The 60,948-nt window shown below is 50.4% G+C and overlaps 1 protein-coding gene across 1 annotated transcript; it reads right to left on the bottom strand.

The window, feature by feature from the left end:
• Positions 1-2,054: 2,054 nt before the first annotated feature.
• Positions 2,055-42,882, bottom strand: TFE3 (transcription factor binding to IGHM enhancer 3). Its single transcript, XM_048490027.1, has 11 exons — positions 42,537-42,882; positions 23,437-23,550; positions 14,531-14,759; positions 12,731-13,009; positions 12,541-12,630; positions 11,422-11,539; positions 11,224-11,280; positions 6,064-6,139; positions 4,399-4,546; positions 2,774-4,300; positions 2,055-2,648 (listed from the first exon to the last, which is right to left on the bottom strand). The coding sequence occupies exons 1-10, from the start codon at positions 42,644-42,646 to the stop codon at positions 3,992-3,994; spliced, it is 1,530 nt and encodes a 509-aa protein (XP_048345984.1). The 5' UTR covers positions 42,647-42,882; the 3' UTR covers positions 2,055-2,648; positions 2,774-3,991.
• Positions 42,883-60,948: the final 18,066 nt, after the last annotated feature.

The following is a 60,948-nucleotide window of genomic DNA, read 5'->3' as shown; positions in this document are numbered from 1 at the left end:
CACACAGCCAGAGGATCCTTTGGGGTCCAGACAGTGGGATGTACTAGAAGGCAAGACAAGAATGCCCCCTGGGGAACAATGGAAGGGGCCAAGAGGCCCCCTGAACAGGAAGGCAGCCAGGAAAGGCTGGCACGGGGGGTTCCACTGAAGCACAAAAGAGAACAAAAGTTGCCGTTGCAGCGTGAGAGGAATTTGGAGAAACTTGCTTAGGGCCTGGAATGACAAACCCAACACTGGAATGGCGATCCCTGGGACGAGCAGAGGGTTTCTGGGCCTGGGGCTGCCATTCCGCTCGGGGGGGGGGGGGGGTTGTCCAGGGACCGTTATTCCACTCATTCCTGTCCCAGAGCACCAGCTGCGATCCAACAGGCTGTCATTCCACTTCCAGAGTCTTCTGTTTTGAGGACTATCATTCTAGTCTCGGAGCACTTTACTTTGGCCCACAGGCGCTGTTATTCCATTCCAAGGGCTGTCATTCCAGCGTCATGTATCTGGGCCCCAAGACTATCCTTCCACTCTGAGGGCTGGCATCTCCAGTCCCAGAGAGTGCTATTCTGCTGCAGGGGGTGTGGGTGTGTGTGTGGGGGGGGGTGTGGGGGGGTGGTGTGAGAGAGAGAGACTGTCAGTCATTCTCTAGATACAGGGCAGTTTCCTTACATCCTTCCCATGTGTTCGTTTTGTGCATTATAATGTATTTTAATGGAGCCCATGGAAGTCAACTGGCATTCCTAACTCCCATTATATCCAACAGACCTTCAAGCATTTCCTATTGTTCCAGACGGGCATTCTTGTCATCAGTTTCTGTGCATCCACCCCCCGCCCCAAAGGCTTTCTCAGGAGAGGTCTGGTGTGGAAGAGTCCTCTGGGGGGTACATCTGGCTCTCCATCAGGAAGAGCAGGCGGGGATAAATGTTGAAAGCCAGAGACTGATACACTAGTCACAGGTTGAGGGTACGAAGCTGCTGGGGCGGAGTCAGGGCATTGGTCTGTCAAGGCCAGCCGTGGCTCTCGGGGGCCTCACTCCTCCCCTGCCAGCCGACGTTTTCCACTGGTTCTTATGCTCCTTCAGACCCTCCAAGCTCCTTGCATGCCCTGCTCCACCCAGCAACATGCACTAGACATGCCCAGAAGAACCTATCTGGGTTCCTTCTTTTGCTATATTCCTTCTTCCCTACTTTTAAAATGATAATACCAGAATGGGGGGGAGAGTTTTGACGAGCGACACCAAAAGGATTTTTAAAGAATTAACCCTATTTTCCCTTCCTGCACAGCCCCCGGGAAAACCGAGGCATCATGTGCCTTCAACTACAACACGAGAGGTACAATCTTCATCTAGCTGGAACCCCACCATGTCACTGAGGCGACTGCTTCTGTCCAATCGCAGCTCAGTGACTTCCTCCTTGTTCTGCATCAGCCGTCCCAAGATCTCACCGCTACTGACTTAAAAGCGAGTTCTCCTTAAAACTCTTTCCAGTCAAACCCAATTGCACGCTCGCACACACTGGAAGCCCAATGTGCCAAATAAGGAGGCCGGTGCCACGGTGGCTAAAAAAAATGGACATTGCTGGTTTATTGGTTTAGAAGCCTCTAGCATGGGTAGTGGAAACATTTAACATACAAAGGAAAAAGACAGAAAGAGGCATCTGGGACACCGAGGGTATAGAATCCACAGCAGGGAAAACAACCTGCAATCCTCCCAGGTTTCTGACCCTAAAAACTGCAAGAGAGTAAAAGCCCGATTAAAGATCTTTCCCATCAGCAATTACTTCCCCCCCCCTTCCCTGTTTTGAACCCTGCCTCCCATCCATTCTCTTTTCTTTTTACAAATGGATCACTGGAGACATCACACCTGTTGCTTGTATCGGACCCCTGCTTCTGCCTTCGTATCTCCTGCCTTCGTATCTCCTGCTTAGCTGTTTCACGCAGGATTCCCTCCTGCCTAGGCTTCCCAGGTGCCTCATAATAGCTGGCAGCACCCCAGAGAGTCCTGCCTCTGTCTGCTGGCATTCAGGCATTCTGTCTGCATTCTGTCTGCATTCTGGCATTCTGTCTGCTGGCAACAGGCGGAAACAGGCCGGCCAAAGATGGGGGAGAAACCAACATCTGTGCGTGATGATGTCACTTCCGGTGCAATGTGGAAGCACCAGGGGCACACTCCATCACTCTCCCCACAACTCCATAGAGTGTTGGGGGCAAGTGCTAAAGCGTCCCACTGAAAGTGACGTCATCACGTACAGGTGCTGATCACCCCCCTGTGAGCCCGCCTTCCAACCCCTCCCACTGGTTCACAGGAGGGATCTAGCAGCACTTCCTCCTGGTCCCCAGAAGGGCAGAGGGTCCAGCTGGATGAGCCTCTCTTCCCGTCCTACACCTCCTCCGAGACCTGACAGTCTGTTGAACGAACCTGCTCCAAGATGACGGCCTTATCTTTAAGAGCTGAACACACCATTGGGGATGCCTCTTCTATGGCCTACAACGTGATTGCCTCTGCAGTGGCTGGAGCACAGGGGTCAAACTCAGGCCCTCCAGGTGTTCATGGACTACGATTCCCATCAGCCCATGCCAGCAGGACCAATTGGTCATGTGAGCAGGGGCTGCTGGGAATTGTAGTCCAGAAACATCTGGAGGGCTTGAGTTTGACCCCTATGCTGAATGGAAACGGGGAGTGAGAGCCTCGGCTCTCCAGATGTTCAGGAATTCTAATTCCATCAGCCTCTGTCCTTTAGCCAATTGGCCATGCTGGTAGAAAACTGATAGAGGTATCCTAAACCACCTAGAAGCATCCTCCCAATCAACAAAGGGTCAATGAAAAGTAAGTGGTGGGTTTTCTGGGCTGTGTGGCCTCCGTGGTCTGGTAGTGTTTGCTCCTCTTCAGATGGCAGTCGTCAATGTGGGCAAAATGTTAGGAGCAAAAACTACCAGACCACGGAGGCCGCACAGCCCAGAAAACCCACAACAGCCAGTTGATTTCGGCCATGGAAGCCGTTGACCTTACAAACTGTACGTTCTTGCTCTCCGTGTTTCCCCCAAGGCCCCTTTGTGCAGACAAATCCTTTAAATAAAACTTTGATTATAAGTTTATCATAAAAATAAGTAAGGTTGCAGTTCAGCCCTCGTATTTCTACGCTGTCCTCCTACACAGAGTTACTCCGCTGTGAATCCGTTGGAATCAGCAGGTCGGGGCTGGAGCAACTGTGTAGGAGTGTGCTGTCAAATGACCACATGAGCAGGTGTTGGAGACACGGTTCCGTTTGCCCCACACTTGCCCAAAGAAAGGAGGGACAGCAGACGCCTTGGACTGGAGGGAATGAAACAATGAAGTAGAAATGTAAAGTGCCCAGCTGGTGCGACCTTGAACCCTTCTTCCTTATTTAAAACAATTAAAGGCCAAGGATTTGTAATAAAAATCCCAATATCTATATAAAATAAAGCTCATTTACACACACAAAAATAAAAAAAAGAAGGGACTCTCAGCGTAGGAGTCAGCTTTACCGAGGGACGCCTTCCTCTCCCTCCCTCCCCTTGATTCTCTAAAGTTACGTACAGAAAAGGTGCAAGAAAAGAAAGCGAGGCCAAGAGTGAACACCACACTTCGCACACAGTGTTAAGGAAAGGCCCGCGCAGGTTTCCAACAGGGCAGGCCTGAGGAAATGCACAAATCCGTGATTCCCCAGAGCAGAGAAGATCCGCGCCTCACCCACCCCAGGAAAACGCATCTCGACTGCTTCCGCGGCTCAGTGCTAAACAGCTTTGCGCCCCCTTGTCTGCGAGAGGACGTTCTATCCACCTCCTTCCTACAGGAAAGGGGCAAAGGGGTGACTCTGCAAGGCAAAGAGACACAGAGTGTTGGGGAAAGAAGGCGGTGCTGCACAGACAGGGCTCAGCCGTCAGCCACGGGTGGAAGGAGACTCCAAACTGTCAGGTGGGCTAAGAGGAAGAGTCTGAGGGAGGGGGCTGCCCCCTCCCACTTCCAAGTGTCCCCAGGCAGCCATCAGGAATCATCCTCCATGCTGAAGCTGGAGCGGCGGCTGCTGCCTTTGGACGCGCCGGGCGAGACAGACGAGAGCAACGGATCCGAGGCACCCAGCGGGGAGAGGGTCGTCCCGTCGTCCATGAGCACGTCCTGCAGGCCTCCCCCGTCGGACCCCAGCGCGAGACCCAGCCCCAGTTCCTCGGCCGTGAAGGGCAGGTCCAGAGACTCCCCGAACGGTGGAGCCAGGTCTCCTGCCAAGGGCTGAGTCAGGAGGCCCGGGGTGGAGGTCAGAGGGAGCCCATGCATCTGGACCTGCAGCTCCAGCTCCTGGGGAAGGCGGAAGGCAAGGCGGTGAGAGGGAGCTCGGCTGCCCTCCCCTCCTCCCCTGCCCCCTGAAGCGCAACGACGCCCCCACCTGCACTGACCTGCACTCTCAGCTGCAAGCTGCGATTGGCCTGCTCCAGCTTGCGCTGCCGGAGCTCCATTTCTCTGGAGCGCTGCTGCTCTTTCTGCAGTTTCCGGATGTAGTCCACCGATGCTTTGAGAATGGTGCCTTTGTTCCAACGCATCTCCCTGCGAAGACCGGGGAGAATTGGACATCGAGGAGCCAAGATCCTTTCGGTCAGGAGTTCCTAGCCTTTTCCAGATGGTGCCCTCCCAGTCCACGTTTACGGGGTGTGGTGACCCGTTCATGACTGGCCCAAGGTTTTTTGGCACTCTAGGCCAATTGTGACCTTGGCTCCCACCCAGTTCCCGTCTAGAAGGGAAGGAGTCAGTAAACTGCTTTGCAACTCCATACAGGAGAGAGAGAGGGGGGCAGGGTATAAATCCAAACTCCTCGTCTTCATCCCCCTTAGTTAGTGCGGGATTGATTTTAGGGCACCTTTTCAAAAGTACTGCCGCATGTTTTAATTTGTTCATGTATTGCTGTAAGCGTCCCTGAGCCTGTTAAGGGAAACGGCGGCCTAGAAATCAAATGATAAATTTAAAAATTATAAAAGTTAACGTGAGATGCTCAGTAGGCTGACTTCTGTGCCTAGTCTGCATTCTAGAACCGTGGTGGCGAACCTTTGGCACTCCAGATGTTATGGACTACAATTCCCATCAGCCCCTGCCAGCATGGCCAATTGGCAGGGGCTGATGGGAATTGTAGTCCATAATCCCTCTGGATTATAAGTTTACTACCGCAATTCATTCCTCTAGAACATCAGTGAAGAGGGCCTTTGGCACTTCCAGCAGATGTTATGGACTACAATTCCCATCAGCCCCTGCCAGCATGTGGTGTATGCTGGCTGAACTGATAAGAGTGTCAATCCTAATCTTCCATCGAAGAGATCGAACCTTTCAGATGCCAGAAACCACGAGCCACAGGCGGTTTTCCCTGCACTCCTCTGGAACTGCAGCACGCCCCGCCCTGCCCTATGAGATATGCAACACAAATGCTTAGGAAGGAATATCTTTCACTCGGACCTTGGCACGCACTAACTGCATTGGGGGAAGCAACTTTTCACACTCCACTTTTCACACCAGTGAATTTCAGCCTTTGCAACACATCAGTAAATAATGGTCGATTACTCACAGCCGCCTCTTGCTGTGGAATGCTCAGAAGTGATAAACATTGTTGTTGAAGCTGACATGCGGTGAGTTGGAAACTGTTGTCATCAGCCAGGGTGTGTTTCTGGATGGTCAGGCTACCTCTGACTTCCACCCCAGGCTTCCTGACTCAGCCCTTGGCGGGAGACACGGCTCCACCATTCAGAGTAAATATCTGGAGATATCTCTAGTGCGGAAAATCGCACCAGGAGTGCTCTTGCTTTCCGCAGGGAAAGCGAGAAGCACGGGCGGGGCAAAAGGAAGTACACCGAGACAACAAATCTTGCCCCAACGACTTTCTCTCTCGGCATGCGGCAAGGAGGAAGCATGTTGGGACAAGAAATCTACCCGGAGCCCCCTGAAGCCCCATCCAAAATTGGTCGAAGAGTGAGATTTTCAGGACCAGGGAAAAATTCAGACACCCACCCCCATTTTCCTGATAGCAACGGACTTTGTCCCCATTCAAGCAACCCTGGTTATTCCCCTGCCAGACTTACGGGTCATTTGATTTTGGAATGAGGGTCCCCAGCTCTTTGATTCGGTCATTTATGTTGAACCGTCGCCGACGTTCAACTACAAAGGGGAGAGAGAATCTTAAATATTCCTGGGGAGGGTAAGCAGAACAGACGCTGTTTCAATTAATGCCCTTTCTGTGGCACTTTCCAATTAAGTGCCACCTAATGTAATTTCATAACAGCACTGTAGGATGGGATCAGATGAAACACAAGGCCCACTGGTGAGCTTTATGGCCAAGCTGGGAATTCCATCCGCCTGCCATCCATCCAAAACCCCCGACCTTTTCCCCACTAGCCCTGGATTTCAGCTGTACTGAGGACTCTGGGAATATTAAAATACATGACAAAATACAGTCATGAGCACCGGATTCCACTTCATCGGGATCTTCGACTGCATTCACACACACATGCTTCTAGCTTACGTGACCCAAAACACTGTTTGAAAATGTGCAGTTAATATCTGGAGATATCTCAAAAGCCAGATAGCTTGGAGAGAGTTCCAGTAACCACTTAATGTAGCTTCAGGGACCTGGGTGAACAGAATTATGCTAACACAGAAGGTAACTTCTTGCGCCTAAATAATACAAAAGAAATCAGCGGTCTTTGGCACACAATGCAGGTTAGCCTGGTGTGCGATTCCGATGCTGGAGAAATACCACTGGCTGGCCTGTTTCCGCACAACTAGGAGAATCCAGCAAACCTCCTAAATACAGTCAAGTACAAGACTAGTTTGTTTGTTTGCTTCTCCCAAATGTAGGGCGAAGTACATCCGGGAATGACCAAAAATTGCGACGTGACCTTTGCCAAGCTAATGGCATCCACCAGTTCAGGTTCTTCACCTTTACCACAACAGCCCAAGTCATCCTCTGCTATTTGGTCTGGTTTTCTTAACTGGAGCAACTGATTGCACTATCTCTGCGTCTTCCCTTCCTTCCCAACATCAGATAAGTGCGTTGCACCAGCCACCACCCAGTTTCTTCGTGTTGGTTCAGGCCAATGGGCTCTGCTGCTCTGCCCTCCTCAACCTCCACCCAGAAACACACCCAGGCTGATGGCTGCAGAGCTTCCGCCTCAATTCGCCGCACGGCACCTCCAACAATGTTGATCACTTCTGCAGCGTTCCTGGGCTGTGGGCGCTTTATATTTCTATCCCTCTAAAGAGATCTTACAAGGTTGGCCAAGTTTGGAGAGAGACTTGCCAATAAACCTGCCCCACGGTGGGCTACAATATAATTTAGCGAATAGACAACGATGCCAGTTAACAAAAACACAGCAGACACAGAGCAAACAAAACACAAAAACACTGTAAAAGAAGATACACAAAGCACAGTGACTGGAGAACGAAAGTAAGTGTCCAACAAGACAAGTCCGGGGAAGTGCAAAGGTCTCCAGAGACTGTGCAAAGCTCCAAGTTCCAAGGATTAACCAGACAGGACGTTCTGGGTCTTCCCCGTTTCGCAGGGTAAAATCTGCTTCAGCGGCAGCAATATTGTAAAGCCTGCCCACACGCATGGGGATTTTAAGTCTTTAAAGTAATTTTCTCAAAGATTCCGGAGGCTGGGTAGTGGAGATATCCTCAAGTCTGCTTACATGTGCTTTGTGTATCTTCTTCCACAGCATTTTTGTGTTTTGTTTGCTCTGTGTCGGATGTGTTTTTGTGCTCTCTCCTGTTTATAGCTTTTTGTTAATTGACGTTGTCAAGTCACTAAATTACGTGGCAGCCTACAGCTTGGCAGGTTTATTTGTCTTTGCTTCGGTAATTAAGCCCCCCCCCCCCCCCCAGTTTAACACCTTGGCCAGCAACAAAGCTAAAGCGAGTCTCTCTCGTAACCTAGCTGACCTTGTGAGATCTCTCCAGAGGGATAGAAATAAAAACTGTGCACAGCCAAGCAATGCGCGGCGAGTTGGAAACTGTTGTCATCAGCCTGGGTGTGTTTCTGGATGGAGGTTTAGCGTGGCAGAGCAGCTGAGCCTACTGGCCTGAACCGAAGCAACCAGAGGTTGATTTGTCTTTGTTGTTGTTGTGGTGCCACATTTTTGCCTTGTTTCTTTCACCTAATTATTTATTTTATTTTATTTTTTCAACTTATATACTGCCGTAGCGAAGGAATCTGTAGGCCAAGATGAACAAACCTAACATCTCAAATGACAGATAAACATAAAATCAAATATAAAGTTAATCTCCTCAAATAATATAAATTAAAATGTAGCAATTAATACATAACATAACAATGCCCGCAATATCCCTCTTAAACCCTCCCGAGAGGAGAAAAGAAAAGGGTGGGTCCAACAGATGGTAATGGACCCTAATTCCATAAAATGGAAGAGGGGGGGGGCACTTTTCAGCTGGCTGTGAGATTCACTCCAAAAGTCAGCCGGAACAACTCCGTCTTGCAGGCCCTGCGGAAATCACCAAGATCCCGCAGGGCCCGAACAGCTGGAGGAAGAGTGTTCCACCAGGCAGGGGCCAGGGCTGTAAAGGTCCTGGCCCGAGTGGAGGCCAGCCGCATCATGGAGGGGCCAGGGACTGTCAGTAAATTGGCCTCTGCTGAACGCAGAATTAAGGGAACATTCAGTGGCCATTCCTGTGCATTTTATTCCATTCCAATTCGCACCCCAGAGAAAGGATGCTTCTGTAGAAAGAGTATGCTTCCACACTCACATTAGACCGAATGCACTTTTATCCTGCTCTCCCTTCACCAGTCCATCGTCACAATTGCTCTGTTCACACATTACAGTGAAAGTGTGTCTATCCTGCATACACATCTGTTCGTAAGAAAGAGTCCACTCACGTTCACTTTACAAAGGTAACTGGAGACCAGCGTCCAGATGTGGGGTTTTGAATGCACACACAGGGTTTTAAAAGCTAGGTGTGTGTTGTATGCAACATGAGAATTACTCAACAGAAGCTTAAAGAAAAATCAAGAATACGCTGTACATGGATTGCATATTTGCAAACAGGGCTTATTTGCAAGCAGGGCTAGCCTACGTCCTTAAAGGCATGTGGGACTGGGAGAGATCTGCTTTGCATGCCGAGAGTCCCAAGCTCAATCCTCAACACTTCCAATCGGAAGATGATATGAAATTCCTCTCCCCGAGACTCTTGAGAGCCACTGCCAGCCAGAGCAGGCTATACCGACCTTGATAGGGATTCAGAATAAGGCAGCATCATATCTGTTTCCCGCTAAGGTGGCAAAGAGGTTCCAAAATGGACAACAGGCTGACCAGCTAATTCTTGCAAAGACTGCGAGGGGAGACGAGGTTGGTCTGATCAAGTCACGCTTCTAATGGTTGAAAGCACAAGAGCAGACTCAGGGTCACATCACACAGGCAAATTCTATCAAGGGCTCCCAAGTCTGCACTGTTGCTTTTGAGTGTCAAAACACCAAGACACAGGGATTCCAATTCATAAAGTAGGAAACAACATTGGCCAGTCCACTGCTGCCTGGGATTGGCCAAGAACCCTACTGATGCTGGCTTCCAAGGAATCAGGGAACATCCGGCCTTTTGCATTGCCAGAGTAACAGCCCTCCCCGCCCCCCCCAGCCTTTGCATCAAAGGCAATCTGAAAAATAAGTCCTAAATCCGGCAGCTGTTTTTCAGCAGTCACTTCCTCAACCTCTAAAGATGGACAAATCGAGGCCACCACGGTGAGGATTGGGAAGGATTTGGAGCCAGAAAGAAGATCCCGGCAGTCCTGCAGTGACCACTCCACAGGAACCCTGCAATGGCCACAACTGAGATTAATGACTTCACAGCAAGATCCTATATGGCCGTGGTGGCGAACCTTTGGCACTCCAGATGTTATGGACTACAATTCCCATCAGCCCCTACCAGCATGGCCAATTGCTATATGGCCGTGGTGGCAAACCTTTGGCACTCCAGATGTTATGGACTACAATTCCCATCAGCCTCTGCCAGCATGGCCAATTGGCAGGGGCTGATGGGAATTGTAGTCCATAAAATTCTCCACTGCTATCTGAGTGTTCAAGGTTCTCAGCCATGTACCACAGGTGTCTTCCAAATGTCCATGGCTGCATTAGAGCTGATAATGGGAGCTGGTGAATTCTGCCACATTGCTGCGGAGGAGCAGGAGGAGAGTTGGATTGATACCCTCCCTTTCTCTCCTGCAGGAGACTCCTAGGGCTTATAAACTCCTGACCCTTCCCCCCTCCAACAACAAACACCCTGTGTGGTAGGTGAGGCTGAGAGAGCTCCGAAGAACTGTGACTAGCTCAAGGTCACCCAGCTGGGGTGTGTGGGAGTGCACAGGCTAATCTGAATTCCCCAGATAAGCCTCCACAGCTCAAGCGGCAGAGCAGGGAATCAAACTCGGTTCCTCCAGATTAGAGTACACCTGCTCTTAACCACTACGCCCCTGCTGCTACACTGGCTGCCGGCTTGTGGCTAAGTTCAATTCGAAGAGCTGATTTTCACCTTTAAAGCTCTTAAAATGCTTGGACCAGGTACCTGCCAAACTACCTCTCCTGGTACTAGCCCTCAAGAGCATCACGCTGCCCGCAACAGGGCTGCTGACAGTCTTAATGCCACACGAGGTCGGGGGGGGGGGGGGGGGTGTTCAGTTGATGCTCTGGCTTTTTCAGTGGCCCAGGCTGCCTAGAGACAGGGGGAGAAGTTTTCTGTGAGCGGGAGGCACTTCCGTCGGCGGAACAGAGCCCTCCTGCCTCCTTCCCTCTCGTCTAAGGCAGCTCTCTGGTTCCCCCCCAAATGCTGTTCCTCAGGAACAGCATAAACGAGGGTTCTGCCACAGGAACGGGGAACTGGTGGAAACGACATCTCTCTTTCCATTAGCAGAAAACTTCAGCCTGGATCCAACCCCTGGAGGGAAATACATCAAGGCTAAATTTTTCAATCTTAATTTAGAACCTGACCTGTTGTTCTGCTAATTTTTTTAAGCCTTCGTACGCCGAGAACGACTGTCAGAATAGCAGAGCATCCTAAACGAATGCCTTCTGAAGAACCTCCCACTGATTTCAGCGGGATTTCCTGCAACCTCAGGACGGCAATCTTGAAGAGAACAAATCTTGCCTCTCCTTCCTCCAGAAAGTACTGGAGCATATTCATTTGCTATTCCATGCAAGCTGCCCCACCCCCCCGCGCCAGATGACTCGTGGCACTCACTTAAATTATGGTTGTCTTTCTTCTGTCTCTCCTTCAGGAATGCCTTAGCTTCATTTTCTACAAAATGGGAGGGGGGGGAGAGGGGGGGAGACACACACACACACAAACAAGATCAGCATTGACTTTGAAGCTGCTACCAACCCCCCCACCCCCCCGGAAGCAGCCTCTTTCATTGGTCGTATCCCTGCACCCTCGTACCTGACATCTCTCGCTTGATGTTCGGCAGGTCAGCTGGGCAGGAGTTGCTCACGGTTACGGCTGGCTCCATCATCCCTTGATTGCTGTAGACGTCCAGGAGGTTCCCCGAGACTGGCAGCTATGCAGAACAGGGAGACGCTCAGGTTAGGTTCGCCCCAACCCACGACCACCCGCTCCAGAAGGGGACACGGGAGAATAAAGATGCCAAACCAGGATAGAAGGGAGGAACTTAAGAGTTTCCCTTGCATTATCTTCTGAACTTTACTGCACACCCAAAACATAAAAGAAAAAAAACCCCACCCTGCTCTTCAATACTAGAGGTCAGTACTAAGGCTCTCCCAAAACCCAGGTTTTGACAAACACCTGCAGCTCAGTTTTCGGTCAGAAACTCTGTAACATTCACACATCAATACTTGTGAAAAGTCCTCATTTCAGATCAATACTTTTGGAAGTGAATCCCTCCGCCGTGTACATGATCTGACCTCAGTTGCATGGCCAGCAGCGTTTCACCCCAAGTGCAGAAGTCAGCGAAACTTTGTGAATTTGCATGGAAGAAAAAGAGAAACCTGCAATCACGCCAAGGGTTGGGGGGGACTGCCGCCACGGGGGGTTTATGTGTTGGCAGAGGCCAAATTTAATCCGTGAAGCAATTTTTTTTGTTAATGTGTAAGGTTGCCAATTAAGAGCTCTAGAAAAAGAGGAGCGTTTGGATCCTGCCTTTCTCTAAGGAGACTCAAGGTGGCTTACAAACTCCTTTCCCCACAACAGACACCTTGTGAGGTAGGTGGGGCTGAGAGAGTTCCGAAGAACTGTGACTAGCCCAAGGTCACCCAGCAGGAATGTAGGAGTGCAGAAACACATCTGGTTCACCAGATACGCCTCTGCCACTCAGGTGGAGGAGTGGGGAATCAAACAGCCGGTTCTCCAGGTTAGAACTGTCCAGATTTTGTCCAGATTAGTCAGATTATTTAGCCATCTCTGCTGCATTAATCAAAAAGTTTCTTGACATGGCCAGTAGCCCTGCTGTCCAGTTCAGCAATGACCGGAAGCTCTGCTATATCCCAGTCTCTCCGCAGTAACATTCTTGCCTTCAACATCTACATTCACAAAACAACTCACAGTGCTTGGCATCTGTAGGCCTCCGTAGTTCAGGATTTCGTCATTGTAGCTGGATTCCAGGCTAATGATCTCATCGATGACGTCATCAATCTAAGGGAAGATTAAGGGTCAAGCCCCAAAGAAGTGGCCACGAGTGTTAAGTGAGGAGGAAAAGGAAACAGCTGAAGGGAAGGGGTGATTGCTGACTCACTTCCTTCTCAGAGCTGGAACCGATGTTCAGCAGCGCCATTGGGCTGTTGGGGGCGCTACCCGTGCCCCCGGCCACTGCCTGCTGCTGTGGCAAACTGTGCTGGGCTTCTGGAGCTGATGCAGCTTGTGGGGAGCAGGCAGGCGGTGCCCCCGGACTGGCGCCAGCCAACGCCTGCGTCGCCATCTTGCTACCCATGGCTGTCGAGAGATACTGCTTGACCTGCTGCCTCTGCGCCTGCTGGATGTGATACTTGGTGGGGTTTTCCAGATGGGTTTGAACCTAAAGATGGGGAGGGGAAAGGGAATGGGAGGATATGAAAGAGAGAAAGCCCACTGGCCGGACGCCACGGGCACGCCACAGTCTCTACGCTTACAAACGATCAACAGTCACTCTGAAGCAGGGTGCCCAACCGTTTTGTCCACGCAGCCGCCTTTGATATTCTGACACAGGGTGGTGGGTGCAACCACAAAACGGCGGCTACAAAATGGCTGCCACAGGGGGAACCAGCCACAAGATGGCTGCCACAGCTTAACTTCAGTCACACAGTGGTAAGATCCTTGTGCTGGGGTGGCAGCTGCTGCCCAAACAGGAATATATGGGCAGATGCACTTTCTTGGGTACCCAGGATCAAAGCCATATAGGGCAAATTGTCGGCGAGAACACCTGGGTGAGTAGCAACTGAAAAATCTAACAAGCAAGCAAGTAAATGACTGAGTGGCTGGAACTAATTACCTAATGCTAATTATACTCATGTATAAGTCGAATTTTTCAGCACATTTTTAATGCTGAAAAAGCTCCCCTCGACTTATATGCGGGTCATTAAAATTTTTTGTGTGTTTTTACTTTGCCGGCCAGTAGGGGGCGCAGTTTTTATGCTAGAGGTGCCAAAATTGCGGGGTACCCTCAGAAGACACTTCTGATGATACCAGCCAAGTTTGGTAATGTTTGGTTCAGGGGGTCCAAAGTTATGGACCCCCAAAAGAGGTGCCCCCATTCCCCATTGTTTTCAATGGGAGCTATTAGTAGATGAGGCTACCATTTTGAGGGTCAATAACTTTGGACCCTCTGAACCAAACTTCACCAAACCTGGCTGGTCTCATCAGGAGAGTCTCTTTATGATACCAGCCAGGTTTGGTGAAGTTTGGGTCAGGGGATCCAAAGTTATTGATCCCCAAAAGGGTGATCATTCCCATTTTTTACAATGGAAGCTAATAGTAGATTTTCCATTTCTGATAATATCCCTCTTAAAAAAATCCTAAAGTTGGGTTACATTTGGACAGCCAAGCAGATGATGATGAGGAATTTCCAGTTTTGAAAGGATTTTAACTCCTGTGTTTTAGCTTGGTTGCTGGTTGAGCTAAGGTTTTTGTACTTTTAAAGTTCTTGTTGAGACCATATTGTTCTTGTTGACCCTCTTTTCCACTTACAGAGCCAGTTTACTGTTTTTCTTTGAAATAAATATTCAAAAAACATTTAACCTACTGATGCCTCAATTGATGTAATTTTACTGGTATCTATTTTTATTTTTGAAATTTACCAAGCAGCTGCTGCGATTTCCCAATTCCTCGACTTTCATACATGGCGAGTCAATAAGTTTTCCCAGTTTTTTGTGGTAAAATTAAGTGCCTCGACTTATATGCGGGTCGACTTATACACGAGTATATACGGGGTAGTGCCACATGGAACCACACAACACCTGCCACCCCAAAATGGAAAAACCCACGTCCTTCCTGGTCACAGCCTTCTCGGGCAGGATGAAAGGCCATGTTCTCCTCCTTCCTGACCCCACCCAGCTCTTACCTTCAGCACTTCCACAGGGACCTGGGCAGGCGAAGGGCGTGCTAGGGGGCTCACGGAAATGGCGGGTGTGGAAGGTGTGGGGCGGGCAGCCCGAGGGGGCAAGGCTGACCTGTTGCTGAGCCTCCCGGCAGCTCTTGTCTCCTGGGTCTGTGCCATCATCCAGCTGCACTGCCCGTGGGAGAACCTCATGGGCGACATGGTTGGGCCTGGGGCCGGAGCCGCTGGGGGACTGTGGGGAGGAGAGAAGGCCGGGTTATCCTAGGACACCGCTAAGGTTCCGCTGCTGGGCTAAAGTGGCACAATCGAGGCACAGCCGCAGCCGGAGGTGCGAAAAGGGTTGCCAAAAGGCCAGGAAACATATTGAACAGTATCACAACACTGAATTATGTCATGTTTTTCTTTCCAGCAAGAAGCATGCATGGTTTAACTCCGAGAATTTCAGCTGATCTCCAGGACATAGACGGCAGGCCCCCTGGAAAAAAACAGCTGCTTGGGATGTTGAGGTTCCTCCCCTGTCCAAACCCTGCCCCCCTCAGGCTTCCCCCCCCCCATCTCTAAGAATTTCCCAACCCAGAGTCGGCAACCACTGTGCCCAGTCAGCTTTTCATTTGACCTGTGCCTGCGACCCAGCATAGTTAAACACATAAAACACATCCAACCATCACCAGGGAACGCACTGGCCCCTTGTGTGACGCAGTGGTCTCCAGCCTCTTGTTCAACGGAGATGCTTCCGAGTAACACAAAATATCCTCAGCTGCTCCCCCCCCTCCCCCAGAAGGTTAGCAAATTTTGTCTGTTCTAGAAACAGAACCTAGATCAGGAAGCACATATCATACGAACATATCTGGTGGGACTGTAAAAAAATAGCAGAATATTGGTCAAAAATATATACTGTGATTGTAAAAATTTTGGGTAATAAAATAAAGTTCAGCAAAGAGCTATTTCTACTTAACATAATGTGTAAGAAAACAAGAATTAACTTAAAATACTTAGCTCTTATTCTATATGACTGGTAGTAGCGGCTACTTGTAGCCAAGAACTGGAAATTAGAAAAGGTTCCATCAATTGAAGATTGGTTGAGTGCTCTTCTAGAATATGCAACAAATGAAAAGCTGTCATCGCTGATCAAGAATAAAAACACCAAAGATTTTGTTGAAACTTGGACCCCATTGCTAAAATATATGGATACGAGGAAGGAATGTAAGGAGAGATATTGTAAAAGTACTGTAACATGTAAAAAAGATAAGTCATAAGGATAGTTAATGAGAAAATAAGAATTAATAATATAAAAATATCTACTGTAGAAATAGATTAGTTGGATATATATAATAGTAATTAAAAAAAAGCAAGTGTATAAGATATAAGATAGATATATTTGTATTTGATTATAGATTTACGTTTGAGTATATATGAAGGGATATGAGTTTGAATATATATACAAAACATTTGCTTGTATTATGGAAAAAAATTCTTTTTTTCTAACTAGAGACATATAATTAAGGTTGCTAGGGAGTAGTAAATACGAAGTATATTATTTTTGGGAATAAGATAAGAATTTGTGGAGAAAGGAATTTTTTTTTCACCCAGTTAAAGAATTAGGAAGAAAAGATATATGTGTTATATGGATGTGTTATGTGAAGTCTTATTGTAAATTTGTTTTGTATTGTGTAATATTGTTTTATATGGTTGAAATAATAAAATTTATTTTAAAAAAAAAAGATCAGGAAGCACATCCAAATGATTTGCCAGCCTAGCAGCAAAAAGGAAAAAAATAACCTCCGAAAGCCTGTGGGTTTGTTTTAAGCCTGGAGTAAATCTTCTCGCAATCTTTTCTTGGGCCTTTTGCAGCCTGTGAGTCCTGAACCAAAAATGAGTCGGAAAGCCCTAAAATTGGGTTCCAGCATTTTGCTGGTTTATTAATTTGTTCAAGCTCCATTTTGGGGGGGAGGGGGGAATGAACTTGTGGGTGAGCATATCAAAAATATGTAAAAACACTGCTGTAGGGCAGGATCCCCAACACGGTGCCCCTGGGCACTAGTTGTTGTTAGAAAGTGAGTGGAGCCAGGCCCAGAGCTCTGCCCAGCAAGGTTTCTGATTGGCTGTGCGGATTAAAACAACAGTGATTCAGTGGCAGCTTCCACCAGTGCTCATTTGATTCCCATCCCTTTTCTTTTAGTACTCCTAATGGGAATAATGGGAGGTGTCTCAGGAAACCGGGATGGCTATCTAAAGACCTTTCAACTGAGCTAAGATTTAACAGGGCCATGCACAAGAAATGGAAAAAGGGGGAAATCACCAAAGAGGAATTCATACAAGTAGCCAGGATGTGTAGGAAAAAAGTCAAGGAAGCTAAAGTGCAGAAAGAGCTCAGGTTGCCAGAGAGGTTAAAAACAATTTAAAAAGACTTTTTTGGTTATGTCCATAGCAAAAGGAAGAAAAAGCATATGATAGCATAACTGCATGGAGAAGATGGCAAAATGCTAACCAGGGATGGATAAAAGGCAGAACAACTCGGTCTTCTCCCAAAAGGAAAACAGTGCTCAACCGGGGGGAAATGGAACAGAAGATGCAGTAGGGGAAATTCAGCACAAAATAAATAAAGAGGTAGTGCAGGAATACCTGGCGACTTTAAATGAATTCAAATCTCCAGGGCCTGATGACCTACATCCCAGGGTATTAAAAGAAATAATCTCAGAACCACTTGCTATAATCCTTGGAGAATTTTTGGAGAACAGGAGAAGTCCCAGCAGACTGGAGGAGGGCTAATGTTGTCCCCAAACAACTACCACCTATTCAGCCTGACATCAATACCAGGAAAGATTCTAGAGCAGATCTTTAAACAGTCTATAAGCAATTAGAAGGGAAAGTTGTGATCATTAAAAGTCAACATGGGTTTCTCAAAAGCAAGTCATGACAGACTAATCTTATCTCTTTTTTTGATAGAGTGACAAGATTGGTAGACAAAGAGGATGCTGTGGATGTAGCATACCTTGATTTCAGTAAGGTCTTTGACAAGGTCCCCCATAACATTCTTTCAAGCAAGTTGGTAAAATACAGGCTAGACCAGGGGTAGGGAACCTGCGGTTCTCCAGATGTTCAGGAACTACAATTCCCATCAGCCCCTACCAGCATGGCCAATTGGCCAATGAAACTTGATGGGAGTATGGATTCCTGAGGAGGCTATAATTCTACTGTTAGATGGATTTGAAATTGGTTGACTAACCAACCCAAGGGGGTTGGACCTGATGACCCTTTTGGTCTCTTCCAACTGTATGATTCTATGACCAACGCCTTTTCCCTCAGTGTATTTTTTAAATTGCCCCCTTTCTCCCAGATACTTTGGCTTTCTCTGCGTGCCTCCACGTCCTGCAGCAACCATTTTGTAGCTGCAGACACCACTGTGTTCAGATTTCCAAAGGTGTCCGCAGGCTCAAAATGGCTGGGAACCCTAGAGAGGGTAGGAAGACTGATAGAAATTACACTCTCATTCCTTTATCCTTTCAAAAATGTTGTAATGTCTTGAAACATCTTGAAATCCATCTTGAAACAGCTCCACTGTCTCCCAATTTGCTTCTGGGTTCTACTGAAAGTGTTGCTGGATATCAGTATAACCCAGTGGTGGCGAACCTATGGCACGGGTGCCAGAGGTGGCACTCAGAGCCCTCTCTGTGGGCACGCGCAAACAGAGTGTCCCCCACACACATCTAGGCTGGCCTAGGTCGCTGGGCTCAATTATTAGCATTAAACCTAAAACCTAGTTTTGGGGAAGCAGTGTAGGTAACCCTGTTAAGCACTGTTAAACCCCACTGATTTTCATGCAAAGGACTAAAGTGTGATCCTTTACCTGGGAGTAAGCTCGGTTGCTGGCAATGGGGCTTGCTTCTGAGTAAACCCTCCTAGGGTCGTGATTCACCAGTTGGAAGAGTTGCACGGTTGCTTCAAAGCCAAGCCACCGACTACCACCAAGCTTACTCCCAAGTAATGCACACGTCGGAGCCAACCGTTTTTTCTAAACTAAAACCTCAGTATTCAGGTTAAATTGCCATGTTGGCACTTTGCGATAAATAAGCGGGTTTGGGGTTGAAATGTGGGCACTCGGTCTCAAAAAGGTTCACCATCACTGGTATAACCCATCAGAACCCATGACCCTGAAGGACCACCGCTCCCTACAGGAGCCCACACACTCACTTAAGCCCACCCAATACATGCTCCCAGAGTGGACATCTGCATCAAAAGCACACGTGTTTTTGGCAGCAACTCCCCACCTGCAGAAGACCACTCCAGGTATTGCTTCTGTAAAGCCAATCTTCTTATGCGGGGCCATTTCCCACATGGCCTAATTTGCTAGCTGTTTTACTGGGCATCTGGATTTTATTTTATTTTGCTAAACTCAGTTGTGTGGGTTTTTTCTGTGACCAACTGTAAGTGGCCACATCTGCATATATAACTGAGCAGCGTGTTCTCGACAATGAACCCCCCAAAAGCTAAGAACTCTGGGAAAAGTAGTTCGGAGGCTGCCCGTTCCCAAGCAACAAGGTCCCTGAGTCCCAATTAACATGTCCCTGGCCCAGGGGCAGTGGAAAACCCTGTAGAGCATGCAGGGTAAACAAAGCAACAATTAGCTTTTGAACCACTAAGCAGTGACAGACAAGGCATAGAGATATAAAGGTCTGCGAAGAAACCTGGAAAAATTTGGGAGGGGGGAGAGAAGGGTGCCTCCACAGCTTTTTCCCTAGTTTTCCTGTGGAAAAGTTGGGAAGTTTTAGGGTATTCTGAAAGGGAAAGGGGGAAAAGACTCCTATGAAATCCTCCCCCCACCCCCCCCGGTTTCTTTTGGACTGAATGAAATGCCTTTAAAGGTAATGTTTTACCCTGTTTCCCTGAATATAAGACATCCCCGAAAAATAAGACATAGTAGAGGTTTTGCTGAAGTGCGAAATATAAGGCATCCCCCGAAAGTAAGACATAGCAAAGTTTTTGTTTGGAAGCATGCCCGACGAACAGAACACAGAAAAATAAGACATCCTCTGAAAATAAGACATAGCGCATCTTTGGGAGCAAAAATTAATATAAGACACTGTCTTATATTCGGGGAAACACGCTACTCACAAAATTCAGAGTGTTAAGAAATGTATGTGAGGTCACTGTCTGGGGGAAGCAACCCCTGACCTCTGTTTACTGCTTCCGATGGGGGCTGCAAGACAGCCAGGGCCAACAACCCCTAGCACCTCCAGGTGATGAATGCCACGTGAGAACTTATAACTTGCGCTGGGAGGCACAATCTGGGCTGGCCCATCGTACTGCACAGGAGAGGGGCAGAGCCCTGACACTGTACCAGGTTGGGGGAGAGTCTGGCCAGCAGGCAGGCAAGCCCCGCACAGATGTCTTCAGCCTTCTTGTACGCAACCAAGCTAGCCTATAAAACATCAAAGAAGGGCAGGGACAACATTGGAGGAGAAGACCCCAGACTCACAAAGCCCCTCCCCAGCTGGAGAGGCATTAGGTGCATCTGGGCCCAATTTGTCCCCAAGAATCCAGTTATTAGGCTAGTTCAGGCCACTCCCATATAGAGGAATATAGCAGGAAAGCTGGGAGCTGCCCAATAAGCAGAAATTTAGATTATATAGGAGCATTTTATGGTAGGCAACATTTTTATGGTATGGTGTGATTTTGTTGTATTCTATTGTACTGTACAGTTATCCTTCCCCATCACGACTTTCCCCATCACGGTTTTGATATATCATGGGTCGGCATATGACATTAAATGGGAAATTTGGGGGAGTTTTGTGGAAGCTGCAGGCAACACGCAAAGAGCGGCAGATGACACAGAAAAAGTTTACAAATTCATGAATACATAAAATATATGTATAGGATGGTACTGTATAATATCAACATGCTTTGTCTTTTAGCACGATAAACAAATACCATAAATATACACACTTTTTTAAAGTTAAAAAAAAAATTCAGACTTCTTCTCTGGTACAATGGGAGGGTCAAAAAATTTCATGTGGATTTCCAGATCACAAGGGGCACTGGGCCCCTAACCCCTGCGATTTGGGAGGGATAGCTGTATTTGTTTTACTAGTATTGTATTATTGCTATTATATATGCTATTATATTATATTGCATTTTACTGCATTTTGCAAGCCGCCTAGAATGTGACTATAGAAAGGTGGCATGTAAATTCTTTTAATAAATAAATAAATTCAAGGAAAAGATCTTGGAAGGCACACTAGCCCTGCACTGTAGACTTCAAGGGTACAAAGGTGATTTAAATTTCAGTCATGTTGCTGACAATTACCCTGTTTCCCCGAATATAAGACATCCCCGAAAAATAAGACATAGTAGAAGTTTTGCTGAAGTGCAAAATATAAGGCATCCCCCGAAAGTAAGACATAGCAAAGTTTTTGTTTGGAAGCATGCCCGACGAACAGAACACAGAAAAATAAGACATCCCCTGAAAATAAGACATAGCGCATCTTTGGGAGCAAAAATTAATATAAGACACTGTCTTATATTCGGGGAAACATGGTAATATGCTATAATGAGATGATCGTATATTAAGCAGTTCAGTCTGAGAAAGTTTAACTTGATATTCAAACATGCTGATAGCATGTTTGTAGCTATAGGGGGCTTTTTCTGTCCCAATAATACTTTTTTTTTCATTTACTACAAAACTTTCTAATTTCAGCTATTATTTTTTCCTAACTCCCAGATGTCAAAAATTAAGACACATACATTAAGGTAGCAGAGGGCACAGCAGCTGGCAGAACATTCTCTTCCTCCGCTTGCAGAAAACAAAGGCATTTCTACTTTACAGTTCCATAAATACGCCAAATACGGCTGGCATAGACGTGGGCAATACATCAGGAGCAAAAACGACCAGACCACACCCACACATCTAGGAAAACCCGTAACACCTAGTAAGTTTAGGTTTCACAGGGAAGTCAGCATTGCACAATGACCCAGGAGTCCAGTAGCACCCTAAAGAAGCATGAAATGTATTTTGGTATAATCTTTTGTGAATCCAAGATCGCTTCATCAGAAGCATTCAGTCCAACCGCATACCCAGCAGAAAGATGGTAAAGGGAGATGGGACATTGCAAAGAGAGGCCGGTGTCAAGCTAGATACAATCAAATGAGAAATCCCAGCACTCAGAGTGGGTGTGAGATCCTCCCAACCACAGCGAATAACAGCAGACTCAATAAAAATCAAACCAGCAGGCAATGAGGCCGTAAGCAAGAGACCACCTGTACGATGTGGGAACTGGGAGAGGCCAAGTGCCTACAGCGAGTTAAGAACCTTAGATTCCCGTTAACCCCAGGGAGTACATTGCCTTGGATTTGATCTTGAATTCAAATTCAGCACTTTCATAGTTGGAAGTCGCTTACACACTTGGGATCAACAGCAGCCTTAGAGTTTTATTGCTCCATAGGCACTAATGTCTTATATATCTCACCCCTTTCCAGATCCTAATTTGTTCCACTACCTCATTTCTTCCTGCATTAGATTTAACGCTTGTTCTGCTCTGTTGTGGGCTGTGGTTTTGAGTGCCTCACACTGAGTGATCCTGACTTCTCTTTTGACTGAGTCTTGCTTTATATTGGCCTCTATTTGCTGCAGCAATCCCCACCCCCACCCCCCGGGCCATTTCTGCTGGATAGAAAATCAGACCTGATGGATGTACACTCCAAGGCATCTGGGACAATAAGCTCAAAGTCATGAAGGCTTTCGCTGAAAGAGATGTTGTTGACCTTTATGATGCGACAACCACCAACGAACTGAAAGGGAAAAACCCCAACCTGTAAAACAAGCTAAGTCTTTTGCAGAGGTCAGTGTAACAAATACACGCGTAACATACTGACCTCTGAAGAAGACCCTTTCTGGGTTGAAAAGCATCTGGTCCTTTTGGCCATTGTATATGTGTATTCTTATTAACTGTTTAACGGTGCAATCCGGAACGGTCAGGCCGGCTTCAGCGCTGCTCTGCCTGCTCCAGAGGGCTTTCCCGCGCCAATAAAGTAAAAAACAACGACTCACCTAAAATTCTTCCACAGGGGAGAATAGAAACACACCACGAAAACTGTGGTGGGTATCTGCCAGCGATTCGGGCAAGGGGGCCAATCAGGCTCTGGAGGCAGACTAGGGTTGGCCCTGCCCCTGGAACACCCCACGACCACCACCACCACGCAGTTGGGGGCAGCACGGGAGTGCTGATGAGAGGCTGGACGCCGGGACCGGCCATCACAGGGCACCACAGCAGCCGGGGCCAGCGGATTTTCTCCTCTGGTGAGGTAAGTGCCCCATGAGGGCATTTCTACCAGCACCAGCCCACGCCATCTTCAGAGGAGGTATTTGCCCCTCCCCACCCCGGATTGGGCTGCTCGTGTTCCAAACTGGAAGTATGTCTACTGAGTAAACACTTAAGTTGTGTTTTTAAGTGCCTTACTTTTAATTTTAATTATTTAGCACTGTGCAATAAATTTCCTGTCTTTATGATGCTACTGGCCTCCTTGTAATTTTGCTACAACTAGCTAACACAGCTGCTCCTCTCCAGTGTGCACTGCACACTGCACACATCTTTTTACTTCCTCGTCTTCCACATTTCCAGAAAATTTTCCTTTCTACTGAATCCACCCCTCAACACCAAGAACTGCAGCAGGATATCTGCATTCTAAGGAGGCCCCCAGTCAAAAGCGTTGGAAGGATTTTGAATCTTTAGTTCTGTGACAATTCTTCCAGGACTGACAAACCATCGAGGGAAAATAATCTCGGGGCACATTTCCTACTGGAGTATCTGGGATATCTCCTCCTTCTCAGCCCCAAACTGTGAAGAAGGCAGCTGAAAGATGGAAAAGAGCCTCATAAGGTGGGCTCAAAATGGCTTCCCTCATTTCTCCCTTACCTCACACCAATGGGTTGGCTCTTGAGCTCGTAGAAGCTGTCGCTGTTCAACGAGAGGATGTTCTCCAGGTCAATGTCGGCCACAATCCCAGATTCAGGGAGCAGAGAGTTGAGGCTGTTTGAAGAAATACATCGGTCATGAGTCACACAGTTTTGTTCCCCGTCAAGTATAAGGGCTGTACTAACCTGTAGATCAGCGATTCCCAACCAGGGTTCCGTGGTACCCTGGGGTGCCGTGAGCATGTCCCAGGGGTACCACGGCAACGCTACCGGCCCCCCTCACTTTTGCGGTGTCTCCCGCCAGCACAAGCAAGGATATGGAGGTGGCCCAGGGGGCAGGGCCTGCCACAAGGTCAGCAGCCACTTTCCACCCACCCCCACCCCCTTGCTTCACTTCACCCTGGGAGGGGAAGGCTGGGGGTGGCAAGTAGGGGAACTGGGAGGGGAAGGTGGGGGGAGGATGGCAGGGGTACCGTGAGATATGAAGAGTGAGGTCAAGGGTGCCATGACATTGAAAAGGTTGGAAAACACTGTACTAAAAAGATCCAGATACCTCAGTTTAACTATTGTAGTTACTTCACCTGATGGGAAGGCTGAGCCAGTGCTGCTGAGACGTTGCTTGTTCTGGTCTACTGTTAGCCTTCCAGTGGAACGGCCTGCCACAAAATGTCCCTGTCAATTTCGGGCCAGTAATGGTCAGTGGTGTGACAAGTCCGCTGTTGTAGGAACACGGCCTCTTCACTATGGGTGCCATTTGGACCAGATGTGCTCAACCCAGGGAAATTCGTCTGTCCCCCTCTATCTGTGTTCTTTGCCGTGTTCTTATTTTGTTTCGTATGGAGTACCCCTCATACTGCTTCTTGGTCCTCGTTCCAGTGTTGTTTGTTTATTCTAATCTGGAGAACCGGGATTGATTCCCCACTCCTCTACCTGAGTGGCAGAGGCTTATCTGGTGAACCAGATGTGCTTCCACACTCCTACATTCCAGCTGCATGACCTGGGCTAGTCACAGTTCTCTCAGAACTCTCTCATCCCCACCTGACTCGCAAGGTGTGGGGAGAGGAAGGAAAAGGAGCTTGTAAGCCACCTTGAGCCTCCTTACAGGAGAGAAAGGTGGGGTATAAATCTAAACTCTTCTTCTTTATGCGTTTTTAATTGAATTTTGTCATTTGTACGTACTTTTAATTGTTTAAACCAGTGTTTCCCAACCTTTTCAACGTCACGGTACCCTTGACCTCACTCTTCATATCTCAGGGTACCTGTGAGGTTCATTTGATTTTTTCCCCCGTTTTTGGCCTGTAGGTGGGGGGGCGTGGCAAGCAGGGGGAGGGGAGGGGAGGGAAACCAGCGTCGACAGCCTCGTTGTTTGTTTGCCTAAATTCGGCATGGATTGGGGGGATTTAAAGGGAGAGCTCCCTTTAAATCTACCGCCCCCAATCCACACCAAATTTAGGCAAATAAAACAATGCTGTTTTTCAGTGTTGTTTAAAGGGAGCCCATGAGGCTTCCAACCCCCCCCCCTTCAAAATCCATTTGATTCCGGGGGGGGGGGCAAGCGGTAGCATTGTCATGGTACCCCTGGGACGTGCTCAGGGTACCCCAGGGTACCACGGAACCCTGGTTGGGAATCACTGTTTCAGTATCTCAGAGCATGAACAGACACCTTCCCTCAGTGGGAACAGAGTTCTTTCTGCCCAAAGAAAGGACAGAGGGGTAAAAAAGAGAGATCGTTTAGCATGTACCTCTCACACAAAAACAAGCAGTTATTTAAAGAAATCAGCGGGAGGACCGAAAGCCCCCCGAAGAACTCTGTGAACCGTCTTTTTGTTTAAAAAAACCCCCAGGAAAGTAGGAAAAGTCTTTTAAAACTCTGCCGAACGCAGGTGCCCCACAACCCTCCCCTCGGCTCCGGCAGCTGCCGGTAAAAGGGTTAAAGAAGAAGTGATGTCAGAGACCTCCGTCTGCGATCCTAGAGAGCAGAGCAGCTGCCGACCAGGGAAGGCAACCGTGGCCTTGCCAGACGAACAGTCTGACTCAGTGAGTGTTTATCTGGGGACAGAGACTCTGCTACAGCCTGCCGTGGGCGGGTGTTATTTAGCAGCACACCCAACAGTTGTAAACAGAGGATTCTCACTTCTCTAACCACGGATTTCTCCTAATGCAAATCGTTCCTTTTTCACAGCATCTTTCCGAATTTCAATCAGTCAGCAGCATCCTGCAGACCCAGAGTCCGTCGCTGCGGAACAAACTGAACCGTTTCTAAAGAACAGCTTCAGATTAGAACAGGGGTGGCCAACCTGTGGCACTCCAGATGTTCATGGACTACAATTCCCATCAGCCCCTGCCAGCATGGCCAATTGCCATCTGCCATACAGAGTCCGCAGACCCTGTGTTTCTTCTTGCTGCTGTGTTAGGTTCCCTCAACCTACTAATTCTGTGCTGCTCTGTGCCTTTCATGAATCCCGCTGGGCAAAGTCTCTGTCAGGGAAATCCTATGCAGAGCTACCCCAGCCTGTCCACTGAAATCGGTCGGTTCAGAATGGAGTAACTCTCCCGAAGATTGCATTGTAAAAAGCACACACATCACCCACACCACGTTTTAGCCAAGATGAGACGCTTGCAAAACCCAAACTTTGCAATTTACCTTGTTAGACTCTTTACACAAGGTGACACGATGGATTAAAAGAAACTCCAGCCCTCGTGTCCACAGTGACGCGTGCCTATCGTGCTACCCTCTGTGGTGATGAAAGCTCTCTGTCACCACTTCACAGAACGTTCACTAACATCTGAACTGCTCAACAGCAGAGAGCAGAGAGGAGGATAATAGTAAGTCTGGTTGGAATTAAAACCACCCACTCTCCCTACGGACAATTTTGTGAAAGACTAGAAAGAGATCCCTGTAGAGAAATGGCAAAGATAATATGGTTAGTTTAAAAAAAAAAGAGGGAGCGTTTGTCCTATGAAGACAGCAATAAGAATACTGCCTTAAAGCACCTGGATGTGCGCAAACACGTATCTGCAGGCCACACATTCAAGAGGAATTTACTGAAACTGCACACAGAACAAAAGCCAAAAGGTTCTTCTTCATGCCAACACATAATTACCTTTGGGAATTTACTCTCCTGAAATTATACTAGCAAATGTGCCTTTAAAAACAACTCAGGCTAGTTTCTGGTAAAATCTATTAATGGCTATTAGCCATAAAGGTTAGATCCAGACTACGTTTTTTTTGGGGGGGGGGAGACTTCCACCTTTGCAGCATGATTATCCTGTCGTCATCCCCCCCCCCCTTCGCAGTGGCGTAGTGGTTAAGAGCAGGTGTACTCTAATCTGGAGGAACCGGGTTTGATTCCCCGCTCTGCCGCTTGAGCTGTGGAGGCTTATCTGGGGAATTCAGATTAGCCTGTGCACTCCCACACATGGGTGACCTTGGGCTAGTCACAGTTCTTCTGAGCTCTCTCAGCCCTACCTACCTGACAGGGTGTTTGTTGTGAGGGGGGAAGGGAAAGGAGTTTGTCAGCCCTTTTGAGTCTCCTTACAGGAGAGAAAGGGGGGATATAAATCCAAACTCCTCCTCCTCCTCCTCCTCTTCTTCTTCTTCCTATGGCAGCCTAAATCCCCCTCCCCCAAATCCTGTTTCCATAACACAGGAGACTGCTCACAGAAATGTCAGCCCGGAGCCAAGTCAGTAGTTAATAATAAAGCCTCTACGTTCAGGAGTAATATACCTGAAAAGCAGTTGCTAAGAATGTTTTTCTTATACCCTGCTTGTAAGCTTTCCAGCCAATCTGGCTGATCAGTGTTGGAAGCAGGAAACCAAGCTAGACGGGCTCCCGATCAGATCTAGCACGGATCTTCTTATGCACTCCGTTTCACAGCACCCGTACCACACGGCACCTATAAAAATCTGCCCACACTGAAATTAGCCTGGCTGCCCGAATCTTCCCCCTCATTCAAGAAGACCAAGCTACTGAAAGTGAGCAGACCATCAATCTGCAAAAATTGAAATCCACATCAAATTCATCAGGACGCTAAATTTGGCCTTGTATGATCTTCACAGCTTTCAAAGGCAACTGCTGAAATCTCTCTCCCGGTGGTGATAGGAAGTGCTGACAAGTTGCAGCCAATTTACAGAGACCTTAGAGCCGTGGTGGCGAACCTTTGGCACTCCAGATGTTGTGGACTACAATTCCCATCAGCCCCTGCCAGCATGGCCAATTGGGGCTGATGGGAATTGTAGTCCATAACATCTGGAGTGCCAAAGGTTCGCCACCACTGCCTTAGAGGCTTTTCAAAGTGGGAGACATTCGGAGGTAGTTTACCTCTGCCTGCCTCTGTAAAGGAAGACTCCCTTGGCATACTCCCATCCCAGGACTAACCTTGCTTAGCTTTCAAGGTCTGACGACATCGGCCTAGCCAGGCCCACCTTGGGCTATCCCTGGTACCCACCCCGACATCAGAATCCGGACACAGAAGAGCTGTACCTAAAGACCTCCGAATTCGAACAAACAGCCAGGTCAAATCCACAGACCGCCTTATCACCACCCTCAGGATTGCAAAACGCAGGCAGCATTTAATCTGGAATGGAATCGACAGGCGAAGATCTAAGGGAGAAAAACAGGCAGCGCAAAGGACGCCCTGAACCCACGGAAAGAAGGTTGTGCAATCGGTATGCGAGGAGACGGCCTGAAAACAGATACATTTTTGCTTCCAGAGTGCTAGGTAGAAGGAAGTGAAGACCACCCTTTCATTGCTGGCACTGTGCGCAGTTACACGCTGCTGGCCGTGACGTTACTCTTAACATAAATAATGTTTGCAGCAACTACCGAGCATGAGCATTCAAGGAGGTTCAAAATGCATCGCCTCAGTAATGCTGGTAGCGATTCTGTATTTTTATTTATTTAAAGGTAACTGATGTGGTTAGTCAAGCAGTACTCTTTCAGAAGGCAGGCACATAAAAAGAACGGAATACAATGGAACACAAATGTCGGTTCACCTCAACAGCTAAATAGAAATGAAAGGCTGGCACATGACTGACAATCACTGAGAACTTTAGTTACCAATGAGTCTTTGGCACACAGTGACCAAAAAATACACCACTGAGGGCCTGTCAGAGACTCATAGACTGAATTTACATCTGCTTGCCACAAGTTCAGACCATATCCCTGCACAGATGCATTTAAAATTGCTCCCCCCGCATCCACATGCACAGAACTGCATCTAGAACAGCTTGCTGGTCATATGTGGGCAGCCACCATCCTTGTCTCTGGCTCCTGGTTTGAAGGAACAGTTTTGAATTAGTAGGAACAAAAAGATCTGTGGGAAAGAAGCCACAAATTGAAGCTGATCTTTGGAGTTTAAACGGTGGCGGCGCCGCAGCTCATTATTGTGCTGCTACAGGTGGTTAGGTGTGCCACAAACTGTTGCGCTGTAGGCAAGCCAGTATTTTTCAACCACAATATTTTTATCCCCGGAATGCCAGCCCACCTCACAGGATCATTGTAAAACAGTTGTGGATAATTTTTCCCCCAGCTCTAAGAGCCAGACCAAAAATGTAGGTGCCGTCCTCATTTTCCTGCCTTCAGGGTTTCACAATTTAACGATCAACTTTTCTTCTGTCTGTATGCAGGCCCATTCTTAAACTAAGCACTTAGTCTGATCTTTCAAGACATACTTTTCAGTTTCTCCACCCGCTTTTTGACTTGGAAAAAGAGTTTTCTTCAAATGTCAAGCAAATAGTATCCGTGCAACTGTGACAACATACAAAACCGATGTGTATCATATAATTCAACAGCAGCACTTCAGACATGTAACGTACCCTAAAACTGATGCTTATAGAAACAGTCATCGCAACCATTTTCCAATGTTTGGTGGCTCCTGGGGCATCACCAGCAGAGGACTAAGGAGGAAGCGTTAACAGTTCCACAATATCAGCCGACCTACTGTGAAGTTATAAACCTTAGATATTCCGCTTGGTGACAGGTAACACTGACCTACCGCTTATGCAACACTCTCACGGTCCATGCCAGTCCTCTTTTATGCCAAAACAAATTCATAATATACAGCTGACCTCTCAGCTCAGCTCTTTCCACCATCTTTTTTAAATTTCTTTTTTTTCCTCACCCAGTAGACCTATTAACAAATAATACATCTTAAGTGGGGGGGGGGGGTTTCCTCAGTGCTAATTCTTCAAATTCTGAACTCTCTCACAATAAGGGAATGACCAAACTTTCAAAGCATTATTACCACAAAACCAAATCCTAGCTGCTCCTTCACAATTTCTTATAATATCCTTAAATATTAATATCCTTAAATAAAAATTAATATCCTTTAAAAAAAAAGATTGGGCGCCTGTTGTTGTTGTTGCTGTTAATTTGCTTGCTTTAATCTTATTATTTCGTTTTAAAGTAAATTGTTGCTGCTCTTAAATTAACTGATTATTTTAATGATTCGTTTGAATGAGATTGTTATTATGTATTTTATGGATTGTTGGTGTATAGTGTGTTGTGAATCGCCTCGAGCCCTTCGGGGATGAGGCAGCCTATAAATCCAACCAATAAATAAATAAATAAATTAAAGCGACAGAAGTGTCGACATGTACAATTACCGGGGTATCTTCAGTTGTCCAAGGGCTAACTTCTAACCCCAGCCTAATGTCTCCCCAATTCTCATATTTCCATTTAATTGCATGTTGGAGCGGGAACAGGTGTAGAAGGTTATGAATGAATTCATTCCCCGGCAGGGTGCCCAGGGGAATGACCCAAGCCAAAACCTTTCCTGCTCATGAGAATTTCTAAGTAGCCATTCAAGCTCTGGTTGCAAATTAAAACAACATTTCAGCCACAACTTCCACACCAACACTGGTTTCATTTTCTCTCTCACTTCTCTTTCCCAGCGTATTTTTCAAATTTACTCCTCCAACCCCTTGTGCTTGCGCTTGCTCTGTGTGTTCTGCCACCCATGTGGCCATTTGGAGGTTGGTGCATAGGTTCAATAAGGCCAGGATTCCGGGTGAACAGTCTAGTTTTCCACATATGTGAGCAACAGCAAAAACTTTATGCACTTATTCCAACAAAAAAGGAGAAGTAAGTTTGGGATTGGATCGGGTCTTGATTTTTTCATTCCATCTTGGCCAATTTCGATCCTCAACGCTTTTGTCCACGTGGGTCCCAAGATCTTGAAAACTACCTTTTTAGGAGTCAAAAGGGACTCTGCCACAGGAGGTGGTGATGGCCACTAACCTGGATAGCTTTAAAAAGGGCTTGGACAGATTTATGGAGGAGCAGTCGATCTCTGGCTACCAATCTTGATCCTCCTTGATCTCAGATTGCAAATGCCTTAGCAGACCAGGTGCTCGGGAGCAATAGCCGCAGAAGGCCATTGCTTTCACACCCTGCATGTGAGCTCCCAAAGGTACCTGGTGGGCCACTGCAAGTAGCAGAGTGCCGGACGAGATGGACTCTGGTCTGCTCCAGCAGGCTTGTTCTATGTTCTTATGTCCCTTTCAGCAGAGTAGCAACTAGCTAGGTTGGACTTTGGACTCCCACTGAGAGCTACAGAAAGATACTACAGTTGTCCCTTCCACATCAGGGGGGGTTAGCGGGTTTGGGGGCCCCACATTCTGGGAAACCACATAAAACTTGAGACGCAAAGACCACTACAAGATCACCATGAGATGTCGCATGAGAGATTGCGTGAGACACTTTCAATCGCAGTTCTTTTACTACAAATTTAATTTTAAGAAAACAAATTGTGCAGCTTTTCATTTTATTAAACGTGATCGGGAAGGTCATGACGTGGAAGGGACAACTGTGCAATAAAACTGATACAGAAAATACCAGTTGGCACAGTGACGTTTCTAAGCCCCATTGTAAATTGGGATTTGTCATGTCCTACTATATTATCGCAATAACCATACGCTATCACTGTGCAATGTTATCATGCCCTGTGTACTTCTTTTATTTATTGAAACTTTGGAAGTATTTCCAACATGTTTTGCTTCTTGGCATCTAGCCTAGATAACTGTCATTCCATTTTAATGCATCCCCGAAAACAGGCTCCACATGCTAACGCCGTACAACTCCAGTCCCACGCACAACTTCCACTACACCAATTCAAAACATCCCCCCAAGGGGAGCATACGCACAAAACACAACAGAGAGGGGCCGCTAAAAGATGCCATATGCTACATTAAGGAGATGCAAAGGAATATTTTTTAACCTCTGATGCCAATTAAAAAAGCAAACAAGAAACTTTCAAGGAAATCGCCATGGTTACCTGCGCCATGGCCATGCGCCAGAACCACTTCCCACACTGGATAATTCTGCAATCCAAACTTCCTTCACACACACACTGTGTCAGTGATTTGCATGTGCTGGGAAGCAGGGATGCTTCTTTGGAAACAGGGATATTAACCAGATCAGGTTTTAATAGCAACAATTAGGGCAGATCAGAGCTTTAGAAGGGAAAACACAGTCAGCAGATCAAGCGACTAACTAGGGGGCCCCAATTTCAACTGGGTTCTAAGAGTTTGTTTGTTGGTTCTTTGAAAAGCTATTCTGGCCCCAGGTAATTTTAAAACTGCCTTGGCTTCTAGTGAGTGGCAATTAATAGGGAATTTTAAAGAGGTAATATTTTCAAAGGTAGCCTTGGTTTCCATGACAAACTGTAGTTTTTATTTTGTTAAAACTGCCGATCGCCTCTCCCCTCAACATCTCATCAAGGCTTATACAACAAGATGAGGGCCCGTTTAACCCACAAAAGAGACGCTTCACCAACTACAGTAGCACTTCAAAGAATTTCAAACCAAGCTTCCTACTTCCAGTAATTCTTACATTAACCCTGCAAGGTAGGACAGTACTGTTCCTCTTTTTTTTTTAAGAATAATATTTATTGAATTTCACATATTGACAAACAACAAAACAAACAATCACATACATACAAGCAACAACAAAGGTTATATAATTATCAAAAGGTTAATTAAAACATTTCAGGTTTGGCTACAACATTTTGAAAAGGTAATAGACTGAGGATGAGGTTCCTATTGATTTTCCTATCATCTCTACATTACTTCTGTCTTTTCTGTTATTATTAAACTATTGTTCCATATTTATTATTATTAATCAAAAAGTCCCCAATCTATCAATGTTCCTAATGTGGTGAGGGCTAAGTCTGAGGTATGGCTATATAGTCTGTTGCTGTCCTGACCTGGTGAGTACTTGGATGGGAGACCACCCAGGAAGTCTAGAGTTATTATGCAGAGCCAGGCCATGGCAAACCACCTCTCCCAGATCTCAGAAGCTAAGCAGGGCCGGCCCTGGTGAGTACTTGGACAGGAGACTATTCTAGGAAGTTCAGGGCTGCTATGCAGAGCCAGGCCACGGTCTGCTCTTATCAGATCTCAGAAGCTAAGCAGGGCCGGCCCTGGCTATTATTTGGCTGGCTGGGAGACCGCCCAGGGTCACTATGCAGAAGCAGGCAATGGTGTCTTGCCTTGAAAACCCTACTGCAGTGGTGGCGAACCTATGGCACGGGTGCCAGAGGTGGCACTCAGAGCCTTCTCTGTGGGCATGCGCACACAGAGTTTGTCATGTGGGGGCGGAATCGCCTCCCCCACACACACACATCTAGGCTGGCCTGGGCCGCTGGACTTGATGTGCGTGCACCTCAGCGAGCAGGGAGGACTTGGCTGGCGGGCCTGGTGCCTGTGCTCCAGGTGGCTGCTGCCCGGGGGGCAGGCAGAGGTGGCAGAGATGCTAGAGAGGCGCAGAGCGGCGCATGTGGGACTTGCTTGAGGCTACAGCAGGCTGGCCCCTGCTCAAGGGAGTTATTCAGGTTAAATTGCTGCGTTGGCACTTTGCGATAAATAAGTGGGTTTTGGGTTGCAGTTTGGGCATTCGGTCTCGAAAAGGTTCGCCATCGCTGCCCTACTGGGTTGCTGTAAGTCAGTCAATATGGTAAGGGAAAAAACTGGTTGCGAACTGGGATGATGTATGAATTGGGGCCACTCCAGCTCAGCAGTGTAGCGGTTAAGGAGCAGGTAGACTCTACTCTGGAGAGCCGGGTTGGAGCCCCCCTCGGCTCTACATAAGTGGCAGACTGATGAACCAGATTTGTTTCCTCACTCCTACACTCCTGCTGGGTGATGTTGGGCTAGTCACAGTTCTCTCAGAACTCTCTCAGCCCCAGCTATCTCACAAAAGGTCTGTTGCTGGGAAAGGAGAGTGTAAACTGCCTTTTCAGTCTCCTTACAGGGGAGAAAGGTGGGGTATAAATCCAGCCTCCTCTTCTTGTCACCTTCTGAAGACCAGAGAAGTCACATATGCGGCGGCACGCTTGCTCACGGGCGGTGCCTTTAGAGATCACATCATGCCCGTGTTGCGTCGCCTGCACTGGCTCCCAGTCGAGTTCCGGAGCGTCTTCAAGGTATTGGTTTTAACCTTTAAGGCCTTGCGCGGCCTGGGACCCTCGTACCTACGAGACCGTCTGGCCCCATATGTCCCACGTCGGTCCCTGCGTTCAGCAGAGGCCAACTTGCTGGTAATCCCCACCCCCTCTATGATGCGGCTGGCCTCTACTAGGGCCAGGGCTTTTACGGCTCTCCCTCCAGCTGTCCGGGCCCTGCGGGATCTCAACGAGTTCCGCAGGGCCTGTAAGACCGAGCTATTCCACCGGGCCTTTGGTGAGACCAGCCGCTGATGTGGGTGCCCGAAACAGCCTAAGAAATATTCTGAGACCCACTGTCCCCCCCTCTTAAGAGGAGTTTTAATAGCTGGATGCCATCTATTTTAAATATTTAAATTTACTTGGGTTTGATAATAGTATGCTGCATTTTAATTTTTAAACTTTGTCTTCTTTTGTTTTATTTGCTTGTTAATGTTGTACACCGCCCTGAGCCCTTCGGGGGAGGGCGGTATAAAAATGAAATAATAAATAAATAAATATCTGCAGCGCCGAGTGATTCTTCTGAAATATCAGTCCTTAAAGTACACAGTGAACCCCTGAGATCCAAACGGAACAACCGGCTGGGAGAGCCAGACCAGGAACTGTCCGGCCGTGTCCGATTTGGCCGGTTGCACAGCTTTGCACCAAGAACTGTGCCCTGGACTGACATCCCTGCCCAGGATACACAAGAGGACGATGCAACTCTGAATAATTTTTTTAAACGGATTGCTCTCACACATGAATCAGGCCCCGGCCGCCACAACCGGTGTGGGCACCTTGGGCTCAGCCCGCTCCTTTTCACTGCCGATGCCCGGGGCTGAACCCAGGGCCTTCTGCATGCCCAGCAGAGGCTCTAACCACTGAGCCTCACTCGCTCCCTCTCCTGGCATAAAGAGAGAGAGAGAAGGTTTCCACAGCTGCCATCCCAAACGCCTCCGACAGAAGCGAAGTGCACTGAATCCAACCGGGTTTGTGCCAAGGTGGGCACTAGGCTACTGTCTCCTGGGCACGCACAAACGAGGAGGATCTTCTTGTGCAAGAGAGGAGCTGCTCTGCTTTTTGCAACCAGGGGAAACTATTTTTAAAACTCCTTCTCCTCCTCCTCCTCTCCGGCCGGCCGCTTCCCCGGTGCGGATCTGCTCCCCCAGCGGGGCCTGGAGGCGGCAGCTAAGTTCCCCCCCCAACCCCCAACCCCCGCCCCACGACCCCGAAGCACCCCTGGCAGCGGCAGCCCCTTTGGAGAGGAGGGCTGGCTGGCTGGCGAGAGAGGGGGCCATGCCCAAGTAGCCCCCGAGCCCTACGAGGGGCCACCCTGCGCACCACCAGCCTCTGCTGCCCCGTTCGGGGGGAGGGGGCGAGAAATCGCCCCGGGTGGCACCGGACCTCCAGGAGGCAGAGCTCGGGTGGTCTGGAGCGAGGGGTTGCTTGGGAGGGGGGCCTCTATGGCACGGCGGCGCCTTGCTGAGTTCCCACCAGGAGCTGGCACACCAGTGCCCAGCTGAGGGCCCTCCCCTCCCCAAAACCTGCTCTCCCCAGACCCCTCCCTCCCTCCACCCCCCCCAAACAAGCTCCAGGTATTCCCCAACCCAGGGCTGGCAACCTCCCCCTTATGTAAGGCACTGTGTTCAATGAGGTAATAATGTAGGGTTACCACACCAAGTTACCAGCAGGCCTTTCGGCTGCCAACCTGCAGTCCAGGTGGGGCCTGGAGATTTCCCCGAATTATACCTGAACCCCAGTCTAAAACGAACACTTCCCCTAGAGAAAAATGGCTGCTTTGGGGGGTGGGCTGAACGGCCGTGGTGCCCAACCCTTTTTCACCTTGAACCCCTCGGCAGCCCATTTCCCCCAAAGTGTACCCCCACATTTGCAAACCCATCACATAAGTTTTGCATGTCCCCAAACATCCTGGTGCAACCCCTGTGGTACACATGCCCCAGGTTGGGACCCACTGCTCTATCGTATACCCTAGTGAGGTCTCTCCCCAAGCCCTGCCCTCCCTAATCTCTACCCACCCACCCCAAAGCTCCACAAATTTTCCAACCAGAAGTCGGCACCCCTACCTTAGGCAAGCCACCGTCTCCCGACCTTGGCACCTCTGCCGCTTGTTCGTGTTGATGTGTTTGGGGCTGTGTAGGGATGGGTGGAGGAAGGGGAAAGTGAGGATGGGGTATGAGTCTGAAATTGTATGAGTATGATGTATTGTATGAAATTGTATGAGTATGATGTATGAGTCTGAAATTGTGTGCATCGAGGAATGCTGCTGTAAATTTCGTTGTGCGTGCACAATGACAATAAAATGCTTATGCTTATGCTTCAACAACACTGGCCTACTTAGCAGGGTAGTTGTAGGGATTACAAGAGTGTGGTTATGGAACACTTCAAGCACTCCAAAGCCCTATCAAGGTTTTGTGGAGCATTATTTTCATCAGTCCATCTACTTCCAAAGTGTTTCCAGCCTGCGGTGACACAGTGCGCAGTCAGGGGTTTTAATGCAGTTTTCAGTGGTAGACTCTCATCTGGTGAACTGAAATTGTTTTCCTGCTCCTCCACATCCTTGCTGGGTGGCCTTGGGCCAGTCCCAGTTCTCTCAGAACTCTCTCAGCCCCACCTGCCTCACAAGGTGTCTGTTGTGAGGAGAGAAAGGGAAAAGAGTTTGTAAGTTGCCTTGAGTCTCCTCACAGAAGAAGAAGAAGAAGGAGGAGGAGGAGGAGGAGGAGTTTGGATTTATATCCCCCCCCTTTCTCTCCTGCAGGAGACTCAAAGGGGTTTACAATCTCCTTGCCCTTCCCCCCTCACAACAAACACCCTGTGAGGTAGGTGGGGCTGAGAGAGCTCCGAAGAACTGTGACTAGCCCAAGGTCACCCAGCTGGCGTGTGTGGGAGTGTACAGGCTAATCTGAATTCCCCAGATAAGCCTCCACAGCTCAGGCGGCAGAGCTGGGAATCAAACCCGGTTCCTCCAGATTAGATACACGAGCTCTTAACCTCCTACGCCACTGCTGCTCCAGGAGAGAAAGGCGGGGTATAAATGCAAACTCTATGGAGTTTTGTTCTGAGGCTGCACATGGCTCTTGTTGCGATGTAATTGTATACAGTTTGTTGTTTTGCAAATAAATACACGTGTGCCTTCTCTGTGGTGTCTCCCCGTGAAATGGCCCACCTGCGGAGGCCAGGAAGGCTCCTATGCTCTGGCATTCTCAAACTGAACTGTTCAGGAGGGCATACTGAAAATAGGACAAGGCATTTTTATAATGAAAACAGGACTACATCAAAACAAGTTTGGTCCAGGAAAATGCACTGTTTGTACTTATGTAACACCATATTCTGCATGGTTTAACATGTCATGTTGAATACTCATGCTTTGTCCAGACGCCAGCTCCGACTCAAAATTCTGGAGCTCCCAGTCCTAGGATATCGCATATATTAGATGTGCCGCTCACACTGATTACTGCTGGCCGATCCACCTTGAGTCTCATCATTGAGAAAGGCCGGCAATAGACCAAGACAGAAACAAACACTTAAAATACGCTTGACATAAACGGAGGTTCTGCTGTTATTTCCTTAACTAGATTATTTCCTGTCCTGAGTCTTTATGCCTGGGGTGCTAGACCCCAATGTGGATCAGTGTGGAACCAAACGCAGCTCGTTAAAAAAGAACAAAATGAAATCCTTAAATTACAGGAAATGGGATGCTCAATTATCCAGGATGGGGGAGGACCAAAGGCCTTTCATGGGACTAAAAGGGCTCCTTAGAGAAACTGGACAGAAAGGGAAAGGAACATTCAACAGTTGCCAGTAATCCAAGTGTGAGTCATGTTCAGATTTAAGCTGCTGCATGAAAACCATCGCGGGGGGTGGGGGGCTCCTGGGGTTATTTTATTATTTATTTATTTGTGTGTGTTATTTATAGCCCACCTTTTTCAGTGGGACTGCAGGTATTGCACAGAGCGAGTCAAAACAGTGAGCAAGCCGGAGCATTCAGTTAATAATGAAATAGGATTTGGGTTGTAGAACCAACCAGGAGTCTGGAAACAGAAATTCAGCCGGGCATGAATGTGACGCGCTGGTGCGGAGAAAGGTTCTGCCAAGCCACAGCTGACTTCTGGCAACCTCGTGAGATTTTCTAGGCAAGAAATGTTCAGGTGCGCTTCGCCATGGCCTGGCCCATTTTGCATGGAGTTTTTTCTTTGGGGCTCCTCGTTGCACTGTGGAGTTGTAGTGGGGACTCCTCGCATTTGTCTGTTTACGTGCGAGGAGGTGTCCCACTGACTGCATGGCTCGCCTGCCCCCAACTTTGGGTCTCTCCCGGTCGTCGCAAGATTGCCGGCTTTGTTTTTAAAGCCCTTAAAATTTTTATATCGATATTTCTATACTAGAGCGATATTTCTGTGTCATAGCAATATTTCTCTGTTACATCGGCATTTTTAATACTTTTCTCAAAAGCTGGCCGTAGATCCCCTGGAAATGCCTGTGAGGAGTGGCTGGGGGGACCGGAAGGAGCAGAAACCCCAAAGCAAGGGAAAACATCAGGGTTTCCCCGGTCACACTAACTATGGGGTTTTCAGGATCTGCAGCATCATAACACAGAGTGCGTCAGTAAGAAATCTCTACCCCAAGGGAAAGGTTCCCTCACTGCGGGGCAGAGCAGCAATGTATATTTGGCCCCTGCCTCCACATCATGAACCTGCCATGTCTTGGAAGTCTCCCATCCAAATACAAACCAGGGCCGACCCTACTTAGCTTTCGGGATCTGATGAGAGCCGGCTAGCCTGGGCAGCGCGACATATTAACGATGAAGAATTACATAGTAGGACCCAACCCTCAGGAAAGTGTACCCACGTCACCCTCCCTAATTATTTTTCCCAGTAACTTTGTGAATCATTTAGTACAGTGTAGAAATAATTCAGTCCTGCTCAATTTATGGAAAGCCATGGAGAGACTTGAAACTTTTTAGCCTGCAAAAAGTTTTATGGGTTACTAATCAACATGTCAGTTATCGGAAATGTTAAACTATATAGTTTTAGTTAGGCAAATGGGATTTCTTATTTTATTCTGTGCCATCGCGTCAGAGCTGACTTAGGGCGATCCCTGAGGGTTTCCAAGACCCCTGAGGGTTTGGAAATGGTTTGCCTTGGCCTCTTTCTGTGTTACAACCCTGGTGTTTCATGCTGGTTGCCCATCCAAATACTAACCGGGCCTACCCTGCTTAGCTTCTAAGATCTGATGAGATCGGGCTGGCTTTCTGATGCTGACTCATTCGTGATCACTCCGCTGTCAAGTCTAACATATTTTGGCTGATCAATTGTAGAAATCTGCAAACACCTGCCATCGGCACACATCTGGTATATAAGTCTGTTCTCCATCGTTCACCCTGTGTGAGCCAAATGTCTGTTGTTTAACAAAGGCTGAAAGATTCTGGCAGGAGCAACCCTGTTATCCAAGGTAGAATAATAGAATCATAGAGTTGGAAGAGACCACAAGGACCACCCAGCCCAGCCCTCTGCAATGCAGGAACACACAATCAAAGCACTCCTGACAGATGGCCTGTTGAAAAACCTCCAAAGAGGGAGCCTGCACCACACTCAGAGGTAGTGCATTCCACTGTCTAACAGCCCTGATGCTCAGGAAGTTTTTCCTGATGTTTAGGTGGAATCTTTTTTCCTTCACCTTGAACCCACTGCTCCTGGTCCTGGTCTCTGGAGCAGCAGAAAACAAGCTTGCTCCCTCACCAACATGACACCCCTTCAAATATCTAAACATGGCTATCATGTCACCTCTTGACCTTCTCTTCACCAAACTAAACATACCCAGCTCCCTAAGTCTTTCCTCGTAGGGCATGGATTCCAGACCTTTGACCATTTTGGTTGCCCCCCCTCCCCCGCTTGTCAATACACTTGTCAATACATTTCCAGCTTGTCAATACACTTCTTGAACTGTGGTGCCCAGAACTGTGCACAATATTCCAGGTGAGGTCTCACCAATGCAGAATAGAGAGGTACAATTGCATTCCTCGATCTAGACACTAGACTCCTATTGACACAGCCCAAAATCGCATTGGCTTTCTTGGCAGCCACGTCACAAACCAAAATATGATATAATGCAACTGTTTCTAACTCCCCGTGCCTACTCTTGACTGGTGCTCTAATCATTAGGCACCACTACCTGCAGTCACAAAATGCATCTCAGGCGTTTAGAGAAGAAGAAGAAGAGTTTGGATTTATATCCCCCCTTTCTCTCCTGCAGGAGACTCAAAGGGGCTTACAATCTCCTTGCCCTTCCCCCCTCACAACAAACACCCTGTGAGGTAGGTGGGGCTGAGAGAGCTCCGAGAAGCTGTGACTAGCCCAAGGTCCCCCAGCTGGCGTGTGTGGGAGTGTACAGGCTAATCTGAATTCCCCAGATAAGCCTCCACAGCTCAGGCGGCAGAGCTGGGAATCAAACCTGGTTCCTCCAGATTAGATACACGAGCTCTTAACCTCCTACGCCACTGCTGCTCTCAGTAGTAAGTAAATCAGTAGTAAGCGCCTCACCCAAGAGTATAAATCTCAGCCATTTATCTGAACTCCAGTTTCTCAATCAGGGCAGGGCGATCCCATTCTGGGAAGGAAGACGGGACCGTACCATTATATACTGCAAGAGGGGAAATCCCATTTGTGCAGGTTCCCACACAGAAAGCCCATTGAGGCAGGGATGAGAGAACCTTTCCCCCCTGATCATTTTTGCCTGTTGGTTTGTTATTTGCAGGCAGCGGCTGAGTCTCCCCTTCCCCAAGAACACGCAGCCCCTGCAAAGTGAAGCCGGACAGTTCATCCTACCACCTCAGGGCTCTGCCACCCCATTTTCACAGCCTGCTGCCTCATGGGTAAAGCAGCTGCAAGATGAAGGGAAAGCAAAGACCTGGGCTTAAGTCAAGGACCAAGCCCCACCAAAACCACTCAGGCTGGCCGGGCACGGAGAGGGGGCCACGGAAAAGCTGAAGTCAGCAGAGAGTTTGTGAAGAAAAACAAGAAGTTTTTGAAAAAGAGCCCAGGGGAGGCAGAGCTGTCAGCAAAACAGGAGGAAAATGAGTCATGCCCCCCCTCCTTCCACTGCCACAAATCTCTTCTCCCCCCCCCCCCCCCCGCGCCTCTTCCTGTCTTATGGTTTCCTGCAAATTCAAAGCATGAGGCTGGGAAAACACCAGGCCTCGGGAGGGCGTCCTGCCAAACTTTGACACTCTGCAGGAATGACTTCTCCAGGGCAGGGCAAGCACAGCGCCTCTTTCCAGAGTTACACCTTTTACATCCCCCAGCCATTGAAAAGGGGTGCGCCGGGCACTCTAATTGCAACTGGGAGTATAAAAAAGAAAATGCTTTTGAGCACATGGTCAGAAGCTCCCCAGGGAGAGTTAAAGCAGGGCGGTCGTCCCAGATGGGCCGCCCGCTTTGGCCTAAGGCAGCAATGGGGCAGTCCAGTGGCCCTTTTGAAAGCTAACAGGTTATGGGCTTTCCGTGCAAGAGCAAATTTCAACTCTCCGTGTCTGTTCAGCCAGTGACCTTAATGCGCTGGATGAAGTGGACTCCGACTCACAGAAACACAAGACTGATTCTGTTCGGGTCTGAGGTGCCACCAGATCCCTGTTTGATTATGTGTAGTCCATGAACATCTGGAGGGCCATAGTTGGAGACCCATGCGAGTCACCACACAGGGCAATCGCTTTTCTGAAGCCTAGCCTACTTTGCAGGGTTGTTGTGTAAGAATGAAATGGGGGGAGGAGAGCTGAGAGGACCTGAGCTCTTTGAGGAAGGGTGAAATTAAAAAAAACATTAGATAGCGAAGTGAAAACCAGATTTCCTAGGGGAAGAGTGAATTGAATCTCACAGGGGATCTCGAAGCAAAAAATGGCAGGTGCCACTTCCTTATCTATTTGTGCCAGGGGGGAGGGAGAGAAGGGGAGGGATTAGGGAAAACAGGGACCTCGGTTGGGTACATGACCACAGAGTCTACTTCCAAAAGGAGTTGTTTTCTCTGGGGGGAAGAGATCTCTACGGCCTGGAGAGCAGCTTCAACAGCAGCGGAACTTCAGGCCCCACATGGAGGTTGGCATCCATACCCTCCGCAGAGCTATTATTTTACATTTTTTAGGTAATACACAGCATCATGCACAATTGGATTGCATTTTAAAAAATATGAATGTGTAAACAATTGTTTTTTGGGGGGGGGATGAAAAGCCAGTATAGCCAAGTTGGGCATTTCTGGAGGTTTTGACAGGAGCCCAAAAAGTTTGCCAGCCCCGTTCTAGTGGGGTCCTTTCCAGGACCCAGAAAACTTCTTGTTTGCGCTGTAGGGGGGGAGAAAGTATTCTTCACACCTGAGGATGGAAAACTCAGGTGTGGCAACAGGAGACAAACGCTCTAAAGCAGATTTGGGGGGGGGGGGAAGACCTGGGGCACCAGTTTTCACCTGCCTATCCATGACATTAAGGCCATGGATCCCAGGTTGCTCCTGCGGCCCCCAGAAGAGACACCCCCATAACCCCTCCCCCCTCCTTGCACGGGTGCAAATCCCCTTGCACCAATGTATTGCAGCTCAAATCCCGGGGGGGGGGGCGTGCAGGGAATAGCCCCCCGGAGTCCTCCCCCTCCCACCCCTCCCTCCCAAGAGGGGGGTCCTCACCTGAGCAGCTGAAGGGCGTCGGTCGAGCGCGGGTCCTCCACTAGGACGTAGACAGTCGCGGGGGGCGGATCGGGGTTGGGGGGCTTCTCGCTCGCGTCATGGGACATCATGCCCCGCCCCCCCCCGCCCCCCAGCAACGTCGGGATCTAACGGGGCTGGGGTCTCCTCCAGTCGGAATCAGAGCCGGTTGCAAAAAAGGATGCAATGCAAATGCAAGTCTTTTGCAAAAGGGGTAGGGGTAGGGTTGGGGGGGCGAGGAAGAGCTCGGCCGCCTCCCTCCGCGGCAGAAAAACAGCCCGCCCGTCCGCCCGGACTATTGCTTCATTTTCCGGCGGCAGGAGAGGGGGGAATCTCCGCGGGAAGTGACATCAAAGGGGATCCACCCACTGGCGAACCGGGGCGGGGCCGGGGTGGTGGTGGTCCATGTTGCTATTTTATAATAAAGGGGTGTCAATTTCCACGCAAAGGCCCCTCGTGCCTTCTCACCGGCTAACGCTGCAACGTGCTCGGCATGCCGACGGGGCTCCTGAGCGTGTGCAGAGACCGTCCTGCAACCCAAGTGCAGCGGTGATAGAGAACTCCTGCTGCGTAATAATCAGTCACTTCCAGCCCAGCTTCAAGCCCTCTTCCTCCCATTTTTGGAAGAATCCCCGGGCAAGGGATGCACACACGTTGCTTAGGGAGGGCGAAAATGCCAGCCAGATGTGATGTGATGTGCCACCCTTGGCCATGTTATAGGGTCGTGGTGGCAAACCTTTGCCCCTTCAGATGTTATGGACTACAATTCCCATCAGGTCATGCCAGCAGGGGCTGATGGGAATTGTAGTCCATAACATCTGGAGGGGCAAAGGTTCGCCACCGCTGTTATGGGGGGGAGCCCAGGAAACACCACTTGCAGCTGGATTGTGCTCCTGTGGCCAGTGCCGGGCAGAATTGGTCGCCCATGTTTTCGCGCGCTGTCCCTTTGACTGGATAATTCTGCCCAAGTTTATTAATCTGTTACTGTCAGTAAGGAATGTCTCTCTGACAGGCATCTTTTCTTATGGCTGCTCAGAATACGGCTCGTGCAGCAAGCAGTGAGGATTCGTGGATGCTGCACAGACAGTTATGCCTTCCAGGGTGCAAGTTTCCTTGTGGTGGTTTTGATCGATCGCGGGTCAGCAAAGAAATTTCATGGGAAGTTTTGGGGAAGCCGCAGTCGGATGGCACGTGGAGACCAGCAGGCAACACAGAAAAAGTTTAGAGACTCAGAAATCCATAAAATCTATGTATAGTATTGTATAATATCGACGTATTTTATCTTTTAATACCATACACAATTTCTTTTTAAAAGTTAAAAACATTTTTAAAAAATCAGACTTCTCTGTTTCTAAGGGAAGGCCAATTTTTTTTTTACACAGATTTCCAGATTGAGAGGGCAGGCACGTTGCACCTAACCCCGCAATGTGGTAGAGAGAACTGTGTATCGGTGGTTCCCAACCTGGGGTATGCGTACCCCAGGGATACGCACCAGAACGTTTAAGGGTATGTGAAAAAATTATATAATGGAGGAAAAAGGCACATTCACATCAGCAGCATGAGACAAAATACAAGTCAAAAGTTGTGAAATTAATTCAATATTGTGATGAGTGGCAGTCCGGGTTTCCTTTGTTATTTAACGAGGAAAAGCCTGCATTCTTAGCTTAGCCTTAGTATTTATTATTTATTATTTATTTATTATTTGATTTCGTATACCGCCCTATCCCCAAAGGGCTCAGGGCGGTGAACAATATAAAAGCATATATAAACATAAATATATAAAAGTTTAAAATTTTCATTCTAAAACAGTATCCCACGAACCCATATGCAACCCTCCCAAGAAGAGTGATGGGTCCCGATGATGTTAGGGACCCTATACAGCAGGGGGAGGATGAAAGCAGAGAGGAGCACCCTCAGCTGGCTGGTCTCTCCAGAGAGGCCCGGTGGGAACAGATTGGTCTTGCAGGCCCTACGGAACTCTCCAAAGGTCCCGCAGGGCCCGGACAGCTAGTGGTAGGAGGTGTTCCCACCAGGCAGGGGCCAGAGCCATAAAAGGCCTGGCCCGAGAGTGGGAAGGCCAGCCGCGCATCATTGAGGGGCCAGGGATCCTCCAGTAAATTGGCACCTCTGCTGGCGCAGAAGTTGACTTCAGGAACATATCGAGGGTATCGTCACGGTCCCGAGAGGTACGAAGGGAGTCCCCAGGCAGCGTAAGGCCTTAAAGGTCAACACCAACACCTTGAAGATGATTGAACTCTCCGCACTGGGAGCCAATGCAGCTGGTGCAACTTACAGGCTGGATATGATCCCCAGATGGCACTTACCTGTGAGCAGGCGTGCAGCTGCATTTTGGACCAGTTTTAGCTTCGAGATCAGAGGCCTTGAGAAGGCCAGCAGTAAGAAGCGAGTTACAATAGTCTAGCCTGGAGGTGGCCGTTGCAGGGATGGCAGTGGCTAGGTCAGCGTTGGAGTGGAAGGGAGGCAGCCGTCGATGGGCCTGCTTAGAAGATGGAAAAAAGCGCATAACCCGGGTTGTATAGGAGCCACCCTGGAGGTACTCCATTAGAAAGAGGCGAATCCCAGGTGGACCCCCAGGCATCTTGCGAAACGGAGGAGGTGGCGCCAATGTGACCCCCCCCTCCCACACGGCTGGCTGGAATTCCCCAATCTCCCCGGCCAAGCCATGGAAGGATCTCCCGTCGCCGATGGATTAAGTTTTAACCTGCTCTGTTGTAACCAACCAGCGACCGCCTCCAAACAATGCTGTAGAGCTGCAGGGAAGCGGTGACAGCTCCACGCCTCTCCACTCGACCAAGAATAGGCTGGAGTGTCATCAGCATACTGATGGCAGACCAGCCCAAAGCTCCGTACCAACTGAGCAAGGGGTAGCAGCATATAGATGTTAAATAACGAGTGGGGACAACCAATGCCCCCTGAGGCACACCACAATGATAGCCAGGGCACCTCTGGGAAGCTTTGTCCCCACACCACACTTGCTGACTCCGCCCCAGACAAGAGACAATCCATTGAAAGGACAGTTGCCCCGGACCCCCCAGGCCGGCGGCCGAGGCGAATTGGGCCAAAAAAGGTAGAGTAATTCGAGCCACATCAAAGCCTTCTGCGGTGAGATCTAACAACACCAGCAGCGCCCGATCCGCCACCACCGGTCAAGTTGCATCACCCGGAGGCCGTATCTGCTGACAGCGGCGAGGAGCCGTCTCCGTCCCATGCCCAGCACGGAAGCTTGGGACTGGAAGGGGTGAAAAGCTGATGTTTCATCCGAGGAAACCCTGGAAAGCTGCTCCAACACCACTTCCCTCTCAATTGCCTTCCCAGAAACGAAGATTGAGGCTACGGGCGGTGGTGGCCAGATCTCCAGGATCTAACGATGGTCTTTTCAAGAGTGGAAGCCCGGACCACTGCCTCCCTTCAACCCATCTGGAAAGACTCCTTGCTCAAAGAGAGTCGTGACTGATTTTCAACAGGTGGGGGTGCGTAACTCCTCCCGAAACCCAGCTTAAGTTTTAATTAGCCAGGAAGGGCTGCGGATCCAGAAGGACAGGTAGTAGGTCTAACAGCAGCCAAGATCCTGTCAACAGCAGCGGGAGAGCAGGGAAAACCAAGGCCAAACAAAGGGCCAAGAAGGCGGCAAGGGAGCCTCCAGTTCACTAATTAGTAGTTAAAGAGTAGGCACAGGGAAGGTCACTGGCGGACTGACGACTTTGTCTGCAAAAAAAAAGCTCACAAATGCCTCACAGCTGAAAAGCCAAGCCAATTCGCGATTTGTAGAACCCTCTGATAAGAGAGGTCAAAGATCGAATTATCGAAGAAACAATTGAGCCGGGCGAGAGCTAGCAGAATCTCTTGAGAGGAAGAGAAGAAAGCCCTCTTAAGCCTCAGCCATTCGTGCTTCATCTCATAGGCTTTCATAAGCGTCCTATAAGGATGTTGGCGCAGCTTACCGTCCGCGAGCTTTTCCCTCCACACTGCGGCTCTAGGCGTCCTGAGCACCCACGTTTCATCTGGCGCAGGCTCACTCTGTATACCATGGAGCCTGCAGTGGCCCGAAGCGCCAGAGGAACGCCGAGGAAGCAACAGTCTCGATGGCATCCAGAGAGGCAGAATTTAATCCTCCACTTGCTCATCAAGTGTGCGGCCGGGGTTCAGGGTCCCGCAGAGCATTCAGGAAACCAATTGGATCCATATGGAGTCTCTGTGGGCGGGCATAAATCAGCCCGATACCGGCCCTAGACAGAAGCGAAGCGCAGCATGTCAAACCGCTAGCTTCCAGGGCTATAGTGGGTGGGACCATGGCACTCTATCAATAGAGGATACGACCAGGAATTAACCCCGACCCAAAGACCCAAATCAAGCGTGTACTTACGGCCTCATGGGTGAGGGCCAAATTTATTAAGGAGAGGCCTAGAAGTTGCCATGGATGGACACTAGGTCCACAGCCTGCCATACAGCCATGAGGCGGGTGTCGACATGGACATTGAAGTCACCCAGGACCAATAAGCCGCAGGAAACCTCAGCCCAATCTGGCCACCACCTCTAGCTTAGCCGCCAGAAGGCCGTCCCAGTGCGCTTAGGCGACCCACGTACACCAGAAGGACCGCCATACCTCTCCCGCAACTTGGCCAACCCTCCCAGGCCGACACACTCCCATGCCGGTGATCTCCGGAGGCCCCGGGGACTGCCCACAGAGAAGGGAGAATGGAATTTAGCGGATGGACATTTGCTACACCACCACCCCGGCCCTGGGTTGCAGAGACTGGTGGAAGCCACGCAGAAACCTGGGGAGCGCGACCCCGCTCTAAGGCTCTGGTCTCGCCCTCACACGTACCCAGGTTACCCCGGTGACACAAGCCAGGTCCATTTGCAGATCCTCCGAGAGAAATCCCGAATTACTGCGGTCTTATTGTTTATGGACCTGGCATTAATCAGCTACCCAGAGAGGCCGAAGCAGAGTATCCCTGAACCCAGCCATCCCTCAAACTTCCACTACGGGGATGGAGTCCTAGGAGGTCAGAAAGCAAACGAGGCAGGCATCTACTTCGTCCGCTGTCTATCATATGGCCGCCGCCTACCGCTATACTTACCCCGTCCCATTAGTAGAAGAAGAAGGAGGAGGAGGAGGAGGAGGAGGAGGAGGAGGAGGAGGAGTTTGGATTTATATCCTCCCTTTCTCTCCTGCAGGAGACTCAAAGGGGCTGACAATCTCCTTGCCCTTCCCCCCTCACAACAAACACCCTGTGAGGTAGGTGGGGCTGAGAGAGCTCCGAGAAGCTGTGACTAGCCCAAGGTCACCCAGCTGGCGTGTGTGGCTAATCTGAATTCCCCAGATAAGCCTCCACAGCTCAGGCAGCAGAGCTGGGAATCAAACCCGGTTCCTCCAGATTAGATACACGAGCTCTTAACCCGCTTCGCCACTGCTGCTCCTTTGTTATTTTGGTGACCCTGCTTCTGCCATGCACATGCGCCTGCCTCTTTGCAGCCTCTCACTGCCCTCCGCTTTGTGAACATTCGAGTGCAGACTGCCTTTGTACAGTGTTCGGTGAGGTAGTTGTTCCAATCCACGTTTTCTCTACAAAGCACAAAGTTTGCCACTGTTTTAAGTTAAGTTTAAAAATAATTTTTCAATTTTGATTCTAATGTGGGGGTACAATTTAGGGAAAGAGGCTGCCGAACGATACTTGAGTGAAAAAAGGTTGGGAAACGCTGCTGTATATCGTTATCGTAACTGTTAAATCTGGATTGTTGTTGTGCTTATTTTGTTAATACTATGTTTTACTGGAGCCTCCTCCATATGCCAATGAAGGTGTTGAATTTGAATTTGTATGTGTTGCCAAAGTATGTTGAAGGGTTGCTCCTAACATTGCAATCTGACTTGTGATATATCAAAACCAAGATGGGGAAAGTCACAATGTGGAAGGGATAGCTATACATTGACACTCATTTGCCATTTTGAGCTTGGGAAATCCTCATGGAGCTCTTCAAAGTCCACTTTGATTTTCACCACCTTACATTCTTCTGTTTTTCCTATTCCAACAAACAGTATAAACATCTCTCAAGGAAAGAATGTCAACAAATGTATTTATTTATGATAATTATCCGTCAGGTCTTCCTTAATCATTCACCTACTTTCAAAAGTTAACTGCATTTCCGTTCTTTTGCCAATCTGCCCCCAAAGCATTTCCAATTCCCGTTAATTGTTTAAATGTAGTGGTGTGTTACTTCGGACTATTTTAAAATGGCATCAAAGAAGCCAGTGCTTTATCATCTTCATGCAAGGCGGCTAAACAGGCGGAGGAATCAGCTGTTTGACTGACACAGTTTTGCTAAGTTTCTGTGAGTGGACTCTCAGTGGGTTTTGAAAGTTCTGCCCTGTCACTTTTTTTCAACTTGGTTTTGTGATTTTATAGTGATTCAATATGCCAGGGGTTGTGGGAAGGTGTCCTGAATCAACTGACCTGCTGCAGAACACCCCTGAACTATTAGTGCATATTCTGACACATCTCCTAGAGTACGAGCACAGGTTTGCCCAAGTCTGCTGGCCTGGGACCCTCGTTACCCTACAGCGAGACCCTGTCTAGGCCCCATGTGTCCCGCGATGGGTCCCTGTAGCTTTACTGGCCCTGGCCTGCCTGGCAGAATGCTCTCCCTCCAGCTTGTCCAGGCCCTGCGGAGCAACCTGTAATGAGTTCCGCATGGGAGCCTGTAAGACATGAAGCTATTCCACACGGGCTTTAGGGAGATTCAACTGCTGATGTGGAGTGCCCCAAAACACCATTCTAGAAGAAACGCTCTGAGACCCACTGTCTCCCTCTTTCTAAGAAGAGTTTTAATAGCTGGATGCCATCTATTTTAAATCTGAATTAGTTTTGATAATTGAATGCTGCATTTTAAGTCTTAATTTAACTTTGTATTTTGTTTTTATGGTTTGTTGATGTTGTACACCGCCCTGAGCCCTTCAGGGGAGGGCAGTATAAAAATGAAATAATAAAATAAATAAAAAAATAAATATAATGAACCGAGAGAGGACAGACACTCTCACCTACTTTCAAAACTTTTGAGCCGAGAGAGGACAGACACTCAACACAGTCCATGTCTGCATCATGTAGCGTGGGGGGGAAATTCTGTCTTTCACAAAAGTTTCTGCACCGTTATTGATCCTTCCACGGAGAAACCCCTCACTAGACTGTTCTTAGGAAGCCCAACATACTCTGGGACGCTGCTTGAATGCCACGGACATTTTAGTTGCACAGGTGACCTGAATTTTTAAAATAGATTCACTCTGGGAGATCAGTACTGCAGTTTCTTGTTCCCTCCCAGCACTTGGCCCAGTTTCTCCTCACCATCCCTTGTTACTCCGGCCCGTTCCGCACGGGCCCATAAACACGGGTGTAGGATGCTATAAAGCCCAAGTAATGGTGAGGAAGTAGAGAAGCATCCAGGATCGCCTGTAAACTGTTGACAGCTGGCAGAGGTGCAAATTGCACACCCTCAAGAGTCAGTCACTTGTTACCTGATTCTGAGTGCTCTTGGCCAGTGGCTTAGCAAGGGAGTGCAGGTGGGCTGGAACACCGTCCGGGCACCCCTTCCTGGGGGGTTCATTGCAGGGCCACACCCCTCCTCACAACTCCTCGAACTCCACGGGGAGTTTGGGAGTGGGGTGCAGTTGCAAGGGGGGTGCCCAGGCTGAGCCCCAGGCGCCATTTTGCAAAGCTACCCCCCCACCCCCACCCCTGGTCCAGCCAAAGGACCTCTCTCTTCGAGGAATTCAATTCAGCTGTTTCTGTTTCAACCATTTCACTACAGCCTCCAACCACTGGCTAATATAGCTGTCGTGGGTTTTCCAGGCTGTGTGGCTGTGGCCTGATCGTTTTTGCTCCTAACATTTCGTCACATATATGGGTGGCATCTGAAGAGCAAAAGCTACCCACAAATCACAGATCACACGAGCTGCAAAACACACAACATGGATTGATTCCTTGCCAGAGAAAGCCTTAGGAAAATACAATAACCGAGATGGCCCAATATATCCAGGAATGAATGTATCTGGCCAGGCATTCATCAACAGATATAACCGAGTTTCATCAGAATACTGGTGACAGCCCAGTCTGAAACTCCAGACCGAGTTTCAGGAGGGCACATTTAGATGTTGACGAGCACTCTGCTGGAGGGCGTCCACGCTTTGCCTGGCCATTCCGTTCCTGTGATGGTCACCTGCTGCTTTTTGTGAGGAAAACACTTTACCTTGCTCCATGATAAGACTTTGCCTGGAAAGGCTGCCAGATCATTCAGAGATTTTGGATCCCTTAAGTCAGGGGTCCCCAAACTTTTTAAACAGGGGGCCAGTTCACTGTCCCTCAGACTGTTGGAGGGCCGGACTAAAAAAAACTATGAACAAATTCCTATGCACAAATGATTGTAAAATGTTTGATTTCACCTTTCAGCCTTTCTGTCATGGTCTATTTTTAGAACAGTGACCAGAAGGTAATATCAAAATTACAGGGTGGGCTCCAAATATTGTTAGGAGGCTGTGGGAAGATGCACAACCCTGTAAAAAAAAAAAAAGCACGGAACTTTCCCAATGAAGCACATTCCATCTAACCCAGGATCAAAGGAAGTATCTTCCCTGGAGTTCTTCCCTCTCCCTAGCAGCCAATGAAGCTGATTCACCATTACCTGGCTGATGCCAATGGGGAGTGAGGTGGAATAGCAGAAAGCCTGAGGAAGCAATGGCACATGCAGGAGTAGATCAGGAAGAGGAAGGCAGGAGTTGCCAGCGATGTAGGTTTCCAACTCTGGGTCAGAAAATTCATGGAGATTTGGGGGTGCCATCATGTAATTGCAATCAACAGCCGTTGGGCCTGGTTCCTCCTCTCCCTCAAGCCCCCACTGCACATGAATGGAGCCATCGCCGCCATGCCTGGTGGGCCGGATAAATGCCTTCAGGGGGCCACATATGGCCCCCGGGCCATAGTTTGGGGACCCCTGCCTTAAGTGAATGAGGCCGCGTGTCTCATCAGGTGTCAATTGCTAATACTGCTCCTTCAAAAAAAGTTCTTTAATGCCCTGCATAGTTTTAACTCCAGCCACAGCTCAATTTTTGTGTCGTTCCGGCCATGTCGGGGGCCTCTGTCTCCTTGGGTTCAGAGACCAGGTTCCTGAATTTCAATCTCAGCGGATCTTCGGACAATGCAAATCTTGGCAGGGCTTCCTTTTTAAAGTTTTGATATTCATGAGTCTCTCTGCAGAGATCTCATCCAGCAATTCTAACTCTCCACTCAGTCGATTCCACGGAATCTGCATATTTGTCCCTTCTGGAACTTTATGAACCAAGCATGCCTTCTTCTCAAAGCATACCAACATCACTACCACATACTACTATCACATACCAACAACCCACCCTCCGGAGTAGCCATTTTCTCCGGGGGAAGAGATCCCTGTGGCTTGAAGATCATTGGTAATTCCATCTCCCGGCCTTATCTGGAGGTTGACAGCCAGAGATGTATTGGGGAAAACCGGCACTTGGGGCCAACACCCGGTCAAGTGCCCCCCCCCGCACCCCACTTACCGCAGCAGCTCTGGAGGGTGGCTCAGGTGGTCACTGCGGGGGGCAGGTCGGCTCCTGACCTCCCCATCAGCAGGGAGGCTTGGGAGGGCAGGAGCCCAGAACACCCCTTTTGCAGGGTGGGGAGGCCTCCTGGCCACACGGTTCAGCCTGACCTTGACAGCCGGCGCAACCCCCCTGTGGGGGAGAGGCCTCCTGGCCATGCGGCGGGCCGAGCCTCACGCGTCAGCAAGCGGTGCCCCAGCATGGGGGGAGCCATCGGGCGCCAGCTGGGTCACCACGCCACAGGAGAAGACAGGTGCGAGAACACGGCCAGCCCCTGGTGCTTTCCCCCATGTGACCAAAAGGCGTGCACCCGGGGACATGGGTTATCCCCTGCCCTTATAGGCGGTACGCCACCGTCACCAGCCTCATTCCATTCCTTGTTCCATTCCTGCATTATCCCCAGCAGTAAATACGTGTGCTCCTGAAGAGATATGGCACCAGTAGCACAACTATACATGGGAGACGCTAACTCACCTGTTGTCTCTAGGATGGATATTGACAGGCGGCATGCGCGTGGTTTTCTGCTGCTTCTCTGTCTCACGTTGTGTGTAAGCTGCCTTGGGCTAACTTAGAAAGCTAGCACAAATACTATTTTCAAACAAATGCATAAAAATATTGTTCCCCTGTGCAGACCAGATACTGATGCAGCTGCATTGTGAAGTGACAGTTGCTGCTTAGATCTTTCCCACTGTTCCCGTTCCACATCACCCCATCGTCTGCATTTCCACATGAAAGGGGAAATATGTATTCTCCGGGGGAACCCCTCAAGGATGGAGAGTCAGTTTAGAGGACAGCTGTGGTTTATTTCCCCCAGAAAATAGCAGAGAAGGAAAGAGAGCCATGAAATAACATAGGAGGAAAAAGCTAACACAGAGAGGGAGCCCATCACAGTTCCAATTCAAACTAGGGAGAGTGGCAACAATTCCTCACCAAACCCACCCCAAATCCAATCACAGATCTCCTAGGATTTCATTTATCTTGGCCCTCATAGATCACAGTTTATGTAACTTGGCCTACTCCACCCTCCTAGGCTCTGCCTCCAAACCTCCAAAAAATTCCCAACCTGAAGGTGGGAAGTTCCCAACCCAAACCATACAGTTTGATTGCTTTTATTGCTTTTATGACCACTGGACTGGCCCTAATAAAAGATACTGCAGGGCTGTGTTCCTTGAATCAGCCGGCACAACCAACAGGAAATGGCGGAGCACAATTCCAGCTCCTGATTGGCTGAGGAGCAGTGTGCAGAAGAGAGTTCCATGCACTGCTACGTATTACGCTAAAATTCTGTATATGGGACAACTGAGTCAGAATGACTGCGCCCTGAGTGGTGGATTAGTCCTGGGTGAAGAAGAGATATATACCCTATTGATTTTTTACTATAGTAGCTTTTTTGACTGGACAGGCTTTTTAATGCGATTGCCAACTGTGGGTGAGGAAATTCTTGGAGATGTTTGGGGAGGGAACTGGCTTGAAGGGTCCCCAGTGAGGATGTGATGTCATAGATCCCACTGTCTAAACTCTAAAGCAACCATTTCCTCCAGGGAATTGATGTCTATAGCATGGAGATCAGTTGTAATTCCTTTGGATTTCTAGACCCGACCCAGAGATCAGCAGCCCTATCTTTTAAATACTGTTATCAACCTCAAGGAGTCCTCTAGACAACAGAGACTAACTCCCCTAAATGTGAGGGCCGATTCTGCAGAGACTGTAGAGCAGTGATGGTGAACCTATGGCACGGGTGCCAAAGGTGGCACTCAGAGCCCTCTCTGTGGGCACTCTCAAACAGAGTCCCCCCCCCCCCCAACACATCTAGTCTGGCCTGGGCTGCTGGGCTCAATTATTAGCATTAAACCGAAGACCTAGTTTTGGGGGTCAGAAGGTGAAAACCCTGATGGCAGCTGTTAGAGCGAAGACCTAGTTTTGGGGGTGTAAGGTAAGCCTGTGGCAGCTGTTAAACTGATTTTTCATGCAGAAGAACTAAAACCCACAATCCTTTACCTGAGATGTAAACTTCGGTTGCTGGCAAATGGGGCTTGCTTCCCGAGAGAACCCTCTCTAGGGTTGTATTGATTCACACCTGTTGGAAGAAGTTGCGGTTTGGCTTCAAAGCAAAGCCACCGACTACCACCAAACTTACTCCCGAGTAACACACGCCTAGAAACGTTTTTTCTAAACTAAAACCTCAGCATTCAGGTCAAATTGCCGTCATTTGGCACTGCGGAGTAAAATAGAAATTGGGTTTTGAGTTGCCATTCGGGCACCTGGTCTCGAAAAAGTTCGCCATCACTGCTGTAGAGTATACCATAGAGATTATGTCCTTGCTTACTTCCCTTCACTCCTCAAAATCAGCTCTCCCCAGGTCCTGTTTCCAAACGTCTAGGAATTTCCCAAGCCGGAATTTGCTATGCTAGCTATTAACAATTCATTCATTCATTCATTCGATTTATTTCCTGCCCTTTACAACAGTCTCAGGGTGGGTTACAATGAAACCCATAATCAAATCCCATACAACATGGCAGTAAAACCACTATAAAAGCAATCCTAAAACTGTAAAACATTCTAGACTCTAAAACGCTCACCGCAACAACAGGATGCGTGTTCTGGACAGGAGTACGGGGGGCCTCCTTGTAATGGTCGTGCCTCTTCCTCCAGGGTTAGGGACAGACGCGTGCCATTGGTGGGAGAGTTTCCGCACACCACCCGGGGGTCTGTGGCGTCCCACAAGGGGCAATTCTCTTGCCAATATCTATATGTAACCTTTTGCCAGGTTAATCCGGGGCTTTGGCCTGGGTTGTCATCAGTACGCTGATGACACCCAGTTGTATCTGTTGATGAGTGGCCATCCAGCTGCCACTCAGGAGTTTTGGCCAGTAGCTGGGAAGCCGTGCTGGAATGGATGAAAAGGAGCTGCCTGAAGTTGAATCCAGCAAAGACCGAGGTCATGGGGTGGGGTTGGAACAGGGTCTGGATATTGATTGCTGGCTTTATTAATGTATCTTCTGTTAAGACCTTGGGGGTCCTCCTGGATGCCTCCTTGTCAGTGGAGGCCCGGGTAGCACACACTGCTCAAGTAGCGCTTTTTCGTCCATGCCAGGCGAAGCAGCTGTCACCTGATTTCTCCCAGTCTGATCTAATCACCGGGAGCCACGTGACTGATGCCCACCTCTAAGCTAGACTGCTGCCGTCGGCTCTTGGGTCTTCTCCGAAAGCTCCCGCGAGGATCCTGATGGGATCCTCAGGGCAGATCAAGGGTACTGGAGGGGTCCGTTACGCCAGTCAACAAACAAGACTCAGGAACGTTACAAGAGCTTTATTGGAGCTGTGTCAGCCCGAAGTTCAGAAAGCCAAAGCTACCGCTTTGCTCTCTTGTTACCGCCCAGGAAAATAAACAAAATATTTTCCTGAGTCAGGTTACCTGACTACACTGGCTCCATGCCCGGACATGGAGACTTGTGTGGCTCAGAAGCTCCCATAAGGTTTGTAAAGGTTATGAACCGGTGATTATGCCAATGTTGTATGGTTTCCCTCTTGTCTCTGCCCTTCTTAAGCATAATGAAAGCCCCTTCAGAGTTGAATTTATGATTTGCCCGCTGCTTAGGATTTTAGTTTGACTAGGTTCCCCAGTTAACTTAAGGGTTTGTTACCATTAATTTAGGAGATTCTTATGTGACCGTATTATACTATGTTCCCTAATGTTTAAGTTTAAAAATGTTATTTTAAGATTTGTGTTTGTCAGCAAAAGCAGTAGCCTGTAGAGGCTGATATTAAGGGACAAGGAAATTGGCTCGGGAATGCAGCTTAGACCAATACCCAGCTGACTCCTTAGCAAAAACAAAGACCCCCTTTGGACTTGCAAATCAAATCTGATGGCAGCACCCAGAGGTCCCCAGCTGTTGGAAGATGTGCAGGGACCACCATTGGACAGTTTGAACTTTTCTTTGTTGCAGAGATGAGGCGTGGGAGCCTCAGGACATAACCGAAGGAAACAGCCATCTGATAAAGGAGATAGCTGGGTGCGGTAGCGAGCCCATCCAGATTTTTTGAATGGACCTTATTGGCTTTCCTTTCAGCACCATTGCGAGATCTCACAGGACTACGTTTGACAGCGGGATTTTCATGATCCCATTCACAAAGTTGTAATTGTATCTTCCTTTTGTATTGTTTTCTTATTGGTGTGTGGTGAGGGACTTGCCCCCTTACCTCCCCTTTTCTACCTGCCCCTTTGCCCCTTTGAAGTTTGGGAATAAAAGTTCTTGCGCTTGGTTGCAAGAGCGCGATTCTCCTGCCCGAGCTGTGACCATCACCTCCAAATAAAACTGTTTGCTTTGAAGAACGCCGGCTTCCTGCGCCTCATTATGTTGCTGAGCTGAAATCACTTATTGTTACCTGAGCAGCAGCAGTAACACTCTGAACCCCAGTTTGTACCTGTAAGTTGCCACATTACTCAACCCACAATTCCCCTCTCCCCTGCATTCCCAAAACAGCGCATAAGAACAGTGGTGAGAACAGAGGGATTTTTGTGAGACAGGCGCTTTCCCCTTTGGGAAGATGCAAATAAGGGGGAATGTTAAGTGCTATTCACTAGTTACTTTGCAGGCGAAAGAAAACCTTCCCACCCTCAGCCAATGATAATGGCTGGGCCAGCTGTGGCCTTTGTGTGGATGTGCGAGATGCCAGGCCGAGTATGGCACAGGCCTGACAGGCACCCATGTTCCCGGGCGCACACCTTTCGGTCACCCATGTTCCTGAATCACCCGCTGCAATGCCCCTCCCCTCTCCCAGGCCTTGCACAGCTTTGGAGCAGTTCCGCAGGGTCTGGAAGACAGAGCTGTTCCACCAGGCATTTGGCAGAGGCGGCAGCTGCAGTTACCATCTAGCCTCTTCCCCCATGCTCCCCCCCTCCCCCCCCCCCGCAGTGTGGTAGGGTTTTACTGCTTTTTAGTTATGTCAAGCGCCATCTGGACTGATGTACTGTTGTATTTGGGGTTTTTTAATGCTGTATTTTTCTGGCTTTTAACGATGTTATGCTATTACTGTTCTTGGGTTGTAAGTACATTGTTGTACACTATCCCGACCTTGAAAGGGGAGGGGCAGAATATAACAACAACATCATCATCATTAGGACAGCGAAAAACTGGTGGGAACATTGTCCAGAGAAAGTCATGGAAAATGAGAGGGTCAACATCTTGGGGGGCCTTCGAATCCAAACGGACAAAGTGTTGGCACATAATAAACCAGACATCACAGTGATCGAGGACAAGAAAGTGACCATCATCAACACAGCAGTACCCGGTGACAGCAGGGCTGTTGAAAAAGAACACGAGAAGGTCACTAAATACCATGATTTGAAAATCGAGCTTCATCGTCGATGGCACAAATCAGCTGAGGTCGCCCCAGTGGTGATCGGTATCCTGGGTGCCTTTCCGAAAACACCAGGGTGGCACTTGAAGCATCTTAAAATCGACAAAATCCACATCTGTCAGATTCAGGAGGCAGCTTTGTTACGGTCTCCATCATGTGCGTGAGAGTTTAGGGCATCCAGGCCTGACTCAGGAAGCTACACCCTCTGCTTCAATGTTCCTATTCAAACCACAAAGAGACTCATGAACCATCGCAAAGGGTGCAGGTCTTGTGACTGTCTTTACCAGCCGCACCCAGGATAGATAGATTTCTGGCATTCCCAGAGAGCACTTGGAACATCAGCCCGGTTCCCTGGGATTTAATCCGTTCCTGTGTTTCCAATTAACCATCGGTTCAAGAAGGACCTAAGAGTTCAATCAGGACTAAAAGGCCAGGGTGTAAGTTTTCAGGAATCACAGCTCCCTTTGTCAGGCTCAGCAGATTCTACCTGAGGGCCAGCGTGGTGCAGTGGCTAAGGACGGTGGACTCCAGTCTGCAGAGCCAGGCTTCGTCCCTCACTCGTCCACATGAGCAGCAGACTCTTATCTGGTGAACTGGATTTGTTTCTCCACTCCTGCACTTGAAGCCTGCTGGGTGACCTTGCGCTGGCCACAGTTTGGGAGTTCAGGGGGCACAGCTGTTGGGGGGAGGAGGCCCCATTTTAGGAAGCTCTGGGTCTGACCACTAACTCTGGGTTGGGAAATACCTGGAGGTCTTGGGGATGGGGCCTGAGGAAGGAACCCAGTGGGGCATCATGCCACACAGTCCACGCTCCAAAGCAGCCGTTTTCTTGGCCATCCGGGGTTCGACTGTAATCGCAGATCTCCAGATCACAATCCTAATGTTACAGCAAATTGCCAGTAACAATAAGTGATTTCAGCTCAGCAACTTAATGAGGCACAGGAAGCAGGCGTTTCTTCAAAGCAGGAAGGATTTTATTGCAAGTGATTTCTTGACACAGCTCAGCAGAAAAGGACCTCCACATGGCTGTGCATCAGCCCCTTTTATACATTTCCCAGTAACCCAGAAAGGGGGAGTGTTAGACAAAGACAAGTTTAAATGATCCAATGAATTCTTGTCCCCCCCCACCCCCCGCCCCCCCACTCCCCTCCCCCCCCACCCCCACAACCCCCCCCCCCCCCCCACCCCCCAGCACACCCCCCCCCACACCCCCTCCGCCCCCCCCCTCCCCCCCCCCCCCCCACCCCCCCCCCCACCCCCCCCCCCCGACACCCACCCCCCCCCCCCCCCCCCCCCCCCCCCCCCCACCCCCCCCCCCCCCCACCCCCCCCCCCCCCCACCCCCCCCCCCCCCCACCCCCCCCCCCCCCCACCCCCCCCCCCCCCCACCCCCCCCCCCCCCCACCCCCCCCCCCCCCCACCCCCCCCCCCCCCCACCCCCCCCCCCCCCCACCCCCCCCCCCCCCCACCCCCCCCCCCCCCCACCCCCCCCCCCCCCCACCCCCCCCCCCCCCCACCCCCCCCCCCCCCCACCCCCCCCCCCCCCCACCCCCCCCCCCCCCCACCCCCCCCCCCCCCCACCCCCCCCCCCCCCCACCCCCCCCCCCCCCCACCCCCCCCCCCCCCCACCCCCCCCCCCCCCCACCCCCCCCCCCCCCCACCCCCCCCCCCCCCCACCCCCCCCCCCCCCCACCCCCCCCCCCCCCCACCCCCCCCCCCCCCCACCCCCCCCCCCCCCCACCCCCCCCCCCCCCCACCCCCCCCCCCCCCCACCCCCCCCCCCCCCCACCCCCCCCCCCCCCCACCCCCCCCCCCCCCCACCCCCCCCCCCCCCCACCCCCCCCCCCCCCCACCCCCCCCCCCCCCCACCCCCCCCCCCCCCCACCCCCCCCCCCCCCCACCCCCCCCCCCCCCCACCCCCCCCCCCCCCCACCCCCCCCCCCCCCCACCCCCCCCCCCCCCCACCCCCCCCCCCCCCCACCCCCCCCCCCCCCCACCCCCCCCCCCCCCCACCCCCCCCCCCCCCCACCCCCCCCCCCCCCCACCCCCCCCCCCCCCCACCCCCCCCCCCCCCCACCCCCCCCCCCCCCCACCCCCCCCCCCCCCCACCCCCCCCCCCCCCCACCCCCCCCCCCCCCCACCCCCCCCCCCCCCCACCCCCCCCCCCCCCCACCCCCCCCCCCCCCCACCCCCCCCCCCCCCCACCCCCCCCCCCCCCCACCCCCCCCCCCCCCCACCCCCCCCCCCCCCCACCCCCCCCCCCCCCCACCCCCCCCCCCCCCCACCCCCCCCCCCCCCCACCCCCCCCCCCCCCCACCCCCCCCCCCCCCCACCCCCCCCCCCCCCCACCCCCCCCCCCCCCCACCCCCCCCCCCCCCCACCCCCCCCCCCCCCCACCCCCCCCCCCCCCCACCCCCCCCCCCCCCCACCCCCCCCCCCCCCCACCCCCCCCCCCCCCCACCCCCCCCCCCCCCCACCCCCCCCCCCCCCCACCCCCCCCCCCCCCCACCCCCCCCCCCCCCCACCCCCCCCCCCCCCCACCCCCCCCCCCCCCCACCCCCCCCCCCCCCCACCCCCCCCCCCCCCCACCCCCCCCCCCCCCCACCCCCCCCCCCCCCCACCCCCCCCCCCCCCCACCCCCCCCCCCCCCCACCCCCCCCCCCCCCCACCCCCCCCCCCCCCCACCCCCCCCCCCCCCCACCCCCCCCCCCCCCCACCCCCCCCCCCCCCCACCCCCCCCCCCCCCCACCCCCCCCCCCCCCCACCCCCCCCCCCCCCCACCCCCCCCCCCCCCCACCCCCCCCCCCCCCCACCCCCCCCCCCCCCCACCCCCCCCCCCCCCCACCCCCCCCCCCCCCCACCCCCCCCCCCCCCCACCCCCCCCCCCCCCCACCCCCCCCCCCCCCCACCCCCCCCCCCCCCCACCCCCCCCCCCCCCCACCCCCCCCCCCCCCCACCCCCCCCCCCCCCCACCCCCCCCCCCCCCCACCCCCCCCCCCCCCCACCCCCCCCCCCCCCCACCCCCCCCCCCCCCCACCCCCCCCCCCCCCCACCCCCCCCCCCCCCCACCCCCCCCCCCCCCCACCCCCCCCCCCCCCCACCCCCCCCCCCCCCCACCCCCCCCCCCCCCCACCCCCCCCCCCCCCCACCCCCCCCCCCCCCCACCCCCCCCCCCCCCCACCCCCCCCCCCCCCCACCCCCCCCCCCCCCCACCCCCCCCCCCCCCCACCCCCCCCCCCCCCCACCCCCCCCCCCCCCCACCCCCCCCCCCCCCCACCCCCCCCCCCCCCCACCCCCCCCCCCCCCCACCCCCCCCCCCCCCCACCCCCCCCCCCCCCCACCCCCCCCCCCCCCCACCCCCCCCCCCCCCCACCCCCCCCCCCCCCCACCCCCCCCCCCCCCCACCCCC

This window comes from Sphaerodactylus townsendi, linkage group LG03 (assembly GCF_021028975.2).
Source record: "Sphaerodactylus townsendi isolate TG3544 linkage group LG03, MPM_Stown_v2.3, whole genome shotgun sequence".
Classification (NCBI taxonomy): domain Eukaryota; kingdom Metazoa; phylum Chordata; class Lepidosauria; order Squamata; family Sphaerodactylidae; genus Sphaerodactylus; species Sphaerodactylus townsendi.
This window is presented reverse-complemented; position numbering and strand designations above follow the sequence as displayed.

Excerpts from the sequence above, each read along its gene's own strand:
- TFE3 (XM_048490027.1), bottom strand. The coding sequence starts at position 42,646 with ATGATGTCCCATGACGCGAGCGAGAAGCCCCCCAACCCCGATCCGCCC. Across the intron at positions 23,551-42,536 it reads GACGCCCTTCAGCTGCTCAG|CCTCAACTCTCTGCTCCCTG; the intron begins GTGAGGACCCCC and ends TTCTTCAAACAG. Across the intron at positions 12,631-12,730 it reads GTTCCAGCTCTGAGAAGGAA|ATTGATGACGTCATCGATGA; the intron begins GTGAGTCAGCAA and ends ATCTTCCCTTAG.